Source organism: Mus musculus, chromosome 1 (assembly GCF_000001635.26).
Source record: "Mus musculus strain C57BL/6J chromosome 1, GRCm38.p6 C57BL/6J".
Taxonomy (NCBI): domain Eukaryota; kingdom Metazoa; phylum Chordata; class Mammalia; order Rodentia; family Muridae; genus Mus; species Mus musculus.
Window position 1 is genome coordinate 90,659,940 of NC_000067.6, and position 72,089 is coordinate 90,732,028.

A 72,089-nucleotide genomic window follows, 5' to 3' on the forward strand; every position below is an offset into this window, starting at 1 on the left:
TGGGAATCAAATGACCCTTTCATAGGGGTCATCTAAGGCCATTAAGAAAACACAGAGATTTACATTATGATTCATAACAGTAGCAAAGTTAAGGTTATGAAGTAGCAAGAAAAATAGTTTTATAGTTGGAGGTCGCCACAGCATGAGGAACTGTTTTGAAGGGTCACAGCGTGAGGACGGTTGAAGGCCACTGCCATAGATTGTTTCTGTCTCTATGTGTTTATAGATTTCACCACAATTCAAAAGAAAACATGTGATCTCAGCTACTTGAGTCTCAGAAGACTCAGGTGGGAGGGTCCCTTGAGCTGACAGGTTTGAGAACAGCCTGAGTGATGTGTGTGGAAAGATTGACTCAGAAAACAAAGCAAAACAAACGAAGCCAGGGGCTGCAGGTGTGGCCCAGCTGGTAGAGCACTAACCTAGACCTCATGAAACCTGGTTCAGTCCTCACCGCTACAGGTGAGGTGGTGCCAGTCTGCGATGAAAGCACCAGGAAGTGAAGGCGGAGCATCAGAAGTTCACGGTCCGTCCTTAGCTATGTAGAGAGTTGGAGACCAGCCTGCGATACATGAGATCCTGTCTCAAATGAATGAATGAATGATGAATGAATAGATAAATATTTAAATAAATATGTAAATAAATAAACAACACAAATGATTTTTTGTTTGTGAGTTTTGATATTGTTGTTTTGTTTTGATGGGGGGGGGTAGGGCATGGGGGACACACTCTGTGTGTCAGGCTAACCTGGAATTTGAGAGCCTCTAGTCTCAGCCTCCTGAATCCTGGGATTAGTGATGTGCACCAGACACTCAACTTCTCTGGCTTGCTGTTCATTTCGAAGCCAGGCTCTCGGGACTAATTTACATCCAGTAAATCACCCTTTTCAGATGAACAGTTCTGTGTTTTGACAAATGGCCTATGCTTGCTTAACCACTAACAGTAACGGATACATAGAACATTATTATTCCAAAAGCTCCTTTTTCTAGTCAGCTCCTCATTTCCTCTCTGGGCCCTGCCAAATGCTAATCTGTCTGGTCCTCGTGCCCCTGCCTTGCTCCGTGGTCAGGGCAACAGAGTGAGATTTCTGGCCATTTGCTTCCAGCCGGGCAGGAGACTCATCCACACTGCATATCTGTAGTCTGTTCCCTTTCGCTGCCTTGTGTTCAATTGTGTCTGTGTATGAGGGTGTGTCTACTCACCAGATGGAGACCTTTTGGTCATTTCCAGCTTAGAGGAATTATGAATACAGCTATGGTAAGTTGATTTTCAACAACATGGGAGCCATGGTAAGTGTATTTTAACCGTAGGGAACTGCCAAACCTCCTTCCTAAGTTACAGGTGTGGGTTTCAGATCTAGAATGCAGGGCTCTCAATCCTAGCTGTCCACTAATCTGCTTTGTGGACACAAAATCTCTTCTGTTTCAGTGTCCCCATTAATAACATTCAGAAAGTTTTAAGGTCAAATAAGTATTTGAAAACATTTAAAACAATAACTTGCTATGGTACCAATATACCCCAGATAAAGAGTCTCAGAACACCTGAGGGGGATGGTACATCCCCCTCCCCCCCCAAAAAAAAAGTTGATAGGAATGCTCAGAGGTATTCCAGATGTCCCCAAACCCATGGCACCACCTCTCCCTCTTCTGCACTCTATCTAAGTGCATTGCCATGTAAGAATAGAGAAACAATCACCAAGGCTAACTTGGTCAAGTTTCTACACAGTTTAGTGTGCACATCACGCCCTACCCTTTCCCTGCATCTCTTGCTCAAGCCTATCTGCTGCCAATGACATAAAATGATCTCCAAAGATGCCCCTGTTATTTCTCTCAAAATTTTCTCACCTCTTTTCCTCCAAATGTTCCAAACGCCTCACTCACGTGCTCACTGCCTCCTGGAATATTCAGGATGTCCTTGTGGATGTAGCAGTAGGGTCTACTGGGATCAAGTACGTCTCCATTGGGACTCGGGTGGTAATGTCTTCGAGGAGGGCTTCTGGGTGACTTTCCCTCCAAATTTGGGGGAAGTGGGCAAGGCTGATGGTGTGGTTCTGGGCAGAGGTAGCTCTTCTCTGTGCCCCTCTCACACTTGAAGGGTTCCCTGGGAATCCAGCTCCCTCAGCCAGGGCTCCAAAGGCTATGCGCCTCTCGGTCTGTCCCAGGCTTTGGAGGCAGGCTGCTGTGGATTTGAAGCTCCTAGCTTTTGAGAGATCTCCTTTTGAGTAAACTAAGCCTTACTGTGAAAATATGTGTCATCCCTGATCCGCACACCTTCCAACCTCCCTGAAAAAAAAAAAGGAGAGACAGCTCTAGTCTCACACACTACCTGGTTTCTAGCTAGTTTTCAGCCGGATTGCTCACGGCAGAATACTTTCTACCAAACAACCAAATAAGGAGGGAAACTTAGACTGAGACATTTTTCTGGATCCGTGTGCTGAGATTTTGCTCTTTTTCTAGAACCAGGCTTTGGGAAGGCAGGAGGAGTAAGAGGAAAAACTATTTTGGGGGTGAACTGGGGAGCTTGTATCAGGGTGGGAATGCGGTGGTGGTGGTGGTGGTGGTGGTGGTGGTGGTGGGTTCACGGTTATGACTGGTGAGCCCAAGACATACTCCCACCAGCAAGGACCAAGCTTGGGGCTGTCCAGAGACAATAAACAGCCTTCGTAGAAAATGCTTTCCATCTGTTGGAGCCAGGGTCTTTGTTCCAGAAGCCGTTGTGCTAACACGTGGCTCAGCTCTTCTCCTGAGCGCTTAGGCTGAGGAAATGAAAGGAAGCAGAGAGATCCTTGCTTTAAGTCAGGAAATAAACTGGCCGTTCCTCAAGAATGCTGCCTGCCACTTGGGCCAGAAATGGACAGGATGTGGACTTGATATTCCACATTTGAGACCCATAAACCAGAGAACAAAATGTAAGGGAGGAGGGGAACTGCCCATCCAAGAAGGGGGTTTGCATTTGAGTAGACATTAGGAGTAGACATTAGGAGCTCTGTCTGCCGAACGTGGAGATTCACCGTGAATCCGGGAAGCAGGCAGAATTTAGCCAAATATTAGAAGAGCGAGTTCTCACATCCTAGAAAAGTGTGTCTCACCAAATAGCTGAAGGGAGAGGGGGTGGCAATGCCATATCTTCCAGATCAGAGTTAACTTGGAATGCATTCTCCTACTTGGAACAAGTTTGGGAAGTTGGAAACAAGAGGAAAAGGCACTCTGGAGTCACGAGGCTGGAGTCTGCGTGTGGGTATGCATATATGCAAAGAGTCTATAAACACAAGTCCCAAGGGCAGTGGAAACAGTCATCTTGAGTTGGCCCCAATCATGTCTGGCTTCATAGCGTGAAGCAGTGGAAGGGCTCTGAGATCCGCGAGCTCTGGGTTGTCTAGTGAGCTTTGATGCTGTCAGGCCTCTCCCATGGCAGGTTGCAGGAATGACTCAGGGCTCAGTTTCCTGAATTGGAGTGTGGTGGTTTGAATGAGAATGTCTCTCATCTGCTCTGGTTTCTACTTGGTGGTTCTGTCTGGGGATACTTAGGTGGTGTGTCCTTGCTGGAGAAAGAGCATCACTAGGGGTGGGCTTTGGGATTAAGAGCTTAGTGACCCTTTAAGCTCACCTTCTCTGCTCCATCCTTTTAATTGAAGATGTGATCTCCCAGCTCCCTGCTCCTGCCTCCATGTCTCAGATCCATGATGGACCTCATGCTTCCAGAACCAGAAAGCCAAAGGAACCCTTTCTTCCATGAGTTATTTTGGTCATGGTGTCTTTTCAAAGCAACAGAAAAAATCACTAATATACTAGTGACCACATGTTCCCCACAATAATGGGTCTCATTTATTTCCTACCACCTGATCCTTTAGACTCCAAGCCTCCTGGTTTTTTCTGGTGATGGATGGTTTCCTTGTGAGCATCATAGGGCACTTTGCTAAAAACAAAGACAAGCAGCATGATGTCTTGGTCCTTGGGCTGGGCTGGCTGTGTATGCACCATAACAAAAGGCTTGGGTCTTTCTCATTGAACATTTGGGAGGTGATATCTAGTAGGAGCCGGTAGGTAGATAAATATGTGAGTTTGAAGTCCTGGGAACCCCAGCCTCTTCAAACTCCCCACCCCACAACTTACATGTGAACAGTTTGCTCTGCCATGCATTTCCTGCTGTGATGTGCTTTTTTGCCACAGGCACCAAAGCAGTATTGGCAACCAAGCATTAGCAGAGACTCCCAGGATAAACCTTTACCTTTTAGAAGTTGTGTATCTCATACATTTGTTACAACTACAGACAGCCGGTTGTGTAAAATAAAGAGAATTAAGATGTTATGGTTAAGATCTGTAATGTCAGCCTGTGGTTTAGACTTCATGAATGTGAATGAGTTGTGCTGGGGTAAACTGTGTGATTTGAAGAGGAAAGAGACTAAGGGAAACAACTCTGGAACCTCAGTAAGAAAACCCTAGGGGAAAATGAATGTTTCTGGTGCATTCTTTCATTGTAAGACCTGGAACACCTCTGTGTATGCTTTCAACTCTGTGGGCTTTCTACCTTACTCTCACACTTTCCCTTCTATGATTCTCTGAATGAAAATGGCCTCCATAGATCCATAGGGAGTGGCACTATTAGGAGGTATAGCCTTGTTGGAGGAAGTATGTCACTGGGGAGGTGGGCTTTGAGGTCTCAGAATCGTAAACCAGACTTGGTTGCTCAGTCTCTTCCTGTTGCCTTCTGATCAAGATGTAGAACTCTGGAGGGCATCATCCTGAGTGAGGTAACCCAACCACAAAAGAACTCACATGATATGTACTCACTGATAAGTGGATATTAGCCCAGATACTTAGAATACCTAAGATATAAGATACAATTTGTGAAACTCATGAAACTAAAGAAGAACAAAGACCAAAGTGTGGACACTTTGCCCCTTCTTAGAATTGGGAACAAAACACCAATGGAAGGAGTTACAGAGACAAAGTTTGGAGCTGAGACGAAAGGACAGACCATCTAGAGACTGCCATATCTGGGGACCCATCCCATAATCAGCCTCCAAATGCTGACACCATTGCATACACTAGCAAGATTTTGCCGAAAGGACCTTGATATAGCTGTCTCTTGTGAGACTATGCCAGGGCCTAGCAAACACAGAAGTGGATGCTCACAGTTAGCTATTGGATGGATCACAGGGCCCCCAATGGAGGAGCTAGAGAAAGTACCCAAGGAGCTAAAGGGAACTGCAACCCTATAGGTGGAACAACAATATGAACTAACCAGTACCCCCCAGAGCTCATGTCTCTAGCTGCATATGTATCAGAAGATGGCGTAGTCGGCCATCAGTGGAAAGAGTGGCCCATTGGTTGTGCAAACTTTATATGCCTTGGTATAGGGGAATGCCAGGGCCAAGAAGTGGGAGTGGGTGGGTAGGGGAGTGGGTGGGGGAGGGTATGGGGGACTTTTGGGATAGCACTGGAAATGTAAATGAAGAAAATACCTAATTAAAAAAAGATGTAGAACTCTCAGCTCCTTTTCTAGCACCACGTCTGACTGCATGCCATCATGCTTCCTGCCATGAAAAAAATGGCCTAAACCTTTGAAACTATAAGCCAGCCCCAATTAAATGTTTTCCTTTATAAGATTTGTTATGGTTATAGTGTCTCTTCTCAGCTATAGAAACCCTAACTAAGACACCATCTCTCCCACCAATTCAGTCTTTGTCTTTAACTTCCCACCTTCTCTCTCTCTCTCTCTCTCTCTCAAAAGCTTAGTTTCAAATTCTCTCAATGATATTCAAATCACAGAATTCTCATCTAATTCATAATTCTTGATATAGAAAAATCAATACAAAATGAAGCAGAGTGGTTGGGAAGATGGTTCCGTCAGTAATGACTGTCTGAGCTCAGTTCCCAGAACCCATTTAAAAGCTGGGCGTGGTAATGTGCTTGCTAGCTCCACATTGGAGATCAAGACCAGAAGACTCATAGGCCAGGCAGCCTAGCCCAGCAGTGAGCCTTGGGTCCCAGTGAACAACCCTGTCTCAAAAAACAAGATGGGCACCTTTCTTAGGGGAACATACCCAAGTCTGGCCTCTGACCTTCACACACATGTGTTCTAAATTTTCACCTTTCTTTTGATAAAACGGGGAAATATTCTTGTGGGCTTAAAAATGGGACCATGAGTGGCAGATCATGTTTTCTTTCCACTCCCTGCAGTTCCTCATATTATTTTAGGCACGTTGGGCTGCTGTCTCGTTCTCCATTATCTCGTCTTTGTAGAGAAGCCAAATTGCATTTTTTTAAGGGTTGTGTCCTTATGGGTTTGTGCTGATCTGGAATCTGTGTTTGTGTTTCGTCTGCAGAAGATAGACACTAGCCTGTCCATCCCTCATGTAGAAGTCAAGATTCTCAATGGCCAGGGCTGGTGTTATGCTGTGTGAGTCTGCAGCAACTTCCTCAAGTGGCTGGGCCTGTGTAGGACTTGGTCTATGGTTAGCAAGAATCCTGGATTGGGTGGGGGAAAAGATCTTCTGGTGGATGATCCAGTGCCCACTTTGAGAAAGGAGCGCTGGTTGGGCTATCCCCAGGGACTAGTGAGAATCACTTTTGGAATTCTAGGATGTTCTTCAGAGGAAACTCATGGCAGGGGAGAAGGGGAGCTGGAGCAAAGAATGGAGAGCAGCCATGATAACTTCTTTAGCTCTACAGCATTTCTGCAGGACCAGCCACTCAGCCATCCCTTGGAGCCAGCTGCACAGGGAACAAAGGGTGCCACCCTGTCACCAGCCTTGTTCCAGGGACCTTCTTCTTGGTTTCACCTGGCTGTATCTTTGAACGCGTAGCCACTTGGTTTCTCTTTTCTTGGGTTCTCAACAGGTGTCTCCAGACCACGCAGCAGAGAGCCAGTCATCATGAGGAACACATAAGCTCCTTATTGGAAGCTCTTATCACTCTGTAACAGGGCCAGCTAGATGCTATTCTTGGCTTGAGAGATCCCTGTGTCGTCTTTTGCCCTGTTGACAGAGCACAGACTCCCAGAACCAGGAAGGTTAATGAGAAGGGAGGTATCTGTCTGTATGTGTCTCTTCCATCCTCCACCATTCTCATCCCCTCAGGCCAGACCAGGCAGCCATTCCCTAGCCTTTGCTGATGCCTTTGGCTTTGGCTTTGTGTCTGGCTTCGGTTCTGTTTGTTAAGCTGTCAGATAAAGTGGAAAAATTAACTTCATAGCTTCTGAGAATCAAATTCACAATTATGACCGAGTCCAACGAGGCTGTTCTCAGGAAATGCTTGAGTCTAGATCCCAGCTCACCTTGTTAATCAAAGAAGGAAAGAAATGTTCATGAACCCAACCCAGCGCTTTCCTTTCCAAGTACAGCTAGATCTGTTGGTGTCCTTCTGAGTCTACATCAAGCCATTTTTACAGAAGTTCAGCTACAGGCCAGTGTTTCTCCCTCTAACTGGGGGAAACCATCCACCTCTCAGGGTACTTACCTCTGAGAGCCCAAACATGTGATGCTGGTAAAATGGAATCTGCTTTTTTTTTTTTCTGACTATGTAAAATACAGGGTGCCTAGCCTCAATCCACACCAGTATGTCTGGAGAAACAGGCAAGGTTTTGAACCTATCAATCACACAGCAGGCTAGCCGGATTCTTCAGTATGGTGTCAGGTGCTCCTCCTAGCCAGTGTCACTGACTTCCACTGTTGGGTAATTGGGAAGGAGTTCGGTCCTCCATGGGATCTTACTGCCTTTTCTGTGTCTCCTCTTCTTCCAGCCCTCAGTGTCCCATGGCCACGTAGATGTGGTTTCATCTTCCTCCTGCCAAGTAGCAGATGCTGGTAAAGATATTGGAGGGACTCTCAGTTCTGTCTATGACCCACCTCAGACAGAATCTAGGCTCTGCCTGATGTGGGCTCAGCACAGCGGCTATTTACAGAACTCGTCCAATGTAACAAAGACTAGCTAATGTAACAAAGACTAGCCAGAGTTTTTTCATATCAGCTCCTAGTGTCGATTGGAGGGAAGTTAACCCTGTCTCACTGGGGCACCACAAGTGGGATGAACCCTGTTTATAAAAGGATGACCACATGCCATGCTACTTGCTGGGGTTCATCATCTATTACAGTGCTTCCTTTACCCCACAAAAAATGCTTTGGGTAGAGATTCAGGCAGTCAAGATTTTTTTAAATAAAGTATTTTTGAAAACCTAGTTTGTATGAGGTCTTATTCTAGATACTAGAAGTAGGATAAGAATCAATCCCTCCCCCAAAAGACTTTCACTCAATTGAACTTTTATTTTAATAGAAAAGATAGATGATAAAAAAGAGTAGAAAAGAGGGTGTAAATAATGTATAAGTAACCTGGCTGAGGAAGGAAGGGTTTGTTTGGACTCACAGTTTAAGGTAACATCCATCATGGCAGGAAAGGTATAGCGGTAGATGGTCACATTGTACCAGTCAGGAACTGGAAAGAGATGAATACTAATGCTCAGCTTGCTTTCTCCTTTTCATGTAGTATAGAACCACAGCCTAGGGAATGGTGCCACCCACAATGGGTGGTTCTTCATATTTCAGTCAAGCCTATCTGGATATCTCTCACAGAAATACCTATATGCTGTTAAGTTGGCCATATTCACCATCACAAAATGATCATATTTAAACCACAAAATGATTTATATTTTCAGTTAAGATTTTAAAACACCAAAAACCACTAAGAAGAGAATTGTGCACATGTAAATGGGAAGGAAGTCATAATGATGGCAGGAGAGAAAGTAGAGAGAACCCTAAATTCAAAAAGCCTGAATGTGCTTGATATCCTGAAATAGGCAGCAATGGGGGTTCAGTCAAGGTGCACTCAGCAGTCCAATTCTGGTTTTTCTATGAGGACAGAGATGGTAAATGAGTGCTTGCTGAATTAGGAGAATGAATTCTTCCTTAGGTGAGATAGGAAGACTATAGGGAAGTCAAAGTGGCTAACATCAAAGATGTAGAGTACAGAGTAGCACAGGCTCTGTATGTATGACTCATATGAGAAGTAGCTGGATACTCTGATGGAGCCCACGGAGGGAGTGACAGAACTCAGAGCTGACCACATGTGATCTCCTGAGGCCAGCTGAGATCACACATGGATTTCTATTGACGGACAGAGCTAGGGATGAGACCCCAGGGCACTCCAACATAGATCTTGAGGCATAGATCTGCAAATGTGCTGAGACATCCATTTCCTTCATGTTCAGTAGCCCGGTTACCTCTCCCTTACCAATGAGCCTAAACATGGGGCTCTCCCTGTGCCTTCTTCCTCGCTCTCTGCTTGACAAATCTTCCAGCTCCCAGCTCCCAGCATATGGGCTGTATCCAGGCAGAGCATGTTCTAGAATGTACTGTTGGCTTAAAGAGCCAAACTCCCACTGCTTTTAGTGAGGATGTGTGACCGCAATGGCATTGTAGGGCTTCACCAGCTTCCTTTTGGCTGTACCATTCCAGATGCTGGCCCTGTGGGATTATGGCTTACAGCCACATGCCTTCTGGGAATTGTCCTCAGGCCCAGGGAATATCTGACTCAGGGTTTTCCTGATCCCTGTGATGACTCAGAGCTAGGCTGGTTTGGGGTGTAGAAAATGGAGATGCAGGCCCATAGAACTGGCTGGAGTATTGGTGAGGAGCCATCCTTGCTACCTCCAGAAATCACTGGGGAGCTTATTTGAATTCTGGAGGCCATAGCACAGCCTCTGAAGGGGCCTTTCCTAGCTCCTGATGACAGATTTGTGAGCTCTAGCTATGATTATGGGCTCTCTCTCTGATTAGCGGTTTCCTGTGTACCCACCCTCAACAGTGAAGGTTAAACCTACAAGAAGAGTAGAGTGATGGCCCTTGGTCTAAGGCTAAACACTGAAGGGAAATGAACAGAAGAAAAAGACAGGCTTCCTTCCAAAGAAGAGGAGATTAAAAATGACCAGGAGCAGTGTTGTGAGACAGTGTGAGACAGACATGTTCAGAGTGGGATGACCAGAGGCCAGAATACCTTTTCAAAATAAGACATCAAAGTATTGAGAGCGTAGCTCAATGCAAGAGTCATCTGCTTCCCTTGGAACATACTGTCTCTCCACAAAGACTGCCCAGTCTCTGACAGGCTCTTGGACAATCGTCCATATTCATCATCAAGAAAGCTTTGTGTGGGTTTCATAAGAACACTTTACTCCAGAGCCCATCTGCAGTGCCATCCAGTCCTGGCCCATAAGAAAAGACTTAAGGCTTAAGCAGGACTCTTAAAAGGCAGAGCCTGTAGCTCTGTCTATCTTCCATCAGCAATGTGACCTGGGCTGTCAGGCTGAGCAGGTCTGCCTTCCACCCAGGTCACTGTGGTCACCTCTAAGACCTGGCCCTTGTCTGTCACACCAACTGTTCCTCTCCTTTCCAAGCACCATTCACTGTCATGGGCATCACCATTACTGATGCATGCCAGGTCCCTCTTCTCCATGACACCTGTCACACTCTGAGGCTGAGATCAGACAAGAGGCAGTAAAGTTGCCAAGGACATGTGGCCAGCCAGAAGATGGACCCATTGTCCACAACTGCAGAGCTTTTAGAAAGACTCTTCGGGATGGGCTCAGCTCCAACAATGGCTCAGAGTCAGGCAACCATCCTCGAAAGCCAGGCTTCACCTGTCACCAGGCCAAAAGGCTCATAATCACGCTCATGGCTGCTGACCATGAACTGATCCACTTCAAAAGCAGCTTCACATCTAAACCACTCTGGGAAAAGTAAGACACCCTCTGGAGAATTCTTGTGGAATGTTCCATTATGCAAATGGTAGTATAAATTCTCCCAAGAGTAGTTTTCCATTGTGTAAGGAGCTGAAGAAGCTTTCAGTCCCATAGGAGGAACAACAATATGAACCAACCAGTACTTCCAGAGCTCCCAGGGACTAAACTACCAACCAAAGAGTACACATGAAGGGACCCATGACTCCAGCAAGGATGGTTCAATACACAGAAATCCATTAATGCAATCCACTATATAAACAAACTCAAAGACAAAAAACACATGATCATCTCATTAGATGCTGAGAAAGTATTCAACAAAGTCCAACACCCTTTCATGATAAAAGTCTTGGAAAGATCAGCATTTCAAGGTCCATACCTAAACATAATGAAAACAATATACAGTAAACCAGTAGCCAACATCAAACTAAATGATGAGAAATGTGAAGAAATCCCACTAAAATCAGAGCCTAGGCAAGGCTGCCAATTCTCTCCCTACCTATTCAATATAGTGCTTGAAATCCTAGCCAGAGCAATTAGACAACAAAAGGAGAAAAGGAATACAAATTGGAAAGGAAAAAGTCAAAATATCACTATTTGCAGATGATTTGATAGTATATATAAGTGACCCCAAAAATTCCACCAGAGAATTCCTAAACCTGATGAACAACTTCAGAGCAGTAGCTGGATATAAAATTAACTCAAACAAATCAGTGGCCTTTCTCTACACAAAGGATAAACAGAAAGAAATTAGGGAAACAACAACCTTCAAAATAGTCACAAATAATATAAGATACCTTAGTGTGACCCTAACTAAGGAAGTGTAAGATCTGTATGATAAAAACTTCAAGTCTCTGAAGAAAGAAATTGAAGAAGATCTCAGAAGATGGAAAGATCTCCCATGCTCATGGATTGGCAGGATTAATATAGTCAAAATGGCTATCTTGCCAAAAGCAATCTACAGATTCAATTCAATCCCCATCAAAATTCCAACTCAATTCTTCACCAAGTTAGAAAGGGCAATTTGCAAATTCATCTGGAATAACAAAAAGCCTAGGATAGCAAAAACTATTCTCAACAATAAAAGAACCTCTGGTGGAATCACCATCCCCGACTACAGAGCAATTATGATAAAAACTGCATGGTACTGGTACAGTGACAGACAGATCAATGGAACAGAAGTGAACACCCAGAAATGAACCCCCACACCTATGGTCACTTGATCTTTAACAAAGGAGATAAAACCATCCAGTGGAAAGAAAACAGCATCTTCAACAAATGGTACTGGCTCAACTGGCGATAACATGTAGAAGAATGTGAATTGATCCATTCTTATCTCCTTGTACAAAGCTCAAGTCTAAGTGGGTCAAAGAACTCCATGTAAAACCAGAGACACTGAAACTTATAGAGGAGAAAGTGGGGAAGAGCCTCGAAGATATGGGCACAGGGGAAAGATTCCTGAACAGAACAGCAATGCCTTGTGCTGTAAGATCAAGAATCGACAAATGGGACCTCATAAAATTGCAAAGCTTCTGCAAGGCAAGGGCACTGTCAATAAAACCAAAAGGCAACCAACAGATTGGGAAAATATCTTTACCAATCCTAAATATGATAAAGGGCTAATATATAATATATATAAAGAACTCAAGAAGTTGGACTCCAGAAAACCAAATAATCCTATTTAAAAAATGGGGTACAGAGCTAAACAAAGAATTCTCAACTGAGGAATACTGAATGGCTGAGAAGCACCTATAAAAATGTTCAACATCCTTAATCATCAGGGAAATGCTATCAAAACAACCCTGAGATTCCACCTCACACCAGTCAGAATGGCTAAGATAAAAAACTCAGGTGACAGCAGATGCTGGCGAGGATGTGGAGAAAGAGGAACACTCCTCCATTGCTGGTGGGACTGCAAGCTGGTACAACCACTGGGGGGGGGGGGAAGAAAATTGAAAAAAACAAAACAAAACAAAACCAAAGATGTATTTGCATGAGAATAGTTCTTGGTAGGGCTTTGGTAGAAGAACATAAGCAGAGGAAGCAACATTCCAGCTGGTCCTTTCAGACCAGAACAGACCAGCAGAATCATGGCTTCTGTTGTAGATACCTCTGGTGACAAAAGTCAGGCATGAGGGGGAGGCAGTCATAGATTAAATAGCCTGCTGGTGAGGATGGTCTTCTGGGGGGCACACACCCATCACTGCTCTAGCTGCATGCCTCCCCCAGGGCTATCATAAGCTGTGTATGTAGGTGCAGCAAGTTCCTTGCTCAGTATTTAGACAGCACAGTTGGTACCATACTGACCTCACATCCTAGCCAGACATGTCTATCCAGCCCCTCCACTCACAGCAGCCCCTGATTAGGGGAAGTGCTGCCCCTGGATTTACAGATGGGCTTCAGACAGTCTACAACTTTGGATTGATGCTCACAGACATTTACCCCCATCCTCCTACCCAGCTCTATGGAAAGAATGTCTGCTCTCACTGCAGCAACATTGGCCTTAGCCATGGGCATGCTTTGGCCAATGGAATGTGAGCTGTCACTATGCCTAAGTGGTTTAGTTGACTGTCATACCCTATCATCTGCTACTGAAGGATTTAGTGGTTGCTGCTTCCCTTTCAATCCAGACCCCAGAACAAAGCCTGGATGCAGAGCTGAGGGGATTCCAAGTCCCAGAGCAGTGCCGAGCTGATGCACATAACCTGAAGTAAAGGTTGCCCACTGAGTCCAGGTCTAGCCAGCTCAGCTGCAGAGGATGTATAGATTCAAAACATGGGTGTAAATATCAGTAGAAGCCAAGAGTCATCTGTTATGTAGAACTACTCGCCGTATGTGGTTGTGTGGTAACCAAAGGTAAGGAGGGGCTAGATTCCTGGGTTCACTAAGTCCCTGTTCTTTGAATGACAGAGCAAAAGGTGTGGAAGCAGAGATGAGGGGAAGCTGGGGAGGGTCCCCTCTGCATGCAGTTGAAGCTTCCAGACCATACAAGGACACAAGTAGAACATAGCAGCTGTTATGAAGAAGGGATTGCTGGCAAATCTCCCTAGATTTAGGTCTCTAGAATGTTTTCCACATGTAGTTTTGACTTGCTCCATTTAACAAAATTACACCCAAGAGAATCCCTATGCTTAATTTACAGGTCCACATGTCCAGGCACACCCTTCCCCTTGTGTCTAAATTGGGTAGCAGTGCCCAATTTCAACCTTGTACATGAAGCCTGTGTGCTTGATGTAAAAGCAGCGACAGGAAGAGGGGGCACTGTGAAGCTGTTATGACACCAGGTCTGTCTGTTCTGATGCCAGGTGTCTTGGTGGGCTGATGCCCAGACCTTCCCCTGTCTGTCACATGTTCATGTCATGTGGGGTAGACGGTATGGACTGGCAGGTGAGGAGGAGTATTGGCAACCACTGAGTACCACAGCATCCAGTGTGCTCAAGTTCAGGGTTAAATAGTTTGTGTTAGAATCTCCATCTGTTTACTATAAATGTCCCTCTTCTCGTGACATAAATTAAGAAAGTACTTATGATCCTTTATAGCTTTGCCTTCTTCCTTATTCCACTGGGTAAAAAAGTCATCCTGTGGTTGTAATTTACAAGTATGAGTTTAAAAAGAAACTACAACTAATCTCTCTCTCTCTCTCCCTCCCTCTCCCTCTCCCTCTCTCCCTCCTCTCTCTTGCCTTCTTCCTCCCTCTCCCTCTCTCCTTCTTCCTTCCCTGTCTTTCTTTCTGTCTCTCTGTCTCATTGTCCCTCCTTCCCTCTTTTCCTTTCCTCTCTCCTTCCTGTGCATGTGGAAGCCGGAGGTCAAAGGCTGGTGTGATTCTTCAGGACATCTGGGACCCGAGACTGGCTGATTAGTCGAGGCTGACTGCCCAGGGAGTCACAAGGGTCTACCTGCCCCTGCTCCGAAGAGGTGGGACTATAGGCACACACCACCAAATCCCACTTACTATGTGTATGCTGGGGATTGAGGTCTCCACAACTGCATGGCAAGCACTTTACTGAGTTATCTCCCTAGGACCCAGCATCCAGCTTTCTTCAGTAAAGTTGAAGCTGCCCTTAAGTTGACTCAACTTGTAGAGATTGAAGTGGAATGTGACTAGTTCCTCGGTGTCCACATGTGGCAGTGCCATAGAGGGTGTCCTAAAATAAATCCATAAGCCATTGTGACAGTGCTTCATGATCCACATCTGCATATGAGGTACACACACACACACACGTGCACACACACACACACACACACACACACACACACAGCCACTCTTTCAAAGTCGTCAGCAACCAACAACAGGGCTTAAGACTGAGCCCAAGGGTTTCCTGGCCATCTCCTCCATACTCTCTCTACCTCACAAAGCCACCAAGGGCACAGGTGTCCTTACCCCCACCAAGCAGAGAAGCTCGTTGGGCTAGATTCTCTGTCATGAGGGTCTTCCCCACCTCCTGATCTCTTCTCTCCTTCTCACCCTGACCTACAGGTCTCTAAGGAGGTGGAGCCTTTTGTTCGGGGCCATTATCTTATGTTGTACCCATCTGAGCCCATTCATGCCTGCTCCACAGAAAGTTGAAGCCCTGAACCACTGACAGGCAGGAGCAGATTCTCAATGGCCTCACTCAGCATGGTGTGCCGTCCTCACTCAGCCTAGTGTGCCATCTTCAGAACTGGACAGATGCCTGGCAGCTTGAAGTACACAGTGACAGAGTCAACTCTGCAAACACTGAATGAAATTCTGACTACAGTATTCCCAGAGCATGCATGGAGAGGAGCCACCTCAGCCACTCAGGGAGTACAGAATCAAGAAGGTAAGTCAGGGTCCCTAGGTTGTGCTACCAACTTCCAATCACCCTCTGTTCACTGAACCAGAACACTGTCAGAGTCTGAAGCCAATACTTGGTGCTTACAGGAATGCCTTCTGTCCCCTTTGGCATGCTGGTGTTTCCTGTTGATGCCCCCCTGGTTGTCACAAGCCTTTGCTGTGACAGACAAACAAGAAAAGCTGGAGGGTGAGCTAAGAATGTTGTTTAATTGCTTCTCCCACCTTCTCTGCAAAGCTGAAAATTGGGAACAGAACTCAGAGCTGAGCTGGTTTCTCCAAGGGCCCATGGTGCTTGCCTAGGACTTTACAGGTGTCCAGGACCCCATGTCCTTCCCTGAAGGCATACACACATTCTGAATGAGTCACCTAGAGCCTGGGACACCCTAGAACCCAATCTACACTTTAGGAAGCATGGCCCTTTTTGAAGTTATGATGATTGGTTGAGTTTCTAGAAAGTTCTATGCTATTTTCTACACAGCCTCGGGGTGGTTGTATGTAGGTTTGTTTGACTTAGGAGAATAAAACCAACTTTTCCATGCGGCCACAGCTTGCTAGCTCTGTACCACTCTGGAGAGTTTGGCTAAGTCTTAACCCACAGCCCTCTAGAAGCATCCAACGTTTTGGAGAAAGAAGAGCTCAGGATACATACCCCACCCCGTGTCTCTCTGCTCTGAACTTTCTTGGAGCTGTACATGTCTTGGTGGTCCCATCTCTGTCTGCTCATGGGAGTCTCTGAGGCTGAGTCACCCACCCTGCCGCCTCTTCTTCAGTAAACTGCCACTGCCCCTGGGCTGAGTCACAGTCTGAATCCCACGGATGCATTAGTGTCCCTGGGGCTTTGACAGTCACACAGCCAAGACATTTGTTCTTAATCGTATACCCATCCCCACCCAGCAAATGGTCAAAACTTCCCAATGGGGATTGAAACCACAAGTGTAAGGCAGAAAACTTAACGAGCAGCTATTCCTGCCTGGAAGAGACTCCACTTGGAGAATGGAAGTGTTTATCTCATTGGCATTTGGAGGAAGAGCAGGTTTTTTTTAGGAGATGTGATGGCTTTTTCCACTAAGGTCAGATACTTTCTCAGTTCCATGGCCGAAAGCTCTCTATCAGTCCAGGACTGTGGGACCAGAAGACAGGCTCTGGCAGCTGTCCAAGCTCTGGGAAAGGGAGGGAGTCTGTTCTCGGGCAACAGCTCTCACAGCGTTGCCTTTGAGGAAAGGGTAACTGATTGCCCACAAACCCGGGGTAGCAGCCTCCCCCACCTGAAGTCTGGAAGGTTTGTCCTATCATTCACAGGCTCAGACAGGAAGTCCCCACCCCCAGCCCAGTCAGCTACTTCCACCTCAGTTCTCAGTTTCTGGCTCCCACCCACTGCCGCAGCCTGGAATTATCAGTGGGGTGTTCTGCCTCATACCCACCTGGCTCTTGTGTTTCTGGGGAGGACTGTACATGATGTCAGCATTCTGTAAGAAATCTGAGAGCAACACACAGCTGCTCTCTGGCCAGTTCAGTCAGGGACCCAAGGGGGTCTGGTGGCAAGCACAAACACCTCAAGGGGAAATCTCCAGGACAGAGGAAGGCCACTGAGAGACCCTTAGAGCAAACTCACCATCAAGTTCCCTTAGGAGTCAACTAACGTCTAATGAAATATGACATACAAGGGGGGATGGATAGGATATTCTAGAAATGGCTGTGAGTGGCTTAGATGTGGGGTGTGTTATTTCACTTTTCCTATCACTGAGACCAAATCCCTCTAAAGACCCTTTGAGGGAGTAGGATTTATCCTGGCTGGTGGTTTTAGAGGGTTCAGCCCATGGTTACTCTTCCCCATGAGTATGGGGAGAGCATCATCCTGGTGTCAGGAGTCTGTGAAAGGGGCTGCTACTCACCCCTTTGCCAACAGGAGGCAGGAAGGGGGTTGGTAAAGACACCAGAGAGAATATAGTCCCTAGAACCCACACCCAGGGACCTTCATCCAGCTAGATGCCACCTCCTTAAGTTTCCTCTAAAATTAGTGCTACCAGCTTGGGATGAGGTATTCAAAACATGAGCATAAGAGGTAAGTTTCATATTCAAACTCTAACATGAAGTGCTCCTCCAAAGGCTTCATCCCCAGGTGAGAGTGCTGCTGGGAATTGAAGGGATCATAAAGACTCGGGCTTCATCAATGATCTGATTCAGTGAGGACTCTGACTTCAACCTTACCAATGAATTACCCTACTAATGAGTTCATAACCTAAAGGGACTAGAAGGAGAGAGGGTTTGGTTGGAAGAGGTGAGTCACCAGGGGCATGTCTTTGAAAGGTCTATCTTGCCCCTGTTTCTGCTTCTTGGTTTCCCTGGGGTGAGCAGCATCCACCACACAGCTCCTCCCTCCATGGTTATGTTCTGCCTTATCACAGGTCCATAGCAATGGGGCCCACAAAACCTCTGAAGCCACAAACCCAAATCCTCCTTTTAAGGTATAGACATCAAGGATCCTGTCACAGTGCTGAAAGGCTGACTAATACATGAGTCCACTTCTGAGCCATTAACCCTGCTCCCTCAGAGCCAGTGCATGGGTGCTACCACCCACCCCTGGCATCTCAGGCACATCCCTGTTTCATTCTGACAGGACATGGTTCTTTCTTGAGGTGTCAGCTTCACGTTTGGACACTCTGGAGAGCCATATGCCTGAAGGGCTTTGTCTGAATCCTCACAGGTTGGATAGCATGCAGCTCCCTCAGTACGAATCTGTGCTGAGATGGAACCACATCTCTGAGCCCCAGGACATGTAGCTTTTGGAAACACAAAGAGGAGAATTATATATTGGGAGGGACCTGAAGTGCACTGGATCCTGATTCTACCCCTCTTTTCTATCCTTTTGTTTGTCTGTCTGACTTCCTGATTTCTGACACTGGGTGTGTTTTGGGTCCAGGACCTGGCTCCATACCAGGGCCTATTCTGTTTGATTCCTTGATTTTCTGTAATTTCTGCAATGAACTGCCACATTCTTGTTGGCTTAAAGTAACAAAGAGACTAGAAGTCTGAAATAAGTGGCAACCCACGATACAGACAGGCTTCCATCCCTCTGGACACTGCAGAGGAGAAGCCTCCCCCTCCTTCTCCAGCTTCTGGTGTTGACTTGGGCTTGGCTCACTTCCATCACTGCCTCCAGGGTCATGTGAGCTTCTCCCCATGTATGTCACATCTCCCGGTGCTCCTTTCATAAGGATGTGTATGACCATGTCTGAGCTCACCTGGATATTCCTGACCACCCTCCCCTGTTTCCAGCTAACATTTAGGGAGTTAGGGAAATAACATTTAGGGAGGAAAGCCACAGAGAAGATCATAATGCTAGCTCACCAGTTCCAGCTGTGGCATGGATGTCTGTGGAGATGGGAATTTATTATCTATCTTCCACCCCCAGATCTGAAGCTGACCCTTTGCATTCCTACTGAAATGCAGATAATTCCTAAGCCTTCCAGACACCAAGGTCAACCAAAAAGGCAGCATCCGGTCCTACTGCAGACCATGTCTTCTGCCTACATGTCAAGCTGCACGTGTCACCCAGCCCAGAGTACAAATGTCAGAGTATCACCGGAAGCCCTGGCAAGATGCTGCTTTCAGAGGAGGTTCTGATCATCTCCATGCTTTCCTGTATCTGAAAGCCTCTCACCATGTGTGTTACATTGCTAATGCAAAGGTACAGCAAAGACTCGAGGGAAAGAGAAAGAAACAAATAAAAACTATAACTCATTCCTAGTGCAGAGTCTGCTGCGCATAGGGAAGGCAATAGGAGTCACGCATTTGTGTCTCCAGATGGTGTCAAATGTACACAGGGAAGATGCATCTCCCTGGAGCAAGAGGTCTCAGTGCAGGTGGGGGGAGGCGGGGCCACTGATGGGAGTAGTGGGAACATCTGGACCCTTGGCTCCGTTGGCTTAGCCCCTTGACAGGAAATCAAATATTATAGAAAGGAAAAGGGTCGTGCCTGTGTCCCGGGTGTGAGAGACTTGCAGGACTACAGAGAAGGTTGTGGTCATCTCTGCTTGACAGCATTGCAGCTGTGCTGGACCGCACTTGAGAGTATCTTAGCTACCACAACAACAGGAAGTCATAGGAGCTCACATCTATCCTTCTCGGCATCCTTAAATGTGCTTTCTACTGTTCTGGGCAAACATTGAAGGACAATTCATGAAGAAAATGGAAAATTCTCCCCAAGGTGCCTGCTTCCTACCAAGATCACTCCTGAAAGCTTATGTGAACTTGGTTAAAATATTTGCTGTCTGGCTTATGAGATGGCTCAGAAAATAAAAGCTCTTGCTATGTAAGCCCGATTATCTGAATTCTATGCCTGGAACACACTATGGAAGGAGAGAACTGACTTCCAAAAGTTATCTTCTAAGCACCACACAAGTGCCATGGCATGTGTATGAGTGTGCACATGTGTGTGTGTGTGTGTGTGTGTGTGTGTGTGTGTGTGTGTGCATGATGCCCCATGGCAGCTGGAAGCAGATCCTATGTTCCATCGTAGAACCCAAAGAACACACCTGGAGGAATTTCATTCTTTCCTGAAGAATTCTGATTTTTTCCTTAGTGGATTTCAAAAACAAGTAAATCCAAGCATTGCATAACGTATCTAATTAACATGCAGAAGGGAGATCCTCAGTCATCCATCACTAGTCAGTGTTCTTAGAAGAAATTAAAGCAGGGTAGTAATCACTAGGAGGCAAGTAAATGGCTGTCATGTGACTGACCCTAGGGAGAGGTGATGAAATGTCTATTCATCCCAGACAGGGCACAGACAACACACTAAAGAACACATTCTACCCAAGTCTAGCTTAGTGAACCAGTTTATTGGGATTATTTATAGGAGCATAAGTGGCTCAAAGGCCACTCTATCACCAAGAAGCCCATTGCAAACATAGATGACAGTTCATAGAGGATGAGTTCCTGAAGCTCCCTGCATGGCTTTGAAGGTCACTGGGTCTGCCAGAGAGTCTTTTCTACTGAGCAGTTGTTACTGCTTGTATAACCCTGGGGGCAGGAGGGGGGGGTGCTGATGAATCCTGTAATCTCAGGAACTTCCTGGGACTTGTGAGTTGTTTACTTCCTGAACCTAATTATGTTTATTCCTTAAGTCTTCTTGAGCCTCTTCTGGAAGGCTCAGTGCTGAGAACATTGCTACAGCACTGGGGATTTCTTCCAGAAGGATTGCCTGATAACTGTTCCCAGGGGAAAGGCCCAGGATGGCAGCCTTTCAGGAAGCATCAAGCCATTAAAACAAATCAGAAACTGTTTTGCTAATTGTTTGAATAAGAATCCTCCATAATTCTCTGGAGCATCTGTGCTTTCCTAAGCTGGCTAGTCTTGCAACTCCAGTAGCTGAGGACTCAGCTGCCTTTGCTGCTAACAACTGGAGAAAACACTATATAAATAGAATCCTCAGCTTGGTGGCAGTTTAGAGATGTGTCTATCCAAATGAACATCTTTGCGTTTTGCTCTTCCAGGATTTGAGGCTGTATTTTTGGTTTCATTTTAGAAAACCTTGGAAAGGCATAGAAAAGGTGCCAGCATGCTTTGTAACCATCTACACAGGTTGTTGTGTCTGCTCCCTCCCCTTGGGGCAAAATCTCCTGGCTTGCCCTGGAGCACTCTACTTCCTCTCTAGTGTGACAGATAGTTCTCAGCTCTGCTGCTCTGCACCAATGATTGTGGTTTATCTGGTCTAGGGAAGGTTTGAGTGTGGGAGAGGGGAGGTGTTCAGAGGCCCCCCTGAGGTGCTCAACTGGAGCCAAGATCAAGGCCTTTGATCCTGGAACTCCACCTCTACAATCTCAGAGCTGGCATTTTTCTACCAGACAGGGCACTTTTATCCTTACCTGGATGAAGATACTCTGGTCTCAGTATTACCTTCAGGGCCAGTTGTTTCCAGGCTTTAGGCCCAGGCAGGTACGTGTGGGCAGGGGAGAGTTGTTTTTTTTGTTTGTTTGTTTTTTTTTTTTTTTTTTTTTTTTTTTGAGCCTACAGAGCATTTGAATGGGCTGGAGAGATGGCTCATCAGATACGAGCACTTGATACTCTTACAGAAGACTGGAATTCTATTCCCAGCACCTTCATCTGGCAACCTGTAACTCCAGACCTAGGTGATCCAACATCTTCATTTGGCCATGCATATACAGACATATACACAAGCAAGCATAAGTAAAAATAAAGTAAATAGTTAAATTAAAAGGGGACATTTGACAGAAGATGCTCTGTCAAGGTGATCTGGCCAGGTGGACTCACTTCTATGAAGAAAAGGATGAGAAGAAATGGAAGAATATGTGGTCCAGATAGACAAATATCATAGGAAACTTGGCTAGCATCACTAGTGTTGAGATGAGACACTATGAGAAAACACAACTTGGGCAGGAAAGGGTTTGTTTTCCTTGTTTTTTCCGTTTAACAGTTCATCATCAAAAGTAGTGAGGGCAGGAATTCCAACACACGTTTGCTAGCCTGGAGGCAGGAGCTAATGCAGGATCTTCCAGGATGTGGTCTTTTATTTGTTTGTTTGTTTGTTTGCTTTTTTTGAGACAGGGTTTCTCTGTGTAACCCTGGCTGTCCTGGAACTCACTCTGTAGACCAGGCTGGCCTCGAACTCAGAAATCCACCTGCCTCTGCCTCCCAAAGTGCTGGAATTAAAGGCGTGCGCCACCACACCCAGCTCCAGAATGAGATCTTAAGAAAACATTTTCTCAATTTAAGTTCCCTCAACTCAGATGATTCTAGTTTGTGAGAAGGTGACATAAAAACCATCTGGGACAACAAAAAGATGTTCCTGTGGGGCAGGAAGCTAGCCAGGAACTACCCCATGCAGTGGAGTGGGAACTGTCCCTGCCTAAGGTGCTGTGCAAGCACATTTGATACATGAAAAGATGTTTGCAAAATAGCCAACTACCTTGAAAAGTTCCAATTAGTGGGGGAGGGGGTAGGCTCTGCTGCTTTAAAAAAAAAATGTGCGTATAGGAAGTCCTAGTAAAGCAGATATGTAGTGTCTCCCAGCAGCAAAGAGGGATGGTGGTACACTCAGAGCTTGGGAACTTGGGCCTAGGAACTAGGTCAAAAAGTGGGCAGGTTCACTGTCAAGGGTGTGTTGTGATTATGATGTGTGAACCAGATCCACGGGCATTGTGCTGCTGGAGTTACCAGAACTGCGAATCCAAGTAAAACAGACACAAGACTCTGCAAGATGCTTGTGAAATTGATCCTAGCACAGGCCTGCCCAACCTTTTCTTCTGGACTCACGGAGATAAAAGGCAGGACTGTTTGGGTCATCTGGTCAACCGCTATCTCTAAGTTGTGTCATGCATGCCTGGTGCATAATATTTTCAGTTCTTATTGTGTGAAGTTCCATGGATGTGCTTTCAAATGAAGTTTTCCCTGGAGGTGTCAGTTTTATCTGAGGGCACAGAGAACATGGAAGGGCAGAGATGCAGACAGCAAGGTGTCTGCACTCCCTAGACTCTCCCCGGCAAGGATCAGGACCAGTTGCATTTTGGATATACACAGCTCATTGGAGTAGAACATGGCCTAGAACAGAGCAGGTCTCATCTTCAACAGACTCTGATACCAGAGAATCCCAACACTGTCTGACCTTCTGCTAGCCCAGGAGGATCATTCTCCTCCCAAGCAGTTGTGTCCAGTTTCACCCCTGGGTGGCTTCAATGTGCCCATTGGGCTCCTCACATTGATTTAAACTCAAAGCAAAGTTCTTTCTCATTGGAACTCATAAAGTAAGCTATGAATCTTGGGAACACTTCCTTGATTGGATCACTATATGTCTGTGAGTATAATGAGCTTAGAAGAGAGTTCCAGATCCCTAACATGGATCAATAACAATATGTTCAGAAGGTGTAGTGAAACACAGGAAACCCTGCTCTGTTGCCATATTCCCTGGCACACACGTAACTCTCTGCCATTCTCTGCCACTGTCCATGTACTTAAATATCTAAAGATATGTCTGATGGCTTTGGCCTACCCTGTGCTGAGATACAGACATATACTATGAAAAAGAGATATCACATATAGTTTTCATAAAAATACACACCCTGGAAAAAAAGAAAATGATCCTTACAAATTGCAAACATATGCTAGTCAGACCAGTGACACACATGTGCACACTGCAGGATGCACCAAAGCCTGAGGTCTCTTGGCCATCTGAGTAGGAGTTGAGCAAGCACCAATCAACTTGGCCTTGCTGCCCTGTGGCCACACTGCAGCCTCTTCTTTCCATATGTTGTGTTCTTGTTCTGAGAAATCCCGGCTCTGAGTAGTGAGCACATTTTTGGACTCCAAACCTAATGTCATGTATGGCTTTGGATTTTATTTTAACCAAACTGGAAAAAAATCTCAGTGTCCAGATCAGAGAGGGTCTGTCTCTTGTTACTCTGGAGGCTTCCAGCAGAGCTAGCCAAAGAAGGCATGAGGAAGAAAAGATGGACTCATATCAGCCTGGCCCAAGGTCTGCACTCTCCTTTCTTCCTCTCCCCGTTCAGAGTACATATCTACTATTTCAATGGCACCACATAGTGTCCTCCATGAAGGAAACTTGTGGGTTGACCCTATGCAAACAGCAGAGAAGTGATGTGTCACACATAAGACATCCCATAATGAACATGCATGACAACCAGGTAACACAGGCAATGAGTTACAGCAAAGGCCAGAATCTTCTACACCAGGACTAGTGCCAGAGGGAACAGACATCTCAGGGAACCCTTGAGAATTTCAGTAAGTTGAGTAGGTATGTACCTAGAATGTTGGCCAAAGGCCCCTTGGGTTAATGCTTGGTCCCAAATGTGGGAAGCCACATGTGCCGTTGCAGGGTGGCGCTGGCTTCCACTGGCCACCACGCATACATAGGCAGTAAAGTTTTTTTGCCAAGATGAGGTTTTGAGAATTAACCAAAATTAACCAATCAGATGAGAGAGAAGTTAACCAATCAGATGTGAGACATGCAAATAAGGTGGTAAGCATAACCCATGCATAGCCAATCCGGGTGTGAGACATGCCTCACCTAGGCCTATATAAGCAGCACCAGTTCTGGGCTTGGGTCTCTTCACCTCTGCAATCAAGCTCTCCCAATAAACGTGTGCAGAAGGATCCTGTTGCAGCGTGGTGCCGAAAACCCGGGAAAAGAAACATCTTTGGGCATGAGCGAAGACCCCCTGCTACAGGGAGGATTCAGAACTGCATCGCGGGGAAGGAGCGGTTAATAAAGTGTTCCCATAAAACAGACTGCTGAGTAGGATCCGACTGCGTGGATTCAGAACTCTTCAGCTGAGGAACGGTGGTACCAGTAAGTCTCCCAAATTGATCCCCAGGTTAAAAGGGGATATGTTTTTTAAGAAAAAGGAAAAGAAAAGGGAGGAAAAATAAAAGGAATCAGTGATAAAGAAAAGGAAATAGTGAAGGAAAGGGAAAGGGAAGGAAAGGAAGGAAGGAGAGAAGGGAAAGAGAGAAGAGAAGGAAAGAAAGGATTGAGACGATAAGGTTCCCGGTTTTGGGACAAGTTAAGGTTCATGAGTTATGCTTTTTTCTCCCATTGACCCTTTGTGGGTAGGTCTGATAGTTTTGGTCTTGTTTGTTCTGATATATGGACTCTGTTACTGTTTGAAACTGTGTGTAGAGGCAGTCAAGACAGGTCAGAAAATCCTTACAGAGCAACAAGAAAGTATGCCGGAAGAGGAGAAGGGCTTAAAAAGAAAAAAGAAAAAGAAAGGAGACACAGTGTTATCAGGTGGACAGAAAGGACAAAATAAAAGAGCCGAGGTGGAGGAGGAAGGTGAATTCTGTGCTGACGTACAGCTTAACTGCCTCCTATACTGTGGCTCAAGTAGAGGCCTTGAATAGACACTGCATGACGCCATCTGATTGGGCAGTCTTGGTGAAGGCATGCCTTTCACCTGGGCAGTATTTAGATTGGAAAGCCTTTCTTATTAAATTTGCAAATGAACAGGCAGCGGCTAATACTGCTACAGGAAATCCAGCATGGGATAAGGATATGCTGCTTGGTCAAGGTTGCTTTGCACAACAACAGACAGGATATCCAGTGCAGGTGTTTGAGCAGGTGAATCAGATTGCCATAAGGGTGTGGAAATCATTGCCCACTGGTGTTGATGGTGTTGACATGGGCAAGAGGGTCTGTTTGTGTGTTTCCCCAGGATCACCGACAACAGCTGTGGGTCCCAGAACAGCTGACCAGAGCAATTCAAAACAAGCAGAGCTATGAGGACGTTGATTTTCCTGTGGCTGGGGGTGCTCCCTCTAGTGAGAACTGAAGAGCTCTGTGTTCCTGAAACCATGCCGTTGACGCATTCGGGTGTTTCCTCAATTCTTTACATCTAATGCCAGATTTTAAGCCTTAATGGAACTCGAATAGAACCCATCATTGTTGGCAATTTTACCTCTTGGTTTACCTCTGCTTTTTCTTACTTTAAGGAATGGGTGGGAGTGATTTTGTGCTGCCATATACTGTGGACTGGTGTTCATGCTCTGGTTGGTATGCAAATTCAGAACCCAACAAAAAACGTGACAAGGTGATTATAACTCAGGCACTTTTAGCTATTGAAAATGGCGCCTCCCCTGAAGTTTGGTTATCTATGCTCGAGAATTAGTCGGCATCTGAGTTCTCTGCTCTTGCACCTCATGGATTTATGGATCCATTGCACTGGAATGAGAGAGACTCAACGATCATTGATCAGCCCTTGCACATCGCTGAGGTTTCCTCATTGCACGCGATAGGGTGATCATGATTTCCCCACTAATTCATTTTTTGGCTGGCCTCTTTTGTAGAGTTCACCCTAGGTCATTTAGCAGTTACTGTCACACAGCACTGCGGTATCCAGAGATGGGCAACTTTCCTCATGCATAGACCAACCTAAGACACAGGGCCTGGTGGCGATAGGGTTACCCTATGATGGGTAAGGCTGTGACATTAGAGGAACGACCTAAAACAGGAGCCACGGAGGATGGACATAATTGCACAGGCCTAGACCAGCCTCATTTTATTAAAACAAAAAGGGGGAGATGTGGGAAGCCACATGTGCCATTGCAGGGTGGCACTGGCTTCCACTGGCCAGCACACATACATAGGCAGTAAAGTTTTTTTGCCAAGATGAGGTTTTGAGAATTAACCAATCAGATGAGAGACAAGTTAACCAATCAGATGAGAGACAAGTTAACCAATCAGATGAGAGAGAAGTTAACCAATCAGATGTGAGACATGCAGATGAGGTGGTAAGCATAACCCATGCATAACCAATCCGGGTGTGAGACACGCCTCTCCTAGGCCTATATAAGCAGCACCAGTTCTGGGCTTGGGGTCTCTTCACCTCTGCAATCAAGCTCTCCCAATAAACATGTGCAGAAGGATCCTGTTCTTGCTGGCAAGTCAGGGCACGCGCAAGACCCAAAGATGGTTGTGCTGCTCGGTTCCCACTGTCAATGTGACTGTATTTGGGATCAGCTAGGTGGCACACTTCTGGGTGTGTTGCAATTCTCACGGAGATTTTTTTCTGAGGAAAGATGACCCATCCAATGAGGGTCTGAATCAACTCACAGGCTGAGGTCAAAGTCTAAACAATGAGAAAAAAAGAAGACAACAACCTGAGTTCCAGCATCCATCTTGACTGCAGACTGTGACCAGCTGCTTCATGCTCCTGCTGCCATGCCTTGCCCACTGTGACATACTGTGTTTCCTCAAACTTTGAGCTGAGACAAATCCTTCCCTAGGTTACTTTTATCACTGGCATGACAAATACTATTATCACAAATACCAAGTAACAAATACCATGGACACCAGGAAGGGGTGGAATCTGTAAGAGGCTGGGCCAGCGGGAAGTCCTTAGGTTATGGCAGCCTGCCCTGGAAGGAGACACCAGCACTCCCTGGGTAATGATCAGATCTACCCCATGCCCTAGCCAGGAGCCCCACCCCAGGCCTGAGTGAATGAACTTACTGGAGTCTCTAAACTGTGAGCCTGCACAAAGCTCTCCTCCTTCTAAGTTGTAAGTAAGAGAGAACTCACTGAGGCACAGTGCACACAGGAGAGCCCGGCCTAGTGAGGCTTTTGGAGTCATTCCTTCCAGATGATTCCTCCGGGAGAAAGGGAAGTATCCTCGATACTGCTGTGACTCTCTTTTCTCTGGCCTGGAATAAACCATTATACACCATCTGGATGCAGAAGAACAGTAAAAGAGGCACAGGGTCTTTGCAGAGAAACATGACTGGGTTTCAGTCAATATTTCTCAGTTATGAGTTGTGATCTGCGGGCCTCGAGATGCTAAAAAATGTGACTAGCTTGCTGATCAAAATCTGCAGCATCTGTGAAATCAGATCCAAAAGCTGGCAAGCAAAGGGTTGCAGGGTTACGGCGTTCCATGCAAGCTCAAGCACCAAGATCGGCTCCATCTGGAAGGTTCTACATCAAGCATTCTCCATTAGGAATGTGCTCTGTGAGAGAAACCATGCAGGTACTGATATGGAGTACACACACACACACACACACACACACACACTCCCAACAGAGAGTCATAAACTTATGAAAGTTAAGCCCTATTTCCAAAAGAGAGACCTAGCCTTGCTCTCAGTTAATTTCTTCACACACCCTCATTTAACACACCCCTTTCTCCTCTAACTTACACTGAAAACCAGTTCAAAGGGGAATCAAGTTCCATCCCAAAGCCCCATGGAGACTAGTAATCACAAATGCATGCATGCATGGTCACTGTGAGAAATGCCCTGAACTGACAGCTGAAGTCGCCTTTTCATTGGCACCACTGTGGCCCTGTCTTTGGCTCAGATTCTACGCATGATCAGACTCCAAACCTCTCACGTATTCACGCAGCCAACATGTACTGAGTGCCACGCATCAGATTCCACTTCTGGATCTGTAGTTACAGCTGTGAACAAAGCAGACAAAAAATCTTGATCCCTAATTTCAGAGGGAGAGAGAGACAAGGAATAACAGAGGCCATCAGATTATTTTTTATTTAACAATATGTGGGAAAATATCATGGAGGAGAAATAGAGTCCCTCAAAAAGAAGGCTGCTATTGGCTCATGGGGAGCTCATAATGGAAACAAGGGGTTCTCCCAAAAACCTATAGCAGAGGGAAACACATCTTACCCCCACAGAACAACCAGTGTGATGGCCCTGTGGTGGAGGAGGCCTGGCTTCATCTACAGCAACCAGAAGCTGGCGTTACCAGAGGGGACTGATGAGGGAGCCTGGGGACCCAGGGGGTCATTCCTGATGCCCCCACTCAGGTTCTCAACTTTAAGCAGGAAGCCTCAACACTGGACAGCAGGGACGGGAGGGAGGGCCTCACACAGAAAACATGGAGACAAATAAGGTCTTTGTACCACATGACACCCTGGTTACTCATACATAATAAAAACGCCAGATTTAAAAAAGCAGAACGTTTGATTATATTCACCCCCCAAATCCTCCTGATTCCCTTCTGTCCGAGCCCATCCCATTCTGTGTGTCCTCTTTTTTCCCCTCCCCCCACCCCCATCAAATACAGTTTGTACTGCCTGGATACTCTTCGCTGTGCAGCCTTCTGTGAAAGCATGGCTGACCTCAGTTCTTTTGTTTGTTTGTTTTTGTTTTGTTTTGTTTTTGGGGGGAGAAGAGGTTTATTTCACTCACTGTTCCATATAATGGCTCATCAGAAGCAGTGAGGGCAGGAACTCAAGCAGGCAGAAGCCCAGGGCAGATGCAGATGCAGAGGCTATGGAAGAGTGCTGCTTACTAGCTTGCTTTTTATAGCTTGCTCAGCCAGATTTTTTCTTCTTCCTTCCTTCCTTCCTTCCTTCCTTCCTTCCTTCCTTCCTCCCTCCCTCCCTCCCTCCCTCCCTCCCTCCCTTCCTTCCTTTCTTCCTTTCCTTCTTTTTTTTTTTTTAAAAAAGATTTATTTATTTAATTTATGTATATGAGCACACTGTCAATGTCTTCAGACACACCAGAAGAGGGCATCGGATCCCATTACAGATGGTTGTGAGCCACACGTGGTTGCTGGGACTTGAATTCAGGACCTCTAGAAGAGCAGCCTTAACTTCTGAGCCATCTCTCCAGCCCTCAGCCAGAATTTTTAAAATATTTATTTATTTATTATTAGATGTTTTCTTTATATACATTTCAAAATCCAGCAATACCTCTCCTGGGCATATACCCAGAAGAAGTTCCAACTGGTAATAAGAACACATGCTCCACTATGTTCATAGCAGCCTTATTTATAATAGCCAGAAGCTGGAAAGAACCCAGATGTCCCTCAACAGAAGAATGGATACAGAAAATGTGGTACATTTACACAATGGAGTACTACTCAGCTATTAAAAACAATGGATTTATGAAATTCTTGGTCTCGGTCTTAAAGAAACAGGCTTTCCCCTCTCCCAGCAGCTGTCAATTTCCAGTAGTTGCTTAGCTGGACTATGATCAAAATACATTGACTCTCAAAGAACTAATAAAATGAGGAAAAGCGAGTTGCCTATTCTATTAGGGTTTTTATTGCTGTGATAAAACACTGTGACCACAGTAACTTATAATGGAAATGATTTAGTTGGGCTTATGGTTTCAGAGGGTGAAGATCCGTGATGGCGAAGCAAAGGCATGACAGCAGGAATGGCTGAAAGCTTACATCTCTGTCTGCAAGCAGGAAGCAGAGAGACCACCCTTGGGATAGTGCAAGTCTTTTATTGTGCATATTTTTGTATTGACAGGTGGTTTACATATATGGTATGTCTGTGGGAGGGATTTGATTGGTACGGTATGTGTATGTCATGTGTGCATATGTGACATGTATGTGTGTGACATGTGTGTTTACATATCTCTGGTATATTTTGTGTGTGTGTGTGTGTGTGTATGTGCATTTGTGTGGCTTATGCATGGTGTGTGGTATGGCATGAATATGGTGTGTTTCTGAAGTGTCTACAAGATGCATGTATTTGGCATGTGGGCCAGTGTGGGTGTTTCAGGAGAGCCATGAAGGAGACCACAGCAATCAAGAGAAGTCAAGGGTGTTTAAGGAACCATATCCTGACCAATTTGTTCTGTTCTACCCTGACTGTCCCGGCTTCCTGTGACCTCTTGTCTTCCACAGTGACATAATGAGAATCCCCAGACAGCCTGTTATTCTCACAGGGCTGAGGGTGTGGAGCTGGCTTGGGGCTCAGCCATGACCAAGTTGAATCAAGCAGGGAGACAGGAGGATGAGGTACTGGGTTTTATGGCAGGCCTGGAAGCTCAGCTGCTCAGACTTGGGAGACCCATCAGGGGGAATGACTGCTTTTCAAACAGATGAGAAATATGGACATGTATGATTAGCAGTAGTGGCCAGCAGCTGCTTCTCATCACTAGTTTTCAGTGAGGACACATGTAGCAACAGCTATATATCACTCTGTGGGCTCGGGACCCTGGGAAACACTGTATCTTAGAGACGTTAGTAACACAAAGAATGACTCAGGCAGGTCTGTGTTCTCAACACCTCCTCCCCCACACTGCTGATTTGGATCCTCCTGGCTGAGGACTCCACAGACACCACAGGGGCCTGGACATCTGCTGAGCACAGGACGGACGGGAGAAATTGAGAAGTACCCTCCTGCCTTTGAGGTTATGGGGAGGGGAGACTTGGAGCATAGGCCTTTGTGCTATAGGGTAATTCAACAACGGAAGTCTCACATTATTGAAATCTGGAGCCTTTTCTATTTCTGGCCTTGGAACGCTGCAGAATCCAGCATGTGGTGACCCTCATTGAAGAACCTTTTGGAGGCCGGACTGGCCAGCAAACTAGGGACGGCAGAGCTCTGTGATTTACTTCCAGCTGGACAGAGACTACATCACAGCCAAGCTATGTCCTCGTGCCACCTCCACCCCTTGCATCGGTTTTGCTGGGGCCCATCTGGCTTTTGTGGAACTGATCATACTAGAAACAGAACTGTGGGAGAGGCTGCAGAGGAGGGCTTTGCTAACAAGTTAAGGAAATCTCAGGCAAATATTCAGTTTATTTAGAGGCAGCCAGCAGGGGCAGTGTAAATTCAAAGATCAAATATGTATGTGAGCCTTTTCCATACCCCATAGCAACAACTATACATTACACAATACTCCTCTTAGTGTCCAGAAGTCACTTTTCTCAGAGCAAGCATCCATTCATGTACTTGACCAGAGTATAGCTTCTGCAACGTGGGTGGTACAGAGATGCTAAGATCTCCTGCTCTAGACAGAGACTGAGAAAAAGAAATGAGAAACACAGCCCAGGCTCACTGATGACTACACAATAAAATTTATGGACTAACTTAAGTAAAAAAGGGAAAGAAAAACCAACCCTACTACCTAGGCATCAAAATGCCCCTCTCCCTAAACAACATGCACCAAGGTGCAAGGAAAGAATACACAGAAATGAACTCAGCATCAGACTCAAGGTCCAGCAAGGTAGAAAAGAAATAACTCCCAAGGCAGGATGACAGAAGCAATAGCATCCAACGCAAGAGGATAGAACTGTAAAGAAATAATCTTCTAAAGAATTCTAGAATTAAAAACCATTAGCGGAAAGGTGGGGCTCAATAGAACAAGGCACCTTCTCATTAAGAGCAAAGTGCCCTGTTGGTTCAACAAGCAAGCACAAAGGTGGCCTGCATCTTAGAAGGAGCACCTGCTGCACAAATAAGTGACAAGAGATTAATGTGTGTGACAGGCACAAAGACACTGTCCTCAGTTCAACCCTGTGCCAAAACACCCCAGCCAAAAGCAGCTTTGCGTTGGTGACCTGTAGATTGGTACAATACAGGGAAATGCTGAAGACATGCAGAGCCTACATTGCCAGCAGCACAGCCTACCTTTGGTCTCCCAGGAGTGTAGACTTGGGAGTTATGTTCTACAAAGTTACCCTTGCTAGGGGAGATGAATAATGGTTTTCTCAGGCAAACACTAAGGGATTCCTGTCAGTAGACCCAGCCTAGGAGATGTGTTTGTCTTCAGTCAGGAACTGTGAACTCCATGAAGAAAGGAAGCGATGTGGGAAAGAAAGATAATGAGGGTAGAACAAAGTCCCCACCTTTCCACATCATATTCCTGATCGATTTAAAGATAACTGTGTAAATTGGTCATAGGTTCCAGCATGTTGGAGTTGTATAGTAGGTACAGAGAGGAGCTGGTGTGTGTGTGGCGAGAGCTGGATACTCTGCCTCAAGGTCCCTGAATTGTTATTTAAGGGTGGGCACCGATTGTTGAATATTTCATTATTGCAAACCCTGCAGAAACTATTAAAAGATTTTAAAAGTAGGTATGAACATGAGGTCACATAGCCTCACATGGACTAGAGGGAAGGAAGTGCTGCTTCCGAGAACATGGGTAAAGGTACCCTCCCCTCCCTTGTCCTTCAAGTGCAACAAAACCCCTGGGTGTTGTATGTGAATGTGTGCAAGCATGTGAGAACTCTGAATAGCAGAGAGATGACTGCACACTATCTAGGAAGTGCCATGCTCCAAGAATTCCTGGGGGTTTTGCAAACCTCAACTATCCACCTTGGTGCTGGCCACCCAGAAATTCCAGTGAGCACGTGAAAGGGGACCCACAGCAGGCAGCAAGAGGAAGCCTGGCAAGACAGAGAGCTGTAGTGAGCAATTGCTCTTCTGTGTCAGATAGCCAGAGAACAAATGGTGGTTCCTTTTCCCCATACAGCAGGGACTGAGTGGACTCATGCCTTGCACTGGCAGGGAATTCTCTAATGAATGTCAGTGGCCTCTATATAGCATACCCAAAGTCAAAGGACTTCAGTATGGTTTGAAAAGCAACTGAAGAGTTAGCTGACAAGGGAGACTGGCTCTGGGCAAGATCTAAAAGAACTCAGGGGCAAGGAGAGCTCAGGAGACCCCCATTGTACACACAGAAATACAGGCACATAAGGAATACAGAAAGTAAGAGAAATAGTCTTCCCCAGGGCCAACTGCTTATCTGATAACAAATGATCAGCCTGAAAAGATACAGGCAAGCAACATTATACAGACTCAGCAGGTTGTATATATATATAATACATTTAGGTACGTGTGTGTGTGTGTGTGTGTGTGTGTGTGTACATACATATTTAACAACAATTAAAGAAAAAAGAGGCCTTGAATTTGAAAGAGAAAAAGTGGGACATGGAGGGACTGGGAGGAGAAAAGGGGAGGGGGGTTATGTAATTATAATAGAACAGAATAACAATAATAATGACTTTTAAGGAGAAGCCTGGCATGAGGAGATTTAACGAAACCAGATTTCTTCTGTCTGATATCCAAGCACAATCTCAAAGGACAGTAAAGGAATTGAGAGGTGAGGCAGTCAACTGAGAGTCAAGAAGGAGACGTGGATGAGAGTCTTGCTCAAGACAGATATGAGGAAGAAGGATCACTTCAAAAATATCGTTGGAACATTTATAAATAAAATAAAAACTGGTTGTCTTTGACTCACTCATAATACCAGAATGAATTCCAGATGGGTAAGATATTCAAAAACAAAATATAAAAATCACAAAATTATGAGGAATGATTTTCTAATGATATTTTAATAATATTAAGGTAGACTGACTTCACAGCCAAAAAGTATAAAAGGGAAGAAAGAGATCCAGACACACCAAATTAGCAATGATCAAAAAAAAAAAAAAAAAACAGCTGAAAGGAAATACTAGTTTAACATTTTAAATCTTCAAGCAGATGCTAAGGGAAAATCATGGCAATTTATGGTAGACTGATAGTTAACTTCCTTAGTTTAGAAGGAAGTTTGAGTCAATAAAAAAAAAGGTGATTTACATAAAATAAAATAAAATAAAATAAAATAAAATAAAATATTAAGGGCAGGCCTTGAGAGGTGGCCTAGTGGTCAAGAGTACTTACTGCTCTTTCAGAGGACCCTAGTTCAGTTGCCAGCACCCACATCTGTCCTCCAAGGGCACTATGCATTCAACTGTTCAGTATCTTCACAGTTGATGTGGTGCTTGCTATCAGCTGAGGGCCCAATGGTTCATGTCCAACCAGCAGCATGCTCTATACCATCCTTCCTCCCACCCTGACCCAGAGCCGGTTTTACTGGTGCCTTGGATGTGCCTCAATGTGGGACTACCTCCACCTATATTAATTACCTCTACCGTTTTCATGCCACCAGCCCTCTCTTCCTGAAAGGGAAGACAAGGAAGACAAGAGGAGGCCTTCATCACACAGCAAGAGGAAAGTAGAGCTGGCTACAACACAGCATTCCCCCTTAACCCTTGGCCACCAGATTTCTTGACAATATCAGGCTCTGCTTGGAAGAGCAAATGGAGACCCATCTCACCATCAGTGACCCCTCCCTCCCACTATACCTCCAGGTTGTGCTGCAGCCCAGCTCTCTAAGCTGCAGCTCTGGAGAAGCCAGGTGCAGAAATGAGCTGGAGAGCTAACCCACTGGGCCAGAGGACCAGGGCGCAGAACCCGAGCCGGAAGCTGAGGGAACACAGGTAGAAATGCTGGGTCTGCTCACCTGGGCACACATTTCAGCTCTGTCCCTGCTGACCCCTTTATGTGCCTTGGGTCTCCATCTAGGAGATGAGATGACAGAAGGGGGTCACTCACAGGGACCTGGTAGGAACAGCCCAGGTTAGCTAAGTCATAGCTTCCTACTGAGTCTGTTTAAACCATGGCTTCAAAAGGAGGTTTGGTATCTAGTCAAATTATGGCTATTGGTTTTTAACAGATGCACATTTAATTCTCCTTAGCACTGCGGCTGGCAGCATGGGGAGCTCACCCTCATTTAGCAAAGCACCTGCATCTGAAAACTGAGCTTACTGACAGAGCTTGCTTACTTGCCCAGGGCAGGGCCTCTGCGTGTGACTCTATCCCCTCCGAAGGCAGGTGCTGCGCTGGCTGGAGGCAGGGGGAACAGCCACAGATGGTGCACTTCCTGTTTACAACGTACGGAGCAATTGCCATTTTGCTCAAGGAGGAAAAAAAATTATCTTATTGGGCAAAGAAAAATAATAGACCACAGGGATGGAGTATTACAATCCCCACATTTTTGTCTGATGAGAAGCCGATTGGCCCCTGCAACATTGATTAAACATCTCAGAAGCAGCTAGTCTCCAGATGATAAAAACCTTGGCACGACACAACTTTGTAGGGAAAGTTCATCCACGGTCAGGTTGGTGTCACCCAAACTCTTACATCTCGGTATGAAGTGACTCTAAACTGCAATGCTGGGGACACCTCTTTGGGCCTTACATTTTTGTTAGCGTGCAAACTGCCCAGTGAGAGCTCTCAGGGCTACTGTGGGCACCACCTCCTGGGTGTTCCTATCATTAGTGTCGGAGAACAGTGTCAAATTTCACAGGTTTGCAGTTGTGCGGTGTTCTGATATCTGCTTTCAAACGGTTCCTTCCAAAGTACAACCACCAGGGTGGGTAGCTGTGTTGGTGTAACAAGCTACAGCCAGAGCACGCACTAAATGCTTACACAGAATTCTAGGAAGACAGGACCCTTTCCTGTCCAGTGGCCATGCATAACTTTCATCCCTTCCTTTTTAGTCTCCCTCACATATAGACAGAGTGGTCAGCTTTACCTACCATCAGTCCCCATTACTCTAGTTCTGTTGTTCAATGTTTCTGGTTTGTTCTACAAACTGCAGTTGACATATAACCCAGCAAACTGGGCTCTCCCTCAAGTTGGTGCGTCATAGCTAGCCAGCTGGGATGGGGATGAATTGGTTCCTATCATCAGGTGCACTTGTAGACTTGACATATATATTTGTGTGCTCCTGTTACATGCATGCCCATGTACATGTATACACACACACACACACACACACACACACACACACACATACTTTCCTGGGATAGCCTTGACATGGCAAAGAGCCAAAGAAACTCATCTCCCCAAGGACAGCACTTGTATTAAAGCTTCATGATCAGATTCACCTTTGAGTGGCTGCCAGGGTCTCTGCTTGTCTGTGAAAAGTGGATTTGGAACTAAGGGGAGGGGAGGGCAGGGGAGGGGAGGGGAGGGGAGGGGAGGGATTATTCTTTTTATAAGAGCATTGTTAGTAGAGCTTATTAATGCTAGAGACAAGCAGAAAGAGGTCTAGTGAGGGCACTGATTCGAGACTGGGCCTCTGCAGCTGAGCAGGAGTCCATAGCTCATGCTTGTAGTCAGGTGTTCTATGATTCCTTGTGGCCAGGACCATGGGAAGGAGTCTGTTAGTCTGGGGCCTATATGAAAAATCAGCCGGAAGGGTGGGGAGAGCAAGAATCTAGGAAAACAAATGAATTAAAGAGCTTTACAAACCAGCATGGCCCTCGCTGAGTCTATGGCAAAGTTCCTGTAGAAAGAATGAATGTATTGATCTAGAGCCATGGTTCTTAACTCATGGGTCATAACCCCTTGGGGATCCAATAATCGTTTCACAGGAGCTGAGCCCCACCCAAAGATAAGCCTAACAAGACAGAAAACTTATTGGATAGCCTGGATATCAGATACTTATATTAGGATTCATAACAGTTATGAAGTAGCAATGGAATAATCTTATGGTTGAGGGGGGTCCCCACAATGTGAGGAACTGCCTTGAGTGGTTGCAGCATTAGGAAGGTAGAGAACCACTCGTCTAAGTGTATCATGGGTCATGCAGTCATTCTGGCTTTGGGATGTGGGTTTTATTACCAGTAAACAAGGATCATGGGCAACTTCTAGGTGATACTCTTAGGCCTTCTCAGAGGTCTGGGCTGGTACACACCGCAGCTGCAGGGCATGTGGGCTTCTGAGAACTCAGAGCTTCCCTTTTCCCCAGAAGAGGCCTGAGAACATTGACAACTGCTTGGCACAGAAAATCGCATGCACATGCAAGGAGGATAGGGGACAGTGCCAAACCAGAACAATGTGCCAGACCCTGCACTCCCAAGTGGGACCAACTGTGAAGCAGTACACACTCTACAAGCAGAAGCCAGGCTCCTCCCAGGACCAGCTTCCTGCTCAGTCTCTTCTCTGATGCTCCTCCTTCTTGCTGCTCAAAGTTCAGGTCTGCAATGCAAACATCACCACAACTTAGAGCAACTTAGCAGAGATTACACAGAGAGTCCTCATGAACCCACTCCTCCTTATTATCATCATCATCTTTTAGCCCAGTTCACCACGATGGCATCAAGTACTGAAGCTGTAAACTAAAGTCACCCTTGATTCACAGTTCTTGCTTTTTCCTAATGTTCTTCTCTTCCCAGATTCCACGAAGGACACCACGTGACCTCATCTTTCTCACCTCTTTCTCTCTCCCTGGGCTCCTACTTACTGTTCATCACTCAGACTCTTTTGGGTTTTGGCTCCGGATGGTCTTAAAGAATTCTCACCATGTATTTGGTGGGATGCCCCACGACTAATTCCTTTCTGGTGTTCTGTCTTAATCAGGTTGAGTTTCTGGGACTGAGAAGAAAGAACCGAAGGCAGAGGACCCTTCAGATCCCTTGAGATGGCACCCATCAAGGCTGCCCCGTGTATTTCCATCTCGATGTCCTATGTTTCACGCTAACCTCCACCAGCTGGCCGAGACAGGGTTTACCAGGCTTCTCTACTGTGGAGTTGGAGTTGTTTCTCTTGCCTTTCCGAAATACCCATGGACAGGAAGTCAACCCACTCCAGTGAGAGGAGAGCTAATCCACTTCCCCACTGATGAAACATCCATTTCAGAGCATTTGGAATCCTTTCAATGGGAAGTGTTCTTAGTGCTATGGAAATCGTCTTGAGCTTGTAAAACCCAGAGAGGGAACTTCCAAACCCCCAAAGGTCTGCCAGCCACCCCTGAGAACTACTGTTGCACTCAATGGTGGCTGAGATGGATGTCAGGAATCCGGGCCTTCCCTGGTGAACACTGTTGCTTGCTGTGAGAGATCAGATGAAACTCTCACCACTTGACAAGTGGGAGTGTGTTGAAGGTTCAGACACACGTTTAACTCCACCCTACTGAGGGGCAAGCAACCCAGGCTCACCAAAGTGCTTTGGAAGGACTAGGGAATACACCAGAGGAATGGGGAAGGGGAGACAGGACCATCAGCTGTGGCTAATTCATCATTGCTTCGGGGCCCATGCTGTACATCCCAATAACCTTTGAGGCTTAAGTCTGCAGAGACCGAATCTGGCCCTAGTGTGTAAGTGAAATATGTCCTGGACTGCACCAAGTCTCCCTTTCTCCAAGAAGGAATGAGAGCATCTCAATTTATAAATCAATGAGATCACATCTTTAGAACAGGAGCCAGCAGTTACGTAAGGTATCTGAGCATCTGAGTGGTTCATATCATGCAATGAATGATGTCAGCTATGCACCTAATCCAGGAGTCAGCCAGCCAGCTCTGTGTAGCTCTGATAGGCTTCATCTAGGTGTGTCTTTAGTCTAGATACATCCTTCATCTAGGTGCAGCCTGTCAGTGATTTGGTTGGCTTTTCCCACATATCTCTTAGCTACCACAACACTGGTTTCTGAGCATGCCTTCTGAAGAGTCAAAGGTGGCTCTTGGTGCTTACAAACACACAAACCAGGAGCATTAACTCCACATTGGGCAGGGTGAGGTCCCTGAAAAACAGAAAACAGGAACCAATAAATACATCCTTTACACTATACCTCCTTATGATGGCTATTCTGAGTCACATTATTTTTTCCTATGGCTTCTCAAAAGGTTTCATGGCTTTACATACAAGTCTCCCATAGTGTTGGCCAACTTACACAAGTATCTTGGGCTCATCACTTTGCTTCCTGGTTTGTCCTTAGAGACATGCTTCCCAGTGTAAGTGTGTCCCAGGCTTTCCTTTCTAAAGAACTCAGGTTAAGATAAATCAATACAGTGCCCTGACCACTGGGAATTCATTCCTTCAGCAAGTATAAGCACCTACTATGTATGCAGCATGGTAGTGGGCTTTCAAAAACTGGGGATCAGCAAATAAGTCATCACATGTGTGCATGATGTAAGAAGCAAAGGCTGGAACTGTCCGGATCCTGTATCCTAATCCAGGGACTAAAGGTGGCTTAGTCAGAATCAGACTTCTCTACCAAGCTCCAAGACATGTGTTTTTCCATAAAATAGGCAGGAAACACAAAAAAGGAGTCCTGGGGGAGACCAGGTATGGGGTGGGGTGGGGTAAGCAGAGGCACGGCATGCTCTCAGAACTGAGAGAGACCAGGCATGGCAGGGATGACTGAGAGTGACAGAAGATGGTAGGAGTGAGGTTGGTTCAGAAAACCAGGAACTGACCATGAAGTACCTAGAGAATTGATCCCACAATTGAAGGGGACCCAGATGAGTTTGGACTACAGTTAACATTCTGAGAAGATCACTTGGGCTGATTTGAATAGTGGGGCACATCTGTAATGTCAGTGCTAGGAGACTGAGGGAGGGAGGATCAGGACTTCAAGGCCAGTCTGGGCTGCATAGGGAGACCCTGTCTTAGCAAGGGATTGTGTTGGCTAAGGCTCAAGAACTACATGGTAGGCCAAGAACAGACAGAGGCTCAAGAACTACATGGAGGGCCAAGAACAGACAGAGGAGGCCTAATGAGGTGACTGAAGTGATCTGGGTGAAGTGTGCACATGATGTTCTCACTGTGGTGGATGGTAAGGATGGTGAAAAGAAAAGCTTGGGATGGGCAAAGATGAGATTCAGGCTGGGGAGATGGGTCAATGGGTAATAGCACTTGCTACTCAAAAAAAACGAGGTCCTGAGTTCAAATCAACAGAACCCACAGAAAAGCCAGACCCACAAAGAAGCATCTGTAATCCTGGCGTTCCTGCAGGGAGGTGGGAGGTGGAAAGAGAATCCTCAGAAGGCTGTGAGCCAGTGAGCCTAGTGTGTGCAGCAGAAAACAGCACAAAGAACTGCCACAAATAAGGTGGGAGGCAAGGACCAACAATCAAGATTGTCTTCTGGCTTCCTCCTGTTCACCATTGTTAAGGCCTAGGTAACTGTAACCTGGGTAGCTGTCATTTTGTGCTACTGCTAATAATTTAAGTAACATTCTTATACGTTGTAATTGCTGTTACTAGGAAACTTTCTCATGTCCAAGTTGATTACATATTCTGTTATGGTCTATGCCCTTGGAGGCCAATCATGATAGAAGTCAGTAGAACTTTGTATAGTTTGTATAGTATGCTTTGTATAGTTACTGACAATAAGTTTGGACCTGAACCAAACACACAGCAGATCTTCCTGCACCTGTGTATAATATTTAATGTTTTTCACTTTTATAAGTTGCCCCTGGGATGGACTACAATGGAAGAGAGACACCTGCACCAATATAAGAAACTATTTGGAATAAGAATTCCATTTTGAATAGGGGTCAAGTAAAGTTTAAGTTCCCAAGACCTCCCTGGGAACTGACATCCTACTTAGCAGAAAGAGACTTGTATGTGGATAACTGACATCCTGGTTAGCAAGCTAACACATGAATGTTAGATAAGGCAAGATCATGCCACAGTTGAATACCCCAACCGATAGGAATAGGATACATATATGTACAACAAAGACATGTTTCTAAGGAAATACCCCTATTTCTAAATCCTTATTGATAGAATCACTTGGCACAGAAGTTTGTAGATCTCAGACTTAAAAAGCCCTATATGATCTTGACTCAATATTACAGTCAGCTCCTGAGTCTGACCCGTGGCCCTGATCAATCAGTCTTGGGGTCTGGCATTCAACAAACCATTCCTATTTGACTGAGATAGGTGTTTGAGTGGTTTGTGTGGCAATCCCCAGACCCCAACAACCATGGCAAGCATTCACCTGTATTTATACACACACTGTATACACATGCTCATGCGCGCACGCGCACACACACATGTACACACACATACACACACACACACACACATGAGAGATAAAACTATTAATTTTATAATTACAATTAAATCAACTTGACTTCTTTTCCTAGATGTATCCCTTTAATTTCCTTCCCTTGTCCCACTGTTCTAGCTAGCTTACAGCACTATGATAAAAAGAAGTGAGTACAGTGGTTAGTGAGTTAGCCCTATCTTGTTCCTGGTTAGAATAAGAGTGCTCTAAGTCTCTCTCTACTTAGGAATATAGCTTCTGAGATCTCTGATAGTTATGGACCACTAGTTAGAAATCTTGCTTGATTCCCCATCCCAAAGCTATCTACTCCTGAAGACTGTGCCTAGAACCTCTTCCTCACTTTTTCAATCCAGTGGTCCTTAAAGGCTCACCCAAGTTCATTAACTCCATAAACTTGCACTGATACCAGTATGGTCAACTTCCCAGCCTCTTGCTCTGTCTGATGACTTACTGAGATGCTTGAAGGACCAGATGCTCCAGTTCTCACCTGAACTGTTATAGAGTGCTCATTTGCATGCCTCTGCTGCCCTAGAAACAGAGGGACAGGCAGCTGATTGGCCAAGTTGTTATTGTGGTAGGAGTTGAGTGGGTTGGGTTGCTTTTCCACTCATCAGTCTGAGGTAGACACACACATCCCAGCTTTTGCTGTCTTCTGAATGTCTCCTGGAAGCAATTCCTTCCCAGTCAGCCTTTCTAACACTCGAATGTCACTAGCTTTATCCCTTCATTGAGTCATGCTTGAGTGCACAGCAGTGCACAGCCAGGATGACTGAGCTTTCAGTTCAGATTATTCAGAAAATTGTTTCTATGCCCATAGAAGGTGCCAGTGAAGAGTGATCAACCCTACAGAGATGCTATCTGGGCAGAGTAAAACCAGACTCTGAATTTCCATCTGGGCAAAAATCTCAAGAACTAAGTCCTTCTAAATGACGAATCTTAAACTTAGTGCTTAGTAAAGAAACACAATTTTCAAATATGATTTTATAAAGAAAATATATAAAAGAAATTCAAATCAAATTCAAAAGTAAAAAGGTGTGGTAAACATATTTGTTCCCCAATCTCTCTCCTCAAATAACCCTAATGATACTATGGAACCCAATGAGCCAAGAATACCTAAAGCAATTGCCCAAGGCAGCCTCCAAGAAGTCTTTAGCTGTGGCTTGAGGTACAACCTTGCCCGGCTTTATCCCAAGAGAAGTAGGTCCCAGAAGGAGTGTCTTTCTGTCTCAATACATCCATGAAAGCCACAATCCTGAAATCTCAGAAACGCTCGGGTCAGAGGTGCCACACTATCTTAGATTCTTGACTATAAGCAATAGAAACTATCTCTGAGTACCCCAACCAGGAAGACAAAATGGAGTTTCCTGAACAAGTGAATCGTGACCCAGACTTGGAAGATAACTGGAATCGTCAGTGGAGATGATTATCAAGGAAGTCCCAACAATAGAAGTTGTAGAATGCAATTAAAATCCCATCAGGAAATTCTCCCCAGGATGAATTAAGTCCTAATTAGAAGGTTGGACGCCTCTAAAAGACTTGGTCTACCTCAGAGCACTCTGAAGTCAGAGGAGGGAAGTCAAGGGGCTTCTCATTAACAAGGATGCAAAACAACAACAAACAAACAGCAGTGAGTCTGGTCCTCCTTTTGTGGCTCTGTTTATGATGTGCAGCCTCCTAGGTGATACATATCTACCCATGGGTCTCATAAGTTCCAGAATCGCCAGGAGTATCAGCCAACACATTTGTAGTTGGCAATGTCATATTGCAATATCAAAGAATGGACACTCATAGGTCCTAGATCACTGAGAAGCCATGTGTCATGACTGACTTGACAAAGACCTGTACTGTGGTCAGCTTTGACCTTGGCCGTGTGGAATGCCTCTGAGTCTTCTCGAGCCTGACACTTCTCCACTCTTCACTTACGTCTGTGCTTCTGTCTTCTTTCCTGGTTGTCGTCTCCCAGCTTTCCTCTGCAGACACACTCTCTGCAGGAAAGATGCCTTTCTTCCCACTGCTACCACCACTCATTTCCTACTTGACCCAAGGACTGTCAGTTATAATACTGTTAAGCTTCTCTGGACTTCTAGTGCCCCAGCTTACATTGAGAACAAGAACCACGAGAAAGTGAGGTCAGGGCTAAACACTAAAGGATCATGGTTAAAGAGCCAAGGTTCCAACCCAATGATGGGTATAGTCAGAATGCCAGATACTGGGTGACCAAAGTCAACACTGGAGAAAGTGAATGATGACTTAACAGTGTGAAGTTCAGGTTTTACAGCCTGGAGGAACTGAACAGGTGGAGTTTGTAACTGAATTTTTTGGCTACTTTACTAGTTCTTATATTTACCACCCTTCTCCACCCCAATCCCTTCCAATGCTCTTCCCCAAACATTAGGTAGGTAAGGAAGAAGGTTAGAGGGGAAAGGGTGCATAGATCTCTTAAACGACTTACTCCATGCTAATTAAGGGCATTGAGTTCCTTGGGGCAAGTTCAATCCTCATTCTCCAAGAAACAATCAGCAACCCAGCAAAACAGCAACCAGCAACAACCAGAAAGCCAGCAAACAGCAAAGGCAGCAGCACGGGCAGCAGCAGAAGCTCCCACAGCCTCTGGGCCTCTGGCACTTTTATATCCTCTCAAGAATCCCCAGAATTCCAAACATAAACTATCTTCAACTGGCAGAATCATGCCGCTGCCAAAACAGGCAAGACCTCATGGTCAGCTGCTGCGGACAATCTGTAGCATCGCCGTATCCCACACCTGGGATTGAAACAAAACACATTCACATAACATAACTGGGTTTTTAAAGAAATCAAAATTCTCACTATGGGGGTTAGTTTAACAGACCTTCCTTTCCCAAGGGCCGAGGCTTTGGCTTTTTCACAACCTGGAGACCGCCTACCTGTCATGCAGCACCAACATAGGCTGTCCAAAGCCACAGGACAGTTCTCTCAACTACCCTTCTGAATTGGCTTGCTTTAAGTCATAAGTCTTTGTTCTTACTCCATCCTAGGCAAAGTGACATATGTGTGTGTGTGTGTGTGTGTGTGTGTGTGTGTGTGTGTGTGTGTGTGTGTGTGTGCATCAAGTACCATTGGCATCAATGTCTTCTTTCTCTCTCTATAGGAACAACACTGGGTTGGAAAACAACTTCCTTCTCTAACATTTGAGACTAGTGACCTGATTCAAGACATACTCAAGAGAAGCCAAGAAACCCAGTCTTCATGACACGTGGCCCTGTGGGGCCACAGCATGGAGTCAGAAGGTACCAACAAAATGTCAAAGGAGTAGACATGGAACATCTTGGTAATATTTTGTAAAGCCAAACATTTTCACTGTTTCTGAAATGGATGGGAAATCCACAGGTATTTGTTGAATGAATGAATGAATGAATGAATAAATAAATAAATAAATAAATAAATAAATAAAATGCTTTGAAACAAAAACATTGGCGACAATGCATAGTGAGCATGAAGAAATGGGTAGGTGCCCCAGCCTAACACATGACTGTCTTCAACAAATATGAAAAAAATTTTGTCCTAGGATCCGCACAAGTAGAAGGGTTGGGGACAAGCTGGAGAGACTTCCAGGGTGGAATGACCACTGGTTGTGGAAAAGAAGGAGAAAAGTCACTGCCAAAGGGAAACAGGATGAAATCAATACAAGGAGGGACACGGGGGGGGGGGGGGAGGTAAACCCAGAAGAGAGTATGTTGGGTTTGAACTCTGAATGTGCCCACGGAGAGGAGGCAGTGGAGGGAAGTGAACCCGTAGAGCTTCAGCGATCTGGGGTAGGGAACCACAATGCTGAGTCAGGGACTGATGCCATTAGCAGATCCCAGAGCATGTGGGATACAGAGAGCAAGGAGCTACACAGAATGCTCAGTTAGAGCCTTGCTGCCCTGTGGCTATGGTCCTTTCTGGTCCCGTTACAGATCTGTAAGCATGTCTGAACTTCAGCTTCCCCTCTGCCTCACTGAGAACAGCTTGCCCTCAGGGCTGGTATACAGATATTTAATTTGAGACCTGGTCTGAGAGACTAGAATTGAGGGTACAGAGAAGCAAAGGAAGGAGGGAAACCCCATGTTGCATCTAGCATGGGGGTTGGGGGGTCAAACAAATGGGCCTTGATCTTCTTTGTCCTCAAGAGGAATACACATGCCTTTCAGAATCAGCTTTCCGAGGTTCAAACAGTAAAGGAACTATTGTCCAGCCTCTATCCCACATTGGGTACCCCCACACTTCTAGAATCCCTGTATGTGTTTATGAAGGGGGGACCTACTATATTCACAGCATCAGAGCTGCGTTAAACAGGAAGGATTGCTATGGGTTCTTACTGAAGGCCAGAGATGATGGCAGAGTGTGAGTGGAGCCTGCTCTCTGCATGTCTTCCTCACCACAGTCATAACTATTGAGGGGAAGACAAGAAAATGCAAAGTGGGTGGTGGTGGGGTGGTGGTGGGGTGAGGGTGGGGGGTCGGGACTTGTCCTTCAATGCACTCTTTTCCTTTATCTCACTTAGTTCTGTTTAGGTGGCTGCTTCAAGGCAGCAGCTCAGCTGATCTCTTTAAAACATACATCACATCATGGAGTTAGTGGAAGAAGGCACAGTCCCCACTGATGGAGTCTGAGAGCCACCCCTTCCCTTTGCTGGGTCATGATTGTGGTTCTCTGCAACTGATGTCATCCTCTGAGTCAAGAGACCACCATATTGTAGAGTTGATCTGTTTAAGCCTTCAAATTTCCATCCTGGTTGGCCTTGTTGACTATTTACATCTCCTAATAGAGGGTCTGGGAGGGTGATGAGACCTGCCCCTGAGTATCCAGCAACTCCCTACCATCTATTGTGTGTAGCATTGCTGTGGGGGAACCATCATTCTGGGTAAAGACTTTCAGATGCTGTCTCTTCTTGTGGAAGGGGAGCACCCACACTTAAGTAAGTGACCTCTCACCCATGCTCTATAAAGAAGCACAAAACTGTATTGTTTCCCCAGGTAACTGTATCCTGGAAACTGCGAGAGTCTTCTCTCCCTAGGAAAAGCCAGGTCCCTGAAGATAAGAGCCCTCACTTGTCTGAATGACAGCATGGAAATTCCAATCTGCAGATGATATACTCAGATCTCTGAATCAGCAACCATAGTGTCCCTGGAGGAATATGCATCCCTGGCTGTCAGGGCCTGAGTTCCTGAAGAACTTTCTGTTATCAAAACCAGAAGCACAAATTCTGACTGTGAATTGCTGGAAGCCACAGTGTGCAATATGACTCCAGTTCAACTGCATATTGCCCAACTGTGGCTTCTTACTGGTGGAGTCCCACATGCTAACATTGGGTGGGGTTCATCAGAAGCCTGTGTGGAGTGCTTCCAGCTAACCAGAAAGTTGGAGCCTTTAATAGCCATCTCATCATTAGCACAGATGCTATCTGGTGACATGATACATATAGAGAGACCAAGAAGGTCCTTAACATAGGTCATTTGGGCTGAAGTAGGTTTGTGAAAGGGAATTTGACCATGCAGACATTCAATACTCTTAAGAGTAATTGAGTTGTCCAGAAACTTGTGTTTCTGAATATGTAAGGACATCTAAGTAAGGACAAGTCTCTAATATGACACTTATCACATGAGGCAGGCAAACAAAGAGCTCCTCCTTTCTGGGACTGTACCATGCTGAGGACTCTATCAGTGACAACTTGGAGCTTTGGTGGAGACAGAAGTGCATAAGCCTTCACGAGGGTGGACTTAGATTTGGGGGTCTATATGTAAGACTGCTAAACTTGCTATAGGCCACTCATTCAAGGCTCCACTGTGCTCACTCTGGAATGGAAAAAGAGGTAATCATTCAAGCCTCTAGAGGCTATTGAGTGCCTTGCCTGCAATAAACCTGGGACCTTCAAGTTGCATGTTCTGTGGATGCTCTGACCGGTCCATCTGCATACCTTTAACTCATTGCTTCATTCTAGACCCTGAACCCAACCAGGTCTTTCTACCTGCCCAGAGTGCATGTATTTCCTTGCTTCCATCTACTTCTCCCTCCCTAGAATGACCCTCTCATACTTGCCACCCACTCATGGAGATATTTTCTTTCTCAGTGTTGTCCTCTAACTCAAGCATGGTCACCTGTTGAGTCAGCTCATCTCTAGCCCAGGATTTGTTCATCTCCCCATATGATTATGGAATATCCATCTCCACTCCTCACCACAAGGCTATGACACATCTGGGAAGCAGCAATGTGACAGAAGGTGACATGAGAATCAGGCTCATCCACTCTTGCTATAGGGTACCTCCTGAGTCTGTTCCCCCATTCCAGTAACTGCTGGATTTCTACTGTGGTCACTTGATCTCAGGATTCCATGAGTCTGGCCACAGACGTCATGGTTTGCTCAAAGTCCCCAGTGCTCTACACTGCAGCTCACCCATTGTACTCATATAAGCCACACTTGCCCACTCCAACCTCAGATCTGCAGAGTTAAAGATGCTTGTACTGTGGATGGACTACACAGTCCATAGCTCTGGGCTCTACATGAAGCTGGTAACCTTGCAAGTCACTCAGCATGTGGATCAATGCAGTGCCACAAACCACGGGAGACATTCAAATTACAAAGGGAGCAGCATAGCTCTTTATCTTCCTCTCTGTGACAGGTGTGAGGTGTGGCAATTAGTCAACAGAAGAATACTCTAGACTTACCAAATCCCCAAACACCATCAGTGTGGCAAATACCTGAGTCTTTGTCATTGTCTCTCACTGTCCATCACAAATGTCTCTTCTGCAGCATCCAAAACAGTTTCTGTTGTCTTTCTTCAGGGGGATTAACAGTGCAACACTGACAGAGGAGGACGGTGTCATCTAGTGGGGTCTAGGATGATCAAATTCCTCATGTACGTGTTGTATGTGCTATGTGTATGTGGTATGTGGTAGTCCCCATAGGCTCACATGTTTTGATGCCAGGTCCTCAGTTAGTGGAACTGTTTGGGAAGGATTAGGAGGTTTGACCTTGTTGGAGGAGGTGTGTCACTGAGGATGGGCTTTGGGGTTTTGAAAGTCCATGCCAGACTCAGTCTCTCTCCCTCCCCTACCCCTACCCCTCTCCCCGTCCCCCCTCACTCCTCCCCCTCCCTTTCCCTCCCCCCTCCCCCCTCCTCTCCCTCTCCGTCTCCCTTTCCCTCCCTCCCTTTCTCTCTCTCTCACACACACTTTTTGCCTGCTGCCTGTTGATCAGGATGTAAAGCTCTCAGCTACAGCTCTAACACCATGCCTGCATGCATGCCACCACACTCCCCTCCACGACAATCATGAAATAATTCTTTAAAATTGTTAGTAATCCCCCAGTTAAATGATTAAAAAAAAGTTGCCAAGGTTACAGCGTCTTTTCATAGCAATATAACAGTAACTAAAGCAGTATAGAATAGGTAGTACATGCTCAGAATAAGAGACAGCATCTGTGGGGAACACGTGGCTCTATGCACTTATCAAAAACCCATGGAAGCAGATGCCATGAATAGTGAATTTTACTGTACATACTTAAACAAAAAAATCAGCTACAGTTGTGCACAGTGGTGTGTACCTACAATCCCTGATACTCAGGAGGCTGAGGCAGAAGGATCATTTGAGCTTAGGAACTGCCACCAGCCAACATAGTGAGAACTCCCTTCTCAAAAACTTAATTAATCAAAATCAGAAACAGCGCTTGGGGGACCTAAAATAGAATGGTAAATGTGTCTGATCTTCCTTTAAATAATAGTTGAATCATATTGAAGAGAATGGGAAAGAAAAAACAACATAAGTCATTTTGTAAAACTGTGTTGCAACTAAAGACAAGTACTGTATTCTAGTCAGTAAATATGTTTCTTGGTGAGTTCACAATTCTGAATCTATTTTATGCACCTACTAGGACACAGATATGTAAATACGGTTTAGAAAAAAAAGCCAATGTCCCTCTGCAAATAAGAAAATGTGATGGCTGACGCCAACCCTGAACTGTTCTACTCACATCGGATACGGTGTATGTTTTAATAGCAAGAAATACAGATGATCATAGATAAATACATAAACGTATCATATTGAAAAATGGTAGGTAGGTGGATAGATAGGTAGATAGATAGGCAGATAGGTAGATGATAGAAAGTAGACTACATCTATACAGTAAATATAATAGATAATAGGTATATAATAGATAATTGATAGATGATAAATATATACATAGATAATAGTTAATTGACTTATAGACAAATAAATGATTGTAAATAGTATATATATATATATATATATATATATATATATATATATATGATAGATAGATACAAAGTCAAACACATATTTTACCTGTGCATTTTTTAACTTTGCCTAATGTGGAACTAAAAGCATGAAATACCACTCTGACAGTGAGAACACTTAAAACCTAGTTTTAAATGCTGTTCTACAAATCAATGAGACAAAGTCCCACTGCGGGAAGTGACCAGTTCCAGGAATGGGTCAGGGGGTGAATAAGATGAGCCCGGAGCATTTTGTTAAGGAAAAAAAACAAAAATGAATATGAATTTGTGCAAAGGTTGGGGGCCATCTTGGGGAAGCTCCAAGGGCCAAATTGGAACAATGCCAGTGTTTACTAAAGACGGGAGCTAGTCCTCTGCTGGGTGAGTAGCTGGCAAAGGCTTTTGGCTAACTGCTCACTTGCTTCTTTTTCCTTTCCTGTTTTCAGTTACACAAGATCCAATCTGTTGGCTGCTGGTCTTATTTTCCATGTTCCTGGAGTCTTCAGAGAGCCCTTACCTATGCCAGTGAGTTGAAGTATACTCTATACCTTTACCTAATTATTGTCAGGTACCATGAGTTACTTGGTAAAAACAGAAATAAAACATCCTCATACAAGCATACAGTGCCCTAGGATAGGACAGGTGAGCTCAATCAAAAAGTTCAGACAATTTAGCAAGAAGTTCTCAGGAGACCAAGTCATTCCCAGGTCAAAGGACAAGCAGAGATAAGAGTATTGAGGAAATATTCTATATTCTCAATAAAAGAGCTAATTGTGTCACAATTAAGCCCAGCTCTAAAGACAGCACCTAGAAAACGGATCACAATTTTCTATAATGTAAGAAGCCGAGGGGAAACTGTGCAAGCATTTCTTGTAAGGAAAAGAGCTTAATGGTGCTTCTACTACATGCTCAGGCTTCTCGATTTTGCTGCCCCAGATGGCAGGATCCATGTAGAAGCATGTTGATAGGCTGAAAGCAGTGGCTACAGAATTATGTCAGTGGGTAAATTTTGTAGTGACTGGCAAGTTTGTAGTTTGATGTAGGAATGGATGGAGAGACTATGGATAAAGGAAAGCCTCCAGCTTTGTGCCCAGAGTTCTTGTCCATCTCCACAGAGCTGTGCAGGCCAGGCTTACTCAGAGTAGCCGAGAGCCTTGGCAGAACACCCTGTGATCCCATCAGAACATGAGCGTGGGAGGCTGATGAGGAGCTGTTAACAGGCATTTCCCCAGTCAGAAAGCAAATTTCTCGATACCTCCCAGCTTCTGGAGAGGTCTGAGGCTAGCTGCTCCACTGTATCAGGGTTGGGGGAGGGATCATAGTGGCAGCCTCTAAAGTGGCTCACTTGCTTCAAGAAATCAGGTCCTCAGGTACTGTGACTCTTCACTCTTTTGCTTGGAGGTACTCTGGTGAGACAAGAGCTAGGACTGGTGATATCTTTGCTGCTCTTTGTTTGTTTGTTTGTTTGTTTGTTTGTTGTTTGTTTGTTTTTGGTTTTTCGAGACAGGGTTTCTGTGTAGCCCTGGCTGTCCTGGAATTCACCCTGTAGACCAGGCCTCGAACTCAGAAATTCACCTGCCTCTGCCTCCCAAGTGCTAGGATTAAAGGCGTGTGCCACCACTGCCCGGCATCTTTGCAGCTCTTAATTCTGTTGTCTGTATAATTATAAGGGGATTTGACAAGACGCCTGAACCTTGGCTGAATCAGGCTGAACTTGCCAATGCGGACACTTTTACAAGAGTCAGAATTTAATGTTCTAGCTTTCACAGCTGGGATGGCTTTACTAGTTGGCTTTGTTCATCGACTGAATTTGGATTTAATGGTGACCTACATCCAAGGAGGTCATAATGTCAGGACTTCTGTAGCGTCGCAGAGAACAGAACACAAATGCTTAAAAGGAGGCAAATAAAGAAGTGGGTTTCATTAGGTAGAACCCACCCGATTTCATCACCACCCACTGCTCAGACATGGCACTCAGGAATTATCTGTCATCAAGTCACTTTTGAAATTTCTACCTCTGCTTTCTCTGGTAGCTCAGACAAGAAAAGAGACCTGTTGCCAGCATAATCTCCCTAACTTTGTCCAATAAGAATGAAGAACTCTCAGGGGACTGAGGGCAGATATTAGCATGAACCATCAAGATAGAGGGAAGATTGTGTATTGAAGTATATTTCTGTAATCCCAGCACTTTGGAGGTTGAAACAGGAGAATCACACAGGCTTGGTCCCAGCCTAGGCTCCACAGAAAATTCTAAACCAGCCCAGCCCGTCAACATTCATTCTCTGCTAAGGTCCAGCTTGCAGGTCACATGTTTCACAAAAGGAGAGTTAGCTACCCATGGCTAACAGAGGGCTTTGCTCCAGTACCCGAAGGTAGGACATTTCTCCTGTAACAGCCACAGGCTCCAAACAGCCACTGTCATTGCAACATTCACTATTAGCTCTACTGGACTCCATAGCAGCTCACAGTGCACATAGCCTAAGTCTTTTGGGGAGCCTTCTCCTGCTCTGGATCACATTCAGACCAGCAGCTCTCTGGGTTACCCAGGGAAGGGCAGATATGATACCCAAACGAGGAATGTGTTGCTCCCAAAGTCCAAAGAGGCCAACTAGGTGCTCTTTCTCTCCTTGTTAGCTGTAGAAAGGTCCATGTGCAACAGTTCAACCTTAGATGTTCTGGCGAATCTGAAACTACTGGAACCCTTGAATCTCCCGCAATGAGTGCTCCTAAGCTGGTACCATATTCACTACCCAATCCAGACACACAAAGCGTGCTGCCATAAAGTAGGCAGAGGGTGGGGCTTCTCCCTCAGCAGCTTTAGTCAGCACAAGCTCATTGATCCCATGGGCCAGGGTGATGTCTTGGGAAAGGAAAGTCAAAATGACCTAAGACTGAATTATGATGCTGAGCTGGGGGTTGATGTGCATCTGTGTGTGTAGGACTCTGGATGTACAGTACTGATCTAACACTAAATGACAAGGTAGTGTGAGCCTATGGGAGTAAACTAGGCTTGATTCAGCTTTGTGGTAAGAGGCCTCAGCAGGTAAGGATGCTTGATGCCAAGCCTGGTGACCCGAGTTCGATACTCAGGACCCACATGATAGAAGAAAACCGATTCCTGCGAGCTCTCCTCTGACTTATACAGGAACACTGTGACACACAGGAGGCCCTCTCTACAGTGGATACGTAAATGTAGAAATAACGTGATTAGTTATTATGATGGAAATGCTGAAAGTCAAAATGAAAGATCAGTAGAATGGCCTCTGGGTTCCAGGAGAGGAGAGTGAAGCTAAACAGATGAAGCATTGAACTCACAGCATAAAGCAGTTCTCCATGATATGCATTCACAGTATCGAGCATTTGTTAAAAAAAAAAAAAAAAAAAAAAAAAAGAGTCCACACACTTCCAGCACAAAATAGGAGCCTTAAGTACACAGATCTAAAAACATAATTTTGGAGGCTGGGGGATCCAGGGAGGGATTCCCATTGGCAAAAGAGCTGGGCTCTCTGATGAAGGTCCAAAGCCAGCAGGAAAGGGAATGGATGGTAACTCTGCAAGATAGTAGCATGTATGGGGCTAAGCCAACGACATCACACACGGGCCCGTGCTCTCTACAACAACGCTGTCTTCCAAGAAACATAGGCTAGCCGTTGTAATACAGTGTTCCACAGTTACTAAAACTGAGCAGGGATAGAGTGGGTAGAAACAGGGACTCGAGGAGGAGGAGAGCGAGCAGGAGGCAGCAGAGAGCAGCATGTAATAATTAGAGTGGGATTTCAGAATTCAGCATGAGGTCATTTCACTTTAATGTAAATCCAATATTTACCTACAGAACATCTATTGGTATGTATGCCAGCATCCACATGCTTCTGTTGGAGAGGAGGGCTGTCCCCAGTCTCAGCAAGGATGCCTCTCCCTCAAGCTTTACTGTATGGTACCATGCTGTGGCGGAAGTGACTGGAGATCAGAGGGCAATGGCTGACTCTGGTGCTGGAAATGAAATATAGGAGAAAAAAATATTGAGGCATTTTGTAGTGCTAGAAATAACAAAAGCTCAAAAGAAAGCAGAACTCTACTTTTATAGGGCCATGTTAAAAAAAAAATAGCATAGGGCCAAGTTCAAGAGCTGCAACTGGTCAGAACTGGAACGATTCAAGTAACAAAATGAACAGCATTAGATCATACGCCAAAGCATAAAACAAAAAGCCACCATTCAAACTCCTAAATGGAATTAATAAAAGGGTAGGGAAAAGAGAGACATACTTTCCATGCAGAAAAATTCTAAGTAATTAAATGTGGATGTTCCATCCCAAAAAAGGAGACGAGCCTCTTTGCTCCCAAAGTGTGGGCTGCACAGGAGATGAGATGGTCTTAGCAGTGGGAAGGTTGGATCTACATCTCAGCCAGTGATGGGACTCAGCGGTTCTTGTTAATGGCTTGTACATCTCATTCTGTGCTGGGGACGGCACTGTGATTCCCAGTTCTCAGGGATGGCAGGCTCACTAGGACAAAACTATCCAATCCCAGTAGTGTTATATCTAAAAGAGCAGAACAGCATACACAAAGCTCTCTATGGCTTCCCAGGCACCAACCCCAGCCTCTCTTTCACTCCTCAGATCAGTCAATGTGAAGTCATCCCTGTGCTGTGAGGCAGGGGTCTGTGCTTTTCCTGATACCGGCAATGCAGATCAGCCTGCTTGCCTCAAGAAAGGGCCAGAGAAAAACCAGACCAGACAGTGGCATCCACAACATAGCAACCTGAGAAGGGTAGGGGCAGTGGTTAGGACTCCTCCAATATCACACCCACACACCCCACACCCACACACCCACACACAATTCCCCTATTGGATACCTTAAGTCTCTCTCTCTCTCTCTCTCTCTCTCTCTCTCTCTCTCTCTCTCTCTCTCTCTCTCTCTCTCTCTCTCTCCCTCTCCTTCCCTCTCCCTCTCCCTCTCCCTCTCCCTCTCCCTCTCTCTCTCTCTCTCTCTCTCCCTCCCCTCCCTCCCTCCCATTCTCCTTCTCTCTCTCTGCCAAGGATCAGCCACATATCCTGCATACAAAGGTGACTTGGGAATTCCCTGCCAACAGAGACAAAAAGAATTATCTTCAGTTTAGATAGAAACCATGAAGATCTATACAACCCAGCCGTAGCCTCATGGGGTGTAATGTGCATCATACTGACAAATTGTCTTGTGGTATTTAAACTTACTGAGAAGTCCTCTGGAAGTAGGATCAAGCCCACTGCCACTAGCAGGAATATTTATGTCTAAGTGTCACACAGGGCTTTGTCTAGAGATGGGCTACCTGGCCCCACTCTGTAAGGGTTCAGGAAAAGACAGTAAACAGCTACAGGTACTAATCAAACAGGTCCTTAGGGTTGGTAAAATGCTCAGGGGTAAAGCCACCTGCCACCAAGCCTGACAACCTAAGGATGACCCAACTCCCACCCCCATCCCAGATCCCAATGGCAGAAGTAGAAAACCAAATTCCACAGGTTGTCCTCTGACCTTTATAGATGCCCATGGCACACACTAAATGGATGTTAAAAAAAAAAAAAGGAAACATTGAGCTACTGAAAACAGCTAAAGGGTAAACCATTTTCAGTGAAGTAACTGTAGCTTACCCCATGGTATAAAGCCCTTGCTGAGAATGGGATGCACAACCATCCGTGGAGAAACAGCCCAACCAGGAGCACCAGCTGACTGCCTCAGCCACCGTCTTGATCTCTCCTATTGTTTGCAAACCCCAGATTTGGTGATGTCGCCTATGTCTGCTCTCTGGTGAGCTGTGTCAGTCACCCGCTGCACGTGTGAACATCAGTTTGATGACATCTTGCTCTCTATCTACCACTTATTATTATTTTTTGATTGGATATTTTCTTTATCTACATTTCAAATGTTTTCTCCTTTCCAGGTCTCCCTTTGGAAACGTCCTATCTCATCCCCCCCCCCCCGCCTCTATGAGAGTGTTCCCCCACCCACCCACTCCCTTCCTCCTGCCCTGGCATTCCCCTACACTAGGACATCGAACACCATCAAGCCCAAGGGCCTCTCCTCCTGCCTCTTATTATTTCTCTGTTAACATTTGCTTGCTGCATGCTTAAGAAAGTCACTCACTCAAAACCAAAAGTACAGCTGGCTAGCATAGGCCGCCAGTCTTTGAGCCACACAGAATGTGAGATTGCTCATCTTCCTCTCCTCTTTGCAGAGGAATGCGTATGGGGAGTGAGAGAGAGTGGCTACCACACAGACAAACAGCCCTTCTAAACAACGAAACTCAAGAGAAGACTGCCCACAAAAGCAAAACTGACATGGTGCCCAGCATATAGTTGAAACTTACCTATTTGTTGAGTAATTATGGAAATGGAAAGAATTATAGCACTTGATTCTGTGCTAAGGTCTCATTTTGCATACCTAAGGCTTGTTATTTTTTGTTGTTGTTTTTTGTTTTTGTTGTTGTTTTTATTTTTATTTTTGGTAGAATGGGTTTCCAAGATGATTGCTTTCATGGACCGAGAACTTATAGTGGATGCAAGAAAACACTATGTCCCAGCAAGGTAGCTCCTCCCCTGATCCTACCTGCCTGACTTGGCTCCATCTCCGTCTTGCCCCCACAGCCCCTCCTGGGCATCCATCCATTCGTAAGTATTCTCTGCTAAGTGGCTATGTGTTATAATCTGCATAAAGGCCATGCTAGCTTCGACCTGGCTCACACATTCTCTCCCTGTTCTCTACACTCACTGTTCCTAAAGTCTGTTTAAGCCCACACCCTTGGGTATGTGCCCTGTATCTGAGCCCTCTTGACTGTCTCCATCCTGCCAACTGAACCTTGGGTGGAGAGTGACTGTTTCAGAGTTGCCTTCCAAGTAGGTGCTCAAAACTGTAGCTGGATTGCTTCATCTGTGAAGTATTTTCCTCCAAGGAAAAAGTGACCCTGGCAGTAACGAGAAGTCACACATGATCCTATCAAAGGGTGGAGCCATATGTGACTGACTGGTTTTGAAAAGGAAAAATGAAGGAGCCTCAGATGCAAGCAAAAGCTGCTCTCACTCAGAGTGTCTCTTTTCAAAGTCTGTGTGCAGCCAGATGTGACTCTCAGCATTGTCAACAAAAAGAAATGTCCATCTTAGGGAACGTGAGTACTCATCTGAATTGAGTGTGTGTTGTTGCAAGGGTCTGAAGAAGCCAGACAGTTTAATACAACAGGAGAGCAAAGGCTGTTGAGCAATAAAACACACATACACCTGGCCAAGGCAGGGTCCTCTGCAGGCAGCTGGCTTGTTCCACTAGACGAGCTAAGCTCTGCATGCCCCATCCCTTCTTGCTGCTGCTGAACCTGTACCTCGTCACTCAACCCAGAACAAGTCTCCTCTGTGTTCCCCATGTCCCCAAGGACTTTATCCTAGCCCTTGTGTCTCATAGGTCTCTCCCATCAGAGTGTGAGCTCCACAGAGGCCTAGCCCAGGGTCTTTTATATAAGTCTTTTGAATGAATGCATGCATGAATGTAATAACAAAAACATAAAAGAAAAAACAAATTATTTCTATTGCATTCTTTTCTCCACACATACATACTTGGCTAGACTGCCTCTTATACTTTTGAGTCCTCCCCAAGTAGGAAACCAGTAAGGGGAAGAGTAGAGAATAAAGGATGTGTTCTGGAGTCACCCGTCAGAGGTCAGACTCTCAGAGTGACTGCTGCTTTCTAGAGGTATATTCTTGGCTGAGCTGCCAACTTCCCTGTTTGTGCCATGGGCACAGCTTTGTAAAGTCTTGGTTCCCAATCTGTGTGCCCTGTTCGTATTTCTGCTTGTCAGAGGCACAGACAAAGCTCTCTGGAGCTTGTGCCTGTTATCTGATAAGTTGGTTGGAGGCAGTTCTGGGAACTGAGGCCTCTGTCTATGGGATCTGATGTTATTGTCAGGTAGACGTCAGGAGTGAGCAGCTTTGTACATGCTGTGGTGTGATAGTAGAAGAAACATGCTTTGTCAAAGGTGGTAAGGACTTGGTGACAGTGCGCCTGACAAGCTCTTACATGTTCAACACCCACAAATGCCAGTTACAGCCATTATTACCCCTGTCTCCACCACATTCAGCATGGATCCTGCCATGCATACAAGTCTCCACTCAACAGGGCGCATACTGACTGGGATCGGTGGCACACATTAATAATATCAAGGGTGGTAGGTTGAAGAGGAGACAAGAGGAGAAATGCAAGGACAGACTGGGCTACATAGCACATTTGAGACAAGCTTAGGCTTTGAAAGACTTTGTCTTAGTAACAATAACAACGTGCCTATATTTAAAAAAACAATAAAAACAATAATCATAATTCTTAAAGCATCAATATTAATAATAAAGAACAAAGAAGAACATAAACAGAAGAATTACAGATAATAGTCAAAAACTCTCTTGGTTTCCTTCAAATTATCATCTGAGTGTGACCAGACCATCACATGCATGAATTTACATCAGCTGTGGAAGCCTGTATAAGAACTACACAAGATCAATCCAGTCACCATTCTGAAGTGGAGAAGAGGGCACTAAAGGCCCCCCGCCCATGCCTGAGGAACTATTGGGATTTAACAGCTGCTGAGGAAGGGAGAATCCATTTTCTTTAAGGATTAAGGATGCAGTCCCTGTTAGCATTACCATGCTTCCGTGGGTTGCCCCATACCCAGAAGTATATTGGCAGCACAATTTAGACTAAGTAAATTATTGGGAAAAAATAGGACCTAAAGTCGGTGGTGTGGTGTGTGGGGTAGACATGAAAGGGGTTAAGAGGAGGAGTAGGGGTGTGGTTATCAAAATATATTGTATACATATTTGAAACTCTCAAAGGACTAATAAAATATTCTATGAAAACCCATGTGGAATAGAGGTGCTCTTACTCCCTAGGAGGTTCCATCTAGGAAAACATAAGTCTTAGACATGTCCGCTGGCATTTAGAGATGAGCCAGTCCTAGAAATGCTGCTCTGGATGCTCACCTGAAACAGACCTGACCCAGTGGAGGCCCGCTGGGGCATACACTGTCCGAAGCAACCGTTAAACTGTGCCTCTGAGTTAGCCCTCAAGGTCAAGTGCTTGGCCTCCCAGAGCCGTATGTACAAGAAACAATTTATCTGTTCTATTTAGTCTGTTTTTCTAATGAACCTCTCGCTCTTGCTTTTTGTTTGTTTCCAAGGTATCCACTGTTACACAGTCATGACTTTTTATAAACCCATCAAGCCAGGCCTGATGTGGCCACCAATGAGTAATGTATACATGTTGTGTGTTTGAGCTGGAGTTGCTAAGTCATTTTTCACAGAAGGTTCCCTTAGAATCACTAAGGCCAGAAGAGAGCTGTGGGTTCAAAGTCCCAAAGAACAGATGGGATACATCCAAAGCCTCCCGAAGAGCTGCATACTTGGGCTCTTTCTGTGTGTGGAAAGTGACTCATTTATTAAATTATCCTGAAGTCCTAAAACAGTCTGAGCCCCACACCCACCTCCACCAACTTCAGACAGGAGGGGAGCAATGGCCTCTGGTTCTTACAGGACGGCAGTGAGTCATGCCGGTACTTGGCTGTGGGGTCCACTTTTGTTAAGTGTGCGGGACTGGGTTTTCCTTCCACACCCAAGTCTATTTATTGCCCCAGGAGCATGAGAAGGTATGAGAATAAAGACCTCCAATTTGTTCCGAATCTAAAAATCAAGTGGTTGAACTGTGCTTCTAAATGTTCAAATGTACAGCCAGACTTCATGAACTAAATCTAACCGCAAGTTGGGTGCATGCCAAAACCTTTTTCAGCATGATGAAAACCCCTGACTCTTCCTTGTAAGGGTGGATATGGTGGCTTTTCAGGAGAGGAGTCCACACAGAGCTGAGAGATGGTTCAGAAGGTGACAGGCTCACTGCACAGGCATGGGGACATAAGTTCAGATTCTCAGCACCTGCATCATGATGCCAGGCAGGGTGGGATGGCACATGTCTGCATTCCCATTGCTGGGGCATGGAGACAGGAGGGTCCCCCTAGGCTTTCTGGCCAACCTTTCTATATAAGGTAGCAAGCACAAGACTTCAGTGAGAGACCTGGTCTCAAACTGAAGAAGCAATAAAAAATACATACTGACAGACACCAGTCTCCGCTTCTGTGTGCACCCACCCATACCAACACACACACACAGAGAGCCCACTCAACCCCCACAAAGCCCACATAGTTACAAAGTGTTAGGGAAGGTTCTGCCATCTTCCCATCCTGAGTTTAAATCAAGAGCCAGTTCTAAGGGTTTAGCCTTTGAAAAACCTTTACAATTGAACATGCCATTCACAGAATGTGTTGTCTTTGCTCTGTGCCTCGTGTCCCCAGAACAGAGGGTTGGGAGGCTAATCTCATGTCCTATTTTCTTGCTGCTACATTCCTGAGTATGTATAGCATCCCATGTATGGTGGCTGGTCAACACACAGCAGTTAAAGCAATAACTGAATTCAGGTGTTGCTACATATCACAAAAGGAGTTTGGAGCTATCCACAGCTCCTCAGGTGCTGTCTCCTTTAATGTTAAAGACAGTATAAAAGTGAGTCTTCCATCTCCTTCACAAACCACAAAGCTGATATTTGAGGGACTAAGCAACCGCCCTGGAGGGTACAGCCAGGAGCTCCAGGCTTTGACATGGAGCCAGCAGCCAAAAGAGAAGATTTCTGGAAATGGACCAAGCCATCCTCAATGGATTAGGCAGACTCCTCTAGAGGAACAGAACCAATATGTACATGTGTATATATGTGTGTATGTGTGTGCATACACACAAAGGAACTCATTAGAGTGATTATTTATACAACCATCTGCACTCTGGAGAAGCTGTGAACACCCACGCGAACACTCATGCACACGCACACGCAGACACACACACACACACACACACACACACACACACACACACAACTTCAAGCACTACTGGCTTTGTCTATGTCTTTGTAATGTTGACTAAATAAATATTATCTGGATTGCCTTTTTGTTTAAGGGACCTCTTTTTCTTGGGGAAACAGATCTTCAGGTTGTTGTTTGTTTGTTTGTTGTTTTTGTTTTTCTGGGACTGAACTGGCCTTACATCCTTCAACACTTAGACAAGGAAGAGCTCTCAAGGATAAGAGGCCAAAAGACCCTCCCACAAATCAAAGTCAGGCCTCTGTGCCTGGCTGGGCTGGCTGGGGCAGGAATACCCTGGGCTGGTTCTGACACTTGGGTGGAGTTAGCCTGATACAGGATCTGAAATGATTTTCCAACACTATATCCTGGACAGCTGCAGGGGATTCTCTTACCATCATTCCACTGAGAAATTAAAAGGCCGTTTTCCTTTGAAGTCTTGATGGATTTTTTCTTTCTTTTCAGATTACAGTTTGAGGTCATAAAATGAAACACAAGGAACCTACAGGCACGCACGCATTCTAGCTGGACGCCTTCCACTCTCCCCAGCCTCATCTCAAGCAGTCCTGAGCCCAGCTGGTTTACAGCTTGGTCAAGCTCAGGCTGGGAACATTGCCTTCTCCCAAAAGACAGTTATTTTATCCACGGGGCTGATCACTTGTGGGGAAAGAAAGCACCCTGACTGCCTTTGGATGAAAGTCAACGAAACTATTTTACAAAAAAGAAAAAGAACACACGATGTATGGAAATCAAATGCATAAGAGGGTCAGAAAAAAAAAACATTTCTAAGTTCATTTATGCAAGCAGTGTGATTCTTAACAACTTCTAAAATATGTTTTTCTCATTATAAGATTGTGGTCCTGTATCAGTTATGCTGCAAGCAGGAGGCAGAAGCCACACAGTAATTTAAACAGGGTCATCTGGGTGTAAAATCTATTTCATGACCTGAAAGGTTAGCATTGCAGGGGGCTGGTGGTAATAGGCAAAAGTGGACAAAGATGGAAACTGTAGGTTTTAAGGAATGGCCATTCTCCATGGAGCAGAGACAAACAATGCTCAGAGACACTTGCTCCCCACCAGGGCTGAGAAGATTCTATCTGCTGGAAAAGACACTGTGTAGAAAGAATATCTTGTGTCTGTATGGATGGGATACCTGTCAACAATAAATCTATAGCTAAGGCAGGGAATAGGAGGTGGGACATCTGGGAGGCAGAAAGGATTCTGGGATAGTGCCAGGCAGGAGATTTGCCCAGGAAGATGTGACATATACAGAGGGTGTTTGAGTACATGTGACAGAATGTAAATTAAAATAAATGGGTTATTTTAAGTTATGAGCTAGTCAAAGAAGAGCCTAGCTATATGGCCAAAGTATTTGTCAATATATTTTGAGTCTGAGTCTCATTTCTGGGAACATGGGGCAGGGAAGAAGAACCACACCTGTTCAGCACACTGCTCTTTCTCACTGGGTGTCACATAATGGCTGTGCACCCATGCAGCTCACTAGATACCAGCTTCTGAAACTTGCTGAACTCTATTCTTTGAGACTTCAGGAAGAGCTATTCATGAAAAGGCATCTTGATAAAGAGACTGCCTCAAAGTCATCCACCTGAAGACACAGTGGTGGTGGTGGTGGTGGTGGTGGGGTGGCCTGGCATCACCTGAGCCTAACACTGGCACAGCTTTCCATTCTGGAGAAAATGCCAACAATGTAGTAGTGCCAAGAAGGTGCCAAACTGTAGGAGCTTGGCAGGATGCCCCTCAGCAAAGAAGGGAACACCAGACATTGTTCCAGTAGGCAAGGGGAGAATATTGAAAGAGCTCTTTATTCCCCCAGATCAGGCAATGAAGGGTAAAATTGGAGCTGAGAAACAGCAAGTTGATAACAGACCCTGAAGGCATCTTATCTCCATATCTGAAGGCTGTGCAGGTAATCCCACTTCTCCTTCTCCTTCTGCTGAGAGGAACCTGATGAGAAAGTTAACAATACAAGAGCAAGAAAGCAAATTGTATAAACCATGTTGTTAAGAATGCCCATCTCTGCAGGAGTGCATCACAGCATGGTCATGATAGAACAGCAAAGAGCTAGGTCCCCCTCAAGCTTCTTGGAGACCAAACCTCATTTCATTCTGATGGCTGATTGACTGGTTTGTTGGTTGGTCTTCAGCTTGGTTTGTGGTTGGTTGACTGGCTGGAGAGATAATCAGTTTGTTGGCAGACTAACTGGATGGATGGATGGATGGATGGATGGATAGGTGGATGGATTAGAGGTTGGATGGATGGGTGTTTGGTTGTATCTGATTGGATGGCTGATTCACTGGCTGGTTGGTTGGTTGGTTGGCTGGCTCCATGGCTGGCTAACAGGCTGGATGTTTGATTCAGTGGTTGGCTGGCTAACTGTTTGGCTGACTGGCTCATTGGTTGGTTGATTGGTAAGCTAATTGGTTGACAGGCTAGCTGGCTGGCTGGCTAGTTGGTTGATTGGTTGGTTGGTTGGTTGGTTGGTTGTCTGTCTGACTGGAGAGCTGGTTGATTAGTTGGCTGGTTTGCTGGTTGGGTGGTTGGTTGGTTGGTTGGTTGGTTGGCTGGCTGAATAGCTGACTCACTGGTTGATTAGTTATCTGGTGGGATGGTTGGCTGACTAGTTTGTTGGTTGGTTGATTGCCTGGCTGGATCACTGGTTGATTGTTTGACTAGCTGTTTGGTTGGTCAGTTGGATGGCTGGCTAGTTAGCTAGCTAACTGGTTATCTGGGTGGACAGCTAGTTTTCCCACTAGTAATCTACTAATCCTGCCATTGAAATCATAGTTCACACAAGTCTTTGGTAGAGAAATCTGCATGATCAAATCTTCCAAAACAGCTTTATTTAAAAATCAAATTCTTAAAGGGTGAAGAGGAGGTGAAGTTCAGAGCAGGTGGGAGTGGAATGCACAGTGACCTTACAGGCCATCTTATGAAAGAACTTACAGCAGTGGGGTCAGTGTATTTGACAACATTGGAAAAGATAAGCAGCCAACAGCTTGTTTGAAAACCATGGCTTGAGAGACTCTGGGTTGCAGCTGTTGCTGGAGATGGAAACCTAATGTATTTGCCAAAACTCACTGACTGATGAGAATGTGGTTTTTTAACACCCACCTCAGTCTGTCCTACAGTGAAGAACTTCATCCTTTACACTGAAAGGTTAACATCTTCTCTTACTCTGAGAAGGAACCTTTAAAGCTTTGGCTGTCAAGAGACTCAGGGAATAATGATCCCCTTGCTCTCCCCTGGGTAAAATGTGTGCATGCATTGAGATTTGAAGAGAAAGAACAGTGGCAGAGGGTGGTCTGCATGAGCCACAGAACAGAGGCCACCAGTCTGCCTATATGTGAACCTCTCACCTTTAATGAGCAAATGATCCTACAGTGATGAGGAGAGCTGAGACTCTCAAGCCTCAAGGCCTCAGTAGCCATGGGCACATGCTCATTCTACTACTTTTGGTGACTAGCCAACTTCTTGTAGAGGACATTATTGTGAAATAAAGAATTGACACACACTCTTCCAAAAACACACACCCATTCCCTCTTATGTGACTAATTGATTGTAGTAGCTCCTACTAGGAAAAAATTAAAAAGACCCAGCATAATTGAATGAATAATGTGGTTGGTAAGAAATTTAAAACAAAACCTACCGGTGTCCAGATATTAATTTAGAGTACTGTTCTCTAATAAATGAAAGAGAAGGATTGCTGACTCCAGAAATTGGGTATGAAATATACAAGACTGTAGGTTGGGTAGATGGCTCAATGTGGTTAAAAGCACGCACTGTTCTTACAGAGGACCTGAGTACAGTTCTCAGCATCCACATGGAAGAGCTCACAACTACCTGTATTTTCAGCTCCAGGTATTCCAATGCCCTCTTCTGGATTCTGTAGGTGGCTACTCTCAGACATGTATAACTTCTGCCCCTCCCTCACTTGGGCACACAATTAAAAATAAAAATAAGTCTTTCTCAAAAAAGAAAAAGAAAAATACAAGATGAGCTTTGGGCATTTTATAGTGCCAGAAAGTAAGGAAGCATTCAAATATCTTTAAAGGAAAAATAAACAACAGGGCAAGTGTTGGAGGAACCAACTGTAGAGGTTCCTTTTGCCAGGCAGAGAGATTTGAACAAGAAGATAGAGCAGAATGGAGCTGTCATCAAAACATTAGCACATTATAACATCAAAATAAATAGGAGAGATCAATTGCCCACACAGATTTCCACATAAATGTAAGTACTTCACCCTCATAGAAATTAAGGGTAATTCCATACTCTGGGTGTGGAGCTTAAATGTCCTCCTAGATGCATCATGTGCTAGGGAGAGAAAGAAGAATTGCCATAGAGACAGGATTGACACCACCCATGCTGGTGACCCAGGGCCAAGCTAAAAATAAGTTGTTAGTGTGTTTACCATGGCCTTCCTCCCTAAGACACAGTCTCATTCTAATCAAGATGAAATTGTCAGGCATCCCAACATTCTGCACAAACCCTGCCCAGTGTACCTTAGAGCTGATAAGGGCATTAATTAAAAACAGACCAAGAGCATCCGAGGAATCATTCCCTTCATGGGTGAGCCCATGAAGAGCCGATGACTCTGGGATCCTGGGATCTAAAGGGACTGAGGCAGAATGAACAAGTATGGATTCCTGCTCATAGGAACACCCATTGACCACAGTAAGCACACCATTTGATGTTAGAAATTAACTAACATATGGGGAAACTGCAAGGTGCCCAGGAGCCATCTAGACTTCCATAACTTTTCTGAAAACCTAAAACCAAAACACATATTTCTAAAGATATAACCTAAACAGCCTGCTCCATTGGGCCAGGGGTCAAGGACATTCATGGTTCTTGTTTTCCAAGTCACTTTGATTTACCTGTGTTATCGTTTTGTTTCCTCAGATCCTTGCCCCAGTCAGAACAAGACCTTGGCTCACCCAGTAGCTACAAGAGAGCTAAGCCAGCTTCAAAACACAGGTGGAGAGATACAGGGTCCATAGACCCCTGAGCATCTGCCATGCCCTGAGATCGTGTGAATCGTCACTTCACAAACTAGCTTGTCAGGAGAACCATATGCAGCTATCTCCTCCCCAGGCAGGTTCTTGCTTGAATCCTAGCTACAACTGTCCACACTGGTCCCTTATGGCAGCTCCCAAATCTCAACAGCAGCATCAACAAATGGGCTCCTGGAGCCTCTGGCTGTAGCTCTATCTGACAGGACTCAATCCCCACCAAAGAGCCTTAGACCAGGGGTTACACATTCATGTGAACCCAAGCACCAGATAAGGATGCAAGTAAAGGGGCCTTTTCCAGGAAACAGATTTCAAAACTTTACTTAACCATGATATATCTGATAGCAAACACTTTTAACTCAAAACTGGAAAAATACAAATGGGGAAAGGTAAGTATTATTTTCTCAGTTATTTATCTGAAATCAAATAATTGAAGTCTACCGTATTTGCTTTCTATTGTTGGAATAAAGACACTTTGACTAAAAGCAACTTCTGCAAGAAAGGGTTCATTCCAGCTTATAGCTTATAATCTATCATCAAGGGAAGTCAAGGCAGGAACTGAAGCGGAGATCATAGAGAGGTGCTCTGTCTGATTTCTTATACTACACGGGACCACCTTGTCCAGGGGTGGGACCACCCACAATAAGCTAGGGTGACCCACATCAATATTAGTCAATACAACCCCTTAAAGACTTGCCTAAACGCCAACCTGATAGTAGGCTTTTTCTCAGTTAAACTTCCCTCTTTCCAGATGACACTATCTTGTATCAGGTTGACAAAAACAAACAAACAAACAAACAAACAAACAACCAGTACAGAGTCAAAATCATGATTTTCTATTACTAAAATTCTAGCAAATGGGGTCCATTATTATTGCTGCTCACAAATGTGAAATCCATTCTATGAGGGCTCAACCTCCCCCAGGGGGTTGTTGCCCATGTGCTGGCAGATATCCCACACTCTAAAGTGACCCCTTATGACTTTAGAGCATTGATTCTCAACCTGTCAGTCACGGCCCCTTGGGAGAATAACATATCAAATATCCTGCATATCAAACATCTACATTATGATCCATAACAGTAGCAAAACTAGAGGTGTGCACTATCAATGAAATAATTTTATGGCTGGAGTCACCACACCATGAGGTATTAAAGAGTCTCAGTGTTAGAAAGGTTGAGAACCGCTTGCTTCTCTAGAGGAGACCTGCAGATTGATGCTGAGCGAGGTAATGGCTCAATCGCTTCATTTTCATTCCTGATCCTGTACACACTGGAAAGCACACAGCCTAATGTTGTGTCGTGATTAATGTAGTTGGGTCAGAATGAGCACATATGGTCACAGTTGGGTACCTTTAATAGTTGTGTTAGTTGGATAAATCCACACAACCGAAGATGCTCAAACCAGGTGACCAGGTCTGATATCTGAAGCCATTTTTTGGATTTCACCTCTCACTCCAATAGTTCCAGAGCTGGCATTCAGGTGAAGCAATGGAAAATGGACCCATTCACAATGTATGAACTGACTCATTAAAAATCATGTAGCAAGTTGTCTCTGGAGAGGGGAAAAAAGCCAAACATGAACTTCATTTTTGCCTAATTTACTGAAGCACTGGGTCTCAATTCCAAATTTGTTACAGAGGACAGGATTATTTCCTTCTGAGATGTTATTGTGTGGATTTGAAACAGCATTTTGGTATTGTGTCAGAGCTAGTGGCCTTCCCACATGTCTTAGTCAAGGTTTCATTGCTGTGAACAGACACCATGACCTTGGCAACTCTTACAAAGGAGAACATTTAGTTGGGGCTGTCTTACAGGGTCAGAGGTTCAGTCCATTGTCATTACAACATGAAGCATGGTGGCATGCTGGCAGACAGGGTGCTGGAGAGAACTGAGAGTTCTATGTCTGGATCAGCAAGCAGCAGGAGAGGAGCTGGCTTGAGCATCTGAGACCTCAGAGCCCACTCTCTTGTGGCATACTTCTGCCAACAAAGCCACACCTACTCCAACAATGCCACACATCCCAAGAGTGCCACTCCCTATGTTACCAAGCAGTTAAACACATGAATCGATGGGGGGCATTCCTATTCAAACCACCACGGCACAGCACATACAGTAGTGATCATACACCCACAATCACATTGTCCCAGGGCAGACACGGGGGCCCAGAGCAAGACCATGTCAGATTTACTGACTCACTTCTCACCTGTGTCCTCTCTTTTAGCACAAAGTATTCTGGGACTGTTGCTGAGAATAGTCCAAGCCCATGTGCTAGCAAGCATGGTCACTTGGTTTGAACATCTTCAGTTGTGTGGATTTACCCAACTAACACAACTATTAAAGGTACCCAACTGTGACCATATGTGCTCATTCTGACCCAACTACATTAAACTTTATGATATCTCTCGGCTTTTAGAAACTATGTGACTTCTCAAACTGTAGGATAACTTGCACAACAGATTCCAAAGTTCCCAAAGATCCTCACTGACGGCTGGGAAAGCACAGCTCTTGGGCAGCCTTGTTGGTATCCACGTTTTCTTTACTAACAAGAAAACTTTACTGCAAGTGAGTAGCCTTTTCCCCAACTTTTCCCTAAATGTTCTTCATGATGTTTGCAGGAAACCAAGTGCAGTATATGTGTGCAGAACATACAACTTCAGGACACTGAAGAGATACGCTGGTAAAATTGACCTTGTATCTGGGTAGCTGTTTTCACTTACAACATAAGCGTTTTTTTGTTTGTTTGTTTGTTTGTTTGGTTGGTTGGTTGGTTTTTGTTTGTTTGTTTGTTTGTTTGTTTTTGGTTTTGCATATCAGTTGCCCATCTCTCTCTCCCTCCCTCTCTCCCTCTCTCCCTCCCTCCCTCCCTCCCTCCCTCCCTCCCTCCCTCCTTCCCTCTCTCTCTCTCTCTCTGTCTCTCTCTCTCTGTCTCTCTCTCTGTCTCTCTCTCTCTCTCTCTCTCTCTCTCTCTCTCTGTGTGTGTGTGTGTGTGTGTGTGTGTGTGTGTGTGTGTGTGTGTGTGTGTGTGGTTTGAGTGTGGAATGTCCTCCACAGGGTTGTGTACTTGAATTCTTGTTTCCCCAACTGTTGGCACTGCTGGAGAATGCTGGAGAACCCTAAGGAGATGGAGCTTTAATGGAGGAAGTGGGTTGCTGGGCTTGGGCTGAGTGTGGATGCAGGATGATTAGCCAGCACCTGCTCTTGCCAGCTTGCCTTGCCTCCATGATGGACTGTGTCCCTCTGGAACCATGAGCCCAGATGACTCTTCCTCCCTGAAGTCACCGTTAGCGACTTTTATCACAGCAACAGAAAAGTAACTGAGACAGGCCCATTGGAATGATCTGCTTTTACAGTGTGTTAAATTTTCCACCAGGTTTTTCATTCCTCAAAAACATTTATTGTTTAGTAGAACAAACTACTATTGTTCCAGTTGGAGGTTTTCTGTACACAGTTCTTGGGGAGGAAATAGGCACACAGTCATTTCACTTTCAAACATCCATTGGTTTGGATTTTATACATCTGCTCATTCTTTCTTCTTCTTGGAAACCATACTGTTCTTTCTTTTAAAAAAAAGTGTGTGTCTTTATAGGGTATTAAGGAGAACTAGAGAAATATTTAATTCCTCTCTTTACTACAATAAACACGGTATAAATGGTACCAGAGTGTGCCTGGCGTTGGGTTACAGGAAAGGGTCATGAGCCTTGGAGGAAGGAAAACTCACAATGTGGCTGAGCTCGAGGAAGGCTGGGAGGCTGCCTGCTGGACTTGGTCAGTTTAAAGAGAAAACACAAGGATTAGAGATGCGCATAGCGCAGTAGCAGAACACTTGCCTCACAGACCTTAGGTTTGATCCCCAGTATGGCAACAACAAAAACAAACAAGAAACTGCAGAGCCAGACTTTTAAACCTTCTAATTAACTTCTCAGTAAAAGCAAAAGCTCTATTTCCCCCATCTACAGAATAAATAAAGCTGTATGTGGCCATCGTGGCCAACAGACTCCAAGCCTGAGAGGCTTGCTTAGAAGAGTGACTCTAGAATGTCACCAATACTGAATAGGGATAGGAGGTGTCCCAACAGACCAGGTGAGTCACCCTGTTCCCTTCAACAGCTCTCTGATCAGTCTCTCACTCCAGCGGGTACAGCTACTGGTCTTGGCCACTAACTCAGCGCTGACTCATGAATGGATGAGCCACCAGCTTCCACAGCTTCCACACAAAGCTGAGCTCACCCATCCACTCCACCTATTTGTCCTCTTGGGTCCAGCATCCTGGGTTTTGTAAGCCAAAGAGGATCAAGGCATCTTTGTGCCCTTCCATTGTAGATCAGCAGATACACCCAATGAAAGGTTAGGAAGCTTGCCAAAGCTACACAACTTGCCAGAGGTGATGTGAGTGCCAAGTTCACTCAAGAGCTGGTCCTGGGTCCCTACTCCTCTCCCCTCAGGAAAATTCCTATGAGTGGCATCACCTTGAATCCCAGAGCATAGCTTCCGTAGCTGGAAGCTAATACCAGTTCTGGGCTTCTGAAATGCATTTGTTCCTCCAGGGAAACAGAAAGGAGAGGGATGGAAGCTGAAAATAGATGGGTAAAGCATGCTGCCAGGGACACATGGAGGTTCTAACTTCAGGATATACCTACAAATTACAACTTTCTTTACCTTAAGATACATTAAGTAACAGTGCATTAAAATAAAAGGATAAATTGCTATGGAGTAATTGGTTGACTTTATCCTTTCTGAAGGAGTCAAAAATCTAAGTGACTGTCTTAGTTTCTTTTCCTGTTGCTGGGATAAAATACCTAATAAAAACAACTTAAAGGAAAAGATTTATCTCAGCTCACAGTTCCATGCTACAGTCTATAATGACAGGAGCTTGAAGGAGTTGGTCACATCCATAATCAGGAAGAGAGCAATGAATGCACATTTGCTCAGCTTGCTGCCTCTGTTCTTGTACATTCCAGGATCCCTTGCCTAGGGAATAGTGCCACCCACAATAGTAATCGAGGAAATCTCCCAAAGAAATGCTCACAGGCCAACATAAACAATCCCTCATCGAAACTGCCTTCCTGGGTGATTGTAGATTGTGTCAAGTTGACACTAAAAACTGATCATCACAGTAACTCAAGCAAAAATCATCATAAAAATTATCTATGGTTCAGCAAGCAGACAGAGCCTGGAATGAGCATACTTCCTGAAGAAAGAATGTCACCGAGATGCATCCCCCAGGAGAAGAGTGACAGATATAGTGACAGACAAAGATATGCTTCAAGATAAGTGCTTTGATGAGTTTGCCACACTCCATATCAAGATGAAAGGACCAGAGAACAGAACCCAACTACATACTCTTATCAAGACAGTTGCTTAATGTCGGTCAGTAGTAAAGTGAGAAAGAACTCTCAGAAGGTTATAACTAGAAGGCTTCAGCAAAGCCCTCCATATTGCAAAGCTACAGAGAGGCCAACAGAACTGCCGAGAAAGGCAACTCGGGTTAAGTCTGACAGAGTGATTTGTCCCATGTATTCTTGCCCTGCCAATGGGCTTCTAGAAAAAGCTTGTCAGTCTTGTGGATGGAGCCATTCATCATCACATAATAAAAGGAAGAATTGAGAGAAATTAATATAATCATAAATCGGTAAACTAGACTCCCACAAGTTGCCCATGACTTCCACAAGAGACTCTCCACATAGCCTGCACAACCACGCAACATAATAAATAAATGAGTATAATAAAAATGAATAGATAAACAAACCACTCACATTGGTATTCCAGCTGCCATGTGAACCAGGAAGCTGGATGGCATCTCTAGGCTGGAGAAAATATTTTTATCTCACTTTGGGTTAAGACAAAATACATTTCCATGTCCACCCACATGTGGATATATAGAAAACTCTAATGTCTGTATCCACTCTGAAGTCATAAAAAGATAGGTCTATGCCAAGATCATGTGACAAAGAGCACACAAATTTTTGAGTCTTGTAATATAATGTATTCAACCACTTTCTCCTTTTATAATGGAATATCTGAGGCATTTATAAGTGCTTTACTTAGCTCATAGTTATGAAGGTTTGGGGTATAGTACCTGTTCAACATGGCTCTGGTGATGACCTCGGGACAGATGGCATCATAGCAGTGTGGTTGTGTGGATATATAGCAAGTGTGCAACAGATAGGAACCAAGGCTTCTCCTTACTCAATAGAAAATAGTCAGGACCCAAAAGAACCACAGTCATCTCTCCTGAAAGCAGCATCCCTATGATCTAAGGTCCGTGTCCTACCATCTCACAACAGTGCCATCTGGGGTCTTCCAAGACAAACTCTCAGGGACAAGTTTTATTAAAACCATTGTAGACGGTGTAGAGAGAACACTCGGAGCTTAAGAGCACCTGCTACTCTCACAGGAGACCTGGGTTCAGGTACCAGATCCCACATTAGGCAGATCACACAACCAGCCACTTGAGACTTCACATCCAGAGGGTCCTTGGGCACTGGACTCGTGTAATAAGCACACACGCAC

The 72,089-nt window shown here is 45.2% G+C and overlaps 2 long non-coding RNA genes across 3 annotated transcripts; one reads left to right on the forward strand and one right to left on the reverse strand.

The window, feature by feature from the left end:
* The first annotated feature begins 14,526 nt into the window (after positions 1 to 14,526).
* Gm9991 lies at positions 14,527 to 19,716 on the forward strand. The gene is made up of 3 exons (XR_878398.1): positions 14,527 to 14,640; positions 15,203 to 15,527; positions 18,954 to 19,716. It is a non-coding gene; the product is annotated as a predicted gene 9991 (long non-coding RNA).
* A 7,189-nt stretch (positions 19,717 to 26,905) lies between these two features.
* Gm35332 lies at positions 26,906 to 43,951 on the reverse strand. 2 transcript variants are annotated; one of them, XR_387262.3, is made up of 5 exons: positions 43,852 to 43,951; positions 37,497 to 37,587; positions 36,859 to 36,892; positions 27,597 to 27,718; positions 26,906 to 27,144 (listed from the first exon to the last, which is right to left on the reverse strand). It is a non-coding gene; the product is annotated as a predicted gene, 35332 (long non-coding RNA). The 2 variants fall into 2 exon arrangements; XR_878399.2 differs by lacking the exon at positions 36,859 to 36,892.
* Positions 43,952 to 72,089: the final 28,138 nt, after the last annotated feature.